Source organism: Vollenhovia emeryi, unplaced genomic scaffold (genome assembly GCF_000949405.1).
Source record: "Vollenhovia emeryi isolate VEMERY1.0 unplaced genomic scaffold, V.emery_V1.0 DF939174.1, whole genome shotgun sequence".
NCBI lineage: Eukaryota > Metazoa > Arthropoda > Insecta > Hymenoptera > Formicidae > Vollenhovia > Vollenhovia emeryi.
The window spans coordinates 1,490,343-1,562,431 of NW_011967192.1; the positions used below are offsets into that span (position 1 = coordinate 1,490,343).

The following is a 72,089-nucleotide window of genomic DNA, read 5'->3' on the forward strand; positions in this document are numbered from 1 at the left end:
TTGCACTTCACAAGACACTCACTCGCGAAATTCATCGATCGCGCGAAATTTCGGGCACTCCCGTACGCGATGTGAAATACGCGATGAATTTGATTCGGAAGAATAGAATAATGGATAAATCACTTTTGAATTGGCGATATAAAACGCAACACGAGCACCGAAAGCATAATCTGGGATAAAGAAGTAGTTATTATGCAATAAGCGACTTTCTTTACTTCCTGTCCGTTCGAGTTGCGAAGAACGACAAAGCGAGTTGCAGCGCGAACGCCGAAGTCGCACAAATTTCTTTCTTTTCCGGAAAATGGAACAGATTACACGAAATCGATAGATACTTAAAAGCGCGGTGAGTAAACGTGATGTAACCGCGACAAAATACCACGGTTTACCTTCGTAATTTAGATGAGCTAGTTTCGTGAAATATGTATATACATTGATAAAGAGCCGTCGTCTCAACATGCAATTCATTTCTCATTATAAGTTGTAGAAACTGAGTAATTAGTCAAGGAACGTTACTTGTTACTGATAAAGGTGTACAAATCAACAGCGTTTTATCCATACATTCATCGCGATCGAGTCTTGGAAACCGATAACGCAAAAGAAATACCACGCACGGAGCGACTCTCGACACTGCCTGCCGGCACGACGTTCGGCGAGCGAGTACGAGGGGTGCGACCTTCAGGTACGCGATGGCACGCAAAAACATCGTACGTCACCGCGCCGAGAGAAAAACGGAACAAAAACAACGAACGTTGAGAATTCGTGGTCTTTTTTTGTTCCGTGACTGTTACTACGTTTTGTGTATCATTCTGCGGACTTATTGGTATTGAATAAAATTAACGATTAATTCTGTTCAATCGAGAAAACGTATCGGAACAAAAATCGTTGTTACTTAAATTCTAATTACTACACTGAGAAAAATTTTCATCGGATAAACCAATTAAATAGTATGTCCGATGGTTAATTTTTCCGATTACGTTTTCCGATTAAATTATGGATATATCCGATGAAATTTATCCGATGAAATGCAATTACCGATGAAATTTGATTGAAAAACCGATCAAATTTTTCATCGGATATGCAATTTAATCGGACATATCCGTTTGTTATCATGTAATTGGATTATCCGATTATATTTAATCGGACATTTATCTCAGTGTAAGATTAGAGATTTTACCTCAATAGTTGATGTGTGTACAAATGTATATTTCTAAATTGCAAATCTTCATTTACTACGAATCTAAAAGAGAAATGAAGCACACCGCGCTTCGAGAAAACTAATCGCCATCGTGGAAAAGAAGCCTCAACTGTTCGATAAAAAGAATTACTTTGAGGTTTGCCTTAATTTTAAAGTATTAATATAATATTAGCGTCACATATTTAATATATCCATGTTAAATTAACACAAAAATTTGTTTGTAAATCGTTTGGGACATGTGATATCTGTTTAATATAAATTTTCCAACGGTATATTTCACTCGAATGCGTTCCCTGAAATCAAATTACACATAAATTAACATCTGTTAATATTTGAAAGTTTTTACACAAACACCGCGCAGAATAGCGCAATGTTTTAAATTTTAATCATCTCCACGTATATTACAGGTTTTCTGCAGCCGTACACTGAGAAAAATGTCCGATTAAATGTAATCGGATAATCCAATTACATAATAGCAAACGGATATATCCGATTAAATTATTTATCCTCTGAAAAATGTGACCGGTTTTTCGATCAAATTTCATCGGATGTATCCATAATTTAATCGAAAAAATTAACCGTCGGAAACACTATTTAATTGGTTTATCCGATGAAAAATTTTCTCAGTGTATCTATCTCTTATTTAACATTTTTCACGTATTTCTCTAATTTTTTTCTTTACTTCGTTCGCCGAAATCACACCCTGAATTTTCCAACAGTAATCATCGCAAGCGCCAGGTCCATTCAAGTTTCATTTACACATGCGCGTGTTAATTTACAAACGGCAATAAAGCTGCGAAACGTCCGTCGTAATCCCTCATCCAGTCGACCAGAGATGGAAACTGGAGAGTGGTTCGGCAACGTCTCAATTGAGCTCGTTACTCGTTCGACCGGAATTTGAGATACAGACGAATTATTCTTTCCCTCTCTTTGCCTCTCTTCCCGACGATTGTCTATCTCCTAATGGAATTGCCAGCCCCAATACGCGAGTGGGCGAAGCTAAAGTAATAGTAAAACGTTACCAAAAGGAACCGGGAATGTGCCCTTATACTCCGTTATTTCTTTTTGCCTCGCCTTCTTCGCCGTAAAAATTGTAATTCTTGTCTCAATAAAATAAAAATATTTCTTTTTGTTGTAAATGATTTGCTACTCGCCATTAAAATATTTATACGTCGCAAATATATTCGAAAATAAAAAGAAGAGCATCCATCATATTTACAGATTATATTTACAGAATAGACAGACAACATAATCAACCAAATTTATTTGCGACAACTTTTTCCAAAACCAACCGGCTTATCTTATTTCAAGATTACCCTTGAATTAAAATCTTTCAATTGTTTTAATAAATAACTTCATAACGCAAGGTATTGCAAATATTTTGTGCATTGTTGAGAGATAACGAATTATGTACTCTGAGAAAAATTTCCATCGGATAAACCAATTAAATATCAGATAAACCAATTAAATTTCGATGGTTAATTTTCCGATTACGTTTTTCGATCAAATTATGGATGCATCCGATGAAATACAGTTACCGCTTAAATTTGATTGAAAAACCGATCATATTTTTCATCGGATGTATAATTTAATTGAATCCGTTTGCTATTATGTAATTGGATTATCCGATTACATTTAATCGGACAATACTGGGAATCTTTTCTTCGCCAGTGATTAGTTGAAATGAAAACGTAATGGGGACAATTATTCGACATATCTCAGTTTTTTGACACGCGATAATTTCATAATGTTCAGATTCCGACTGGTTGGCACTTGTCTGACTTTAAAATGTAATCAAGACGCTTTTCACTCTAAAAGGACCGGAAATCTCGGTCGAAACGTTGTGCAATTCCTTTAATAAAGTATTGCCAGATACGTCGAATAATTTTTTCCATTACGTTTTTATTTAATCGGACATTTCTTTTAGTGTATGTACCAAATAATAATGCAAGCTACATGACAAAAGATTCATCCACTCCTGCACATACAACACGGTACAGCGCGGGAGGTGAATTCTAGTGAAAAATGCAAAATGTATCGCGCTTCTCTACCTCAAAAATTCCATCAAGCAGTGCCGCAAAAATGTCGTGATGTATCTCCTGCTTTCTCCCGCTTTATAATCCAGGCGGAAAATTGCTTTTCCAGACTAACGCGCAATCCGGGCGAAATGGCAAAACTGCATCAAGCCGCGATGCAATGTCGCAAAGAGGCGTGGGAACTTGAGATTATTTTTTTCTCTCTCCTTTTTTCGCGCATCGGGGAAACTTTTATCCTTCCGTGACACGTTGAATACGGCGAAGCCGAGGTTCGCGCTAATCCCCGGAGGGAATGGAAAAGTCGGCGCACGAGTCGACTCGTAACGTGGAATTCAATTTGAGTGAAACGACAAAACTGAGCTGCAGATAGATCGCATCCCTGTCTCTCCTCGAACGTCCGACTCCGCGTGGTCCTACAAAGTTTGCGCCGAATAGGAGGTAGCGCGATTCGAGGGGCGGATATATTTCTCTCGCTGTGTTAGAACTGGCTTCACCGAATTGCCAAGAGAAGGACGTCCCGTCAACCTTTTATTAGGACAGGACCCGGGGGTCCCTCTTATTGGTCATTTTTCGGGCAATGTTGCACATCGGAACTCCCATTCGAATAATACAAGTCGCCTTTCGGCGCGGTACAAAGAAATTTATCCGAATTTCATCTGCTGATTAATGCAAATCGGAGGAATTAATGCGTACGTCTATCATCATAAAATATTTATTAGCCTGTTTGTGTAGAAGCGGTCGGCAATAGCTACATTGTAGCATTTTATACTTTCCGGAATGATTTCGCGTTTAATGCTATACGAATATAAACTATTCTTTGGCAAAATTATTTTGAGATAACAAGAATGCAAGTAGAATGAATACAAATAGAGTACGAGTAGTTCGATCAGTTTCAAGTTGCTGTGAAATATTACGCTTAGCTGATTATTTGCAACAAAGTAACCACTACGTCATCGTAACAGCTTAGATCTTAGGTAATGGAGATTGTCACTGTGGGATACAGTTCTTAAGAAAAAAAAACAAAGAAAACTTTATGTTCGAGGCTCGTGACAAATGGAAGGTTTAACCTTCGCATGCCAGGCGACGTTATTGAAGATAGAAAAAAAATTGAACTTTCGTTGCAACATTTGCGAGATATCGTTCTCGATCGGACTAGTAGTGGACGTGAAATACGACGTTCAACATAAATATTTGAATATTGACACACTGAGAAAAATTTTCATCGGATAAACCAATTAAATAGTATGTCCGATGGTTAATTTTTCCGATTACGTTTTCCGATTAAATTATGGATATATCCGATGAAATTTATCCGATGAAATGCAATTACCGATGAAATTTGATTGAAAAACCGATCAAATTTTTCATCGGATATATCCGTTTGTTATCATGTAATTGGATTATCCGATTATATTTAATCAGACATTTTTCTCAGTGCAGACATATAAATTGATCGAAACGAAAAGAATTAATGAACATTGCATTTGAAGACAAATTACGTCAGTGCTTTTACAATTAATAACAAAGCAATACCTATCAAAGTCTTTGAAGCATGTCAAATACTCACACTGAGAAAAATGTCCGATTAAATACAATCGGATAATTCAATTACATAATAACAAACGGATATATCCAATTAAATTGTATATCTGATGAAAAATAAGATCGGTTTTTCAATCAAATTTTATCGGTAACTGCATTTCATCGGATGTATCCATAATTTAATCGGAAAAATTAACCACCGGAAACACTATTTAATAGATTTATCCAATGAAAAATTTTCTCAGTGCACAAATAAGTATGTAAACCTAATATAATCTATTCAATATAACTAAATTTATTTCAAAATTATTCATTGCAATTAATATTCCCGAGAGTTTGTGAATTAGAAACCATGTGTATCCCAGTGAGAAATGATTCGTCGATCGACGTTGAAACGACGTCGAATCGACATCGACACCGTCGAATTGACGTCGATTCGACATCAGTTCGACGTCGATCGACGAATCATTTCTCACTGGGATGTGGTACAAACCATTTAGATAATTATAATTATCAATTTCGATCTCCCATGAAGTCACTCAACATAATTATCACTTGTACTTGTAGTATATACATACATATATGTACGTAATTATCGTTTTGATGATCACTGCACTATTGTGTAATTATCTGATCCTTATTTAAAAACATAAAACTCCACTTCATTTATGAATTACTCAATACGGTGACTCAAGCAATGACGAAACAAAATCACTATATGAAACGTCTATTAAGTTTTTTTTTTTTTTAAACAGATTATCATGAAAGTTCAAGTCTTTTTATATAAATATAAATGTTTATATATATTTAATTTGATTTACTCTATAAGAGTCAGTCAGAATCACCACTAAAAATAGTGAATCCACCGATTAGCTTCGAGAGAGTATGTAGCTGCAAATGATGGCTTCACAATATTACTCACATGCTAGCGTGACAACATAATTACCTAATATAAATTATTAGTTATCTATGAGCAATAGGAAAACTTCAAATGACGTCGTATCCAAGTGTTACATCATTACTCGTCGCAGTATCACACACAACTGGGGATACGAGTGAAACTAGGGCAGGATCAGAAGACAGCGACAAAGGTTTCTAATTTTTTTTTTGTATCAGTCGAAGGGTCAGACTTTTCAAGCGCTCCGCCGTTCTTGCCGTTGGAAAAACATCGGATGTGGCTTGGACCCCCTTTTTTTTCTTTGAAAAGTTGGACACTCGACTCAATGGTTGGCACTATAGTTAGTAAAAAATATTTTTACCATATTTCACTAAATATCCGAACTACGTGCTTTTGAGTCATTCAAACTCGTTGTTGTACAAAAAATAATACATTTGAACAATTTAATCGGAAATTATTGTTTAAAATTCGAAACTTAAATAAAACATTGGAAAAATGATTGAATTGTCGAAATTAGGCGAATATTATAATTTTTTTATACTTTCATTTCGCGCGCGCGCGTTCAAGCATTCTTTACCTTAATAAATTGAAATATCTTTTGTCCAACAGAACTTTTTCAATTACTATCGTTTTACTGTCAAAAAGATTCTAAAGATTTTCCGTATCTTTGGATTTATTAATTATTGTATCTCTCTGAATTTCCATTACTCTGTTGCATTCTTAAGTTAAATAAACATATATTGGGTAAATATAGAATGGAAGTTAATTTTTTCGTAAACTACAGATAATCTATTGTGTTGTATGCGTACTTAATACTTACCGATAAATTTTCAATTAGAAGTCCTTTTCGACAAATCCTATAAAATCCTAGAATATAATAATAATCCTATGACTAAAAGAGTTTTATTTAATCCTATATTTTATTTGACAAAGTCTAAGTATGTCCATATTATGTATTAATTTAAATATCTTACACAGTTTACACAATCTTACGTAATAATTAATTTAATATCCAGTTTTTAAATATTGAAATGAATTTTAATAACTCTAAAGTACTCGTTACTATTATACTTTTATAGTATTTAAACAAAACATAATATGCAAAAATGTGCTTTGTACTTAAATGACTTGCCTATATTAGATACAATCTGGATCCGCAATGTTTACTAAAAATTTGCATACAATTAATGTTCTAATTGCATACAACAGCTATTTAAAATACAAATATGTAAATTATATAAAATATACACATCCTGTTCTACTAAATAATTGTATGCTACAAGAATTAGTCAAATTAAAAATATCAAAGCAGCCTATAATTATATTTGAATAGTTTTCAAGAATTTTCAATTTAAAATTATTACCAAGAATTATAAAAATTTGATATGTAATTGTGTGGATACAACAGAAATATTTACTTCGTAAAATACATTGTAAACAACTATTTAAACGAAATTTTGATTAACCATTGTATATTCTTGTTTGACGGAAGGAAACTTCATACTTTTTTTCTGCAATTACTTTGGCACTAATATAACATATTTTATTATTGCACTTCGATACAGGAATAATCTTGTAATTTTATTTACAAGTAGCATATAATTTCTACCTTACGGACATATCTTAATATCATACAAATACAATTAAAATGTGAATGGATAAATGTAGGAATGGAAAAAATTGAATAAAATGCACACATTTTGAAAAAATATGTTTAAAAATAACGGAAACAATTTGCATTTACTGCATTTCATACTTTTCTCTCAAGTCCTAGACATGTCAATAAAAAGTAATAAGGTCGCAGTTTAAACACTTTTTCAACTCTTAAAAAAATGTTTAATTTTAATTTTAAATAAATTAAAAATTTTCGTGGATTAAATAGCATTACGTATTGATAAACACATTAGGCAATAAATAGAACGCGTAATGAATTCTTAAAAATAACATTTTATCGGAGAGAAATTACAGATACTCAAGAAAATATTCTGTAATATTATGCTTCGATATGTTGACATATTAACAGATGTAATTTTTGCGTCATTTTATTACTTTTATCCGTAATGCATTTAAAGCCACAAAAATTTGTAAAATAAAAAATTGTTTAAACTCGCAAAAATAATATTTTATAAGGAAACAATGTAAATATAGAATTATTATGCAAGTTTTGCTAACATGTTGAATAAAGAACTATAATAATTGCATGACTCACTATTGACAGTGTCGAAATATTATACAAAATTAAAAATTTTGCAATATCCTGAGTGCTTTTAAATAAACTATATCATACCTCTAACTTTTTCAGGATATGGAAAATTATAATTTCATAGTACATAAAATGTCAGCTTACATGAAAGCAAATTTACATTATATTTTAATGTACGTCTGTTAAAATGTATTATAAAAGGATTGCAAAAATATTTTTCTTCATTATTTTTGCGTGCATAATGGGTTGAACATAACTAATTTTGTAAAAAACCGTGACGATTTATTTGTAATATTTTGTTATATGTTTTTGTTATATGCGATATAAGGATGGAGATTTTTTAACGGAATATTAAACAATTAATATTTACGCATATAATTTACAAATACAGCGCATGATAATATACAATATGAAGTGACAAATCAAGAGAAAGATGATTAATGTGTGAAGAGCAATATTGGACAACATAAACGGTACATGTGTGATTTTTACACTTATTTCATGTATCGGTAATAACTTGGTGCGTTATAGTTTTGTTATCGTCTATATAAAAATAACAGAAAAATATTTTAGCAATTAAGTCACAAAAAAATATTTAAAAACATTTTTATATAAAACAATTTCTTTTAAATAAAAAGGTGCTTTTCTCACAAGCATCCCACTTTCCTTTTCCAGCACCTCAACGACACAACATATAACTTTAGTTTTAGATTACTCATTCTACGAATTTTTCAGACTATCGGTCAAAAATTAGTACAATCTAAAGCGTTAGGAAATTTTTACGAATTAGAAAACATAAAATTTCCGTTTGTGTGTTAAGAGAGCGGAAATTTCTCTACAAATTGGGCACCGTAAAAACTTGTGGGTCGGAAAATCAAGTCAGTATTTAGAGCGGACAAAGATAATAATGTGTATTTACTTCCTTTCCCCGTTCCTCTACTGTGTCCGTGTGAGCGTGTGTGTAGATTATTGTAATAATGTTATTATTATAGGTTGATAGGTACATACAAAACAACACACAATAAAAACAATAACATAATATTAACGTGACGCTCACAATAATAATCATAATAATATTAATAATAATATAATATAATATAATAATAATCTTAAGAATTTTTTTTAATAGTCATAATAAACATCATCAGTGGTATATTTAATAACTAATTACAATCGACTTGCGGCAAAGCTTCGGACGGCACGGTAAACGCAACAGGATCGCTGCCGTCCGGTCGAAATTTCCCATTTAATAATTTCACTTGAAATTACCTCGTTATCATTTATATTGTATTATATTATCGCCGTTACATAATTAACCGTTACAGTACCGTGGCAGAACTATACAGTTTTCCGGAACTCAGTCTCTCACGAGTTCAAATTCACTCTATACGGATCCACGTCCTATCGTCGCGCTGTCTCTACGCTTCCTCTCGACTCAGCCGCATTTATCTGTGTACCATCGTTCGCAGCTATCTCGTACGCTTAAGAATTTTCAATTCACGGTTATATCCTGTTTTCATTTCTCTCATCTTCTCTCTATCTCTCTCTCTCTCTCTTGCATCCCGATTTATCCACCTCTCTTTCCCTTATCTCTTTCTCTCTCTCTCTCTTGCTCCCTCTCTTTTCCTATCGATTCTTCCAGTGCAAAGCGCGCGTCCACTTTTCATTTTGTACCACAAAACATACATTCGTATCCACAGCCGTGTGACACGTTCGTACACCACAAATGCTCAAATGAAACAAATGCTCTTGCTTACAGAAAACATACGTACATATATGTGCACGAATACATATTTTACACGCATACATATATATACGTACACGCCCCATCCGAACACACGCATGCATACACATACACAAAATACATGTATATAATATATTGTAGCCATTCACACGGACTCGGCGGTCCTTTGTAATTTAGATAAGTTGCACCTTAGAATAGAGATCCAGTGGGATAGTTCCTTTTTCATTTAACATCTCTGATTAGATTACCTACTTACTCGCTGATGTTCTGTTGAAAATTGTATTCCGGCCGCGCTTAGGACTTCGTTCATACGAGATCGATTTTCTTTTACTACGTTCGCTTCTCGTCGTGAAAGACATGAGCACGGAGGGGAGGAGGGGGGGCCTTAAACAAAAGATGTAGAACGACCGGAAGACGTCCGTCAGGTGACATATCCATTGGATATATTTACAGAGATCAATACTTGTGACAGTCACTGAACGCAAAAAAATACACGCGTATACATATATATATTAATCATTATCAATGATTATGTATATGTAATGATTGATAATTATTAATCAACAAATACTTTCCTCTTAGAGATTTTTAAGTCTAGCCGAAAGCGTAAAATATCATCAATAAGAGAACATACCCGCGATTCAATTATATTTAATCGATTTTTAATATTAAAACTTAACGAATGTCGATTTTAGGATATCGATCGATATCACGTTCAGTTTTTGTCCAATACTTGGGATACCCAATGGTAATGAAGTATTATTATAAAGTACGAAAAATTTAGAAAAATTTTCGGCGCTGGGTTTTTAGCAACGTAAGCCAAAAAGCCCTGTTTATCACGTGTTATCGATTATTATCATATAAATAACGCAATTGTACGCTGTCGCGTCAGCAAGTGGTAAAGTTTAGAGCGTTAAGTACCACAACCTTTTGTTCCTTTCACGGCAAGAATTTCGCCCGCGCGCGGAGATGAAAATACTGAGAGCGTACGATTTTGACCCTGCGTAACACCATAATTTTTGTGAACATCCCAAACTCAGCCTAGAACGGCACAATCGACCACTAATCTGGCTACTAGGTATATGTTTAACATAAATCGTTTTTCTTCGATATTAGTTTAAGAATTATAGGTACTAATTTGCGATCCTTGGTAGGCGATTAGTACGACATTGTGGACGTAGCTACCTAAATTTTCGGATAAGCCTACACCGACTTCAAAATTTACCACACACTTCGTTTTCGTCACGACAGGCAAATAATCGAACGGCAAGAAAAGAAGGCATTTATCTCACAAACTACCTTTGACTTTCCGTTTTGAATCGAGAATCGTCACTATTAATAACATAATGTTCCGACGAACGTGGACTACGCTGCAAGTTTGGTTAGATCGTTTATCGACGATAATTGACATTTAAATATTACCGGGAACAAACACTTGACGCGAGTCCACATGTCAATTTTATGATCCACGCTTCGTTAACGTTTTAAGAAAATAATATTCAAGAAAACAGATATAAGAGCGTTAAATGACGAGTAATAATAAACCCTTTGCTAGTACTAGCCTTTAGTATTATCTAGTTGTACGTGGGTAGTCGACAAGATTTGCAAGGTCTTCAATGCGATCGTATATAACCCATACCGAAGTGAAAAGTTAATTTAAAGAGCGATACACATGCACTTACGCGAGATCAGTGAGTCCACTTACCCCTAAGAGCGACCCATCCGCTTTACAACTTGCGATTCTCGACGGACCGTCCAGCCCTAACTGCAAAATCAATGGTGTTTGATTGAATCAGCGCCGGGTGTAACTGCAACGATACGTTCCAATCTCCAAATGTGCGACCCGGGCCCAACAATAGACAGGGATGTAAGACAGAGTTAAACATACGGCGCGACTGGAGGAGGAAAGAGGAGGCTCTGGGCGGTGGGAGGAATAGGGGTACACTAAGTGACATTAATTACCTCTTTACTTTATGTCTATATATATATATAACTGGAGAAAATACTACCGAATTACGAATTGGACAGATTGCTTGGTGTCGCCTGATGACGCATACTATTCGTGGAGTAGCGGCACCCGACACCGACACTCGAAAAGAGTCTTCGGACCGCTTGAAATAGTGGCCCCAAACGCGCCCTTTCTATACAGTAGCGAGGTCTTCGCCCGATTGAATAATAATAATATATAATTAATAATTAATAATATAATTAATAATTAATATACTACGCGCGAGCTTTTTCTTTCCTTAGTAGAAGCAGTCTTTGAACGGCTGCTCGACAGAGTCCATGAGTGTTTTTTGTTTTTTTCATCGAATTCCCGTGGACGTGGATATTGATCGACGGTTTAGTGGGATCACCTCAGTTCTACCCGAGGCGTCTCGATGGGTTTTTCTCTGGGGCGTTCGGTGCGTTCAGGCGGCCAAGCCATGAGGCGTTTGGTGTAGGAGAGCGGGATACTGTTGAGCCACGTGCGCCAGCTGATGATGATGGCTGCCGGAGTGTGCGTGCGTATGTGTGTGTGGATGGACTACGGCCGTGGCGGGCGTTATGGTGCCCGACGACGACGACGACACGTGAATCGGCGGTAGCGGCGTCTGGGACTGCGGTGCGTGGAGGCTATGGCTGTGACCTGCTACCAGGCTGCTATGGCTGCCCCCGTGGCTGCCACCGCTGCTGGACGAGGTATGGCTGTGATGATGATGCCCGAATACGACCCCAGAGAAGGCCACGGGTCACTGATGATGCTTCGTGGAGCCGTTCGCGTGATGCGCCTGCGCGACCACGTGGTGACTCGAGGGTGGTGCGTGCGCGGTGCTCGGGTGGTGATGACTGCCGGTCGCCGCGTGGTGATTCGCATTGTTGGCGCTGCTGCTATTGTTGTTGTTGTTATTCTGCGTTTGGGTCTGCCGCTGGCTGTTCTTCTTGTTCTTCATCCGACGGTTTTGAAACCAGATCTTGACTTGGCGCTCGGTCAGATTCAGGTTACGCGCGAGCTCCCATCGCTTCTGCTTCGATACGTAAGCGTTGAAGAGGAACTCCTTCTCCAGCTCGAGGGTTTGGAACTTGGAGTAAGGTTTGCGTTTCTTCCGCACCGTCACCTGGCCCGTCCACTCCAGGGGGTTGGAGCCGCCGCACCCGACGCCCATCCCGGCTACGCCAACCCCGACACCCACGCCCGCAAGCGAACCTGCGGGAAACAAGGAGGATGGGGAGGAACCCCACATCACTTAACACAATTAGTTTGTCGATGATAAAACAACCTAGCTGCTAGCTAGTAATATTCGGTAAGGAAATTCTGTCTCAAAGACAGGGACGACTACCAATTTGCAAAGTGGGTCTCGGTGTCACTTGTGCTTTCGATTTTGCAAGTTTCGCCGTAGCTTCATTCACGTTAGATTATAAGATTACAATCGATAATCGAAATGCATAAATCAAATAAAACGAATGTCACAGATACTGTGACGTTTATTACTGCTCGTAGACTAGTTCCTAGTCGTTGGTACACTCGAGCGGATTTTGAATGAAGAAAGTGGTTGTGCCTGTTCCTTTTTCTTACAGTCGCCGCCATTCGTTACTACGAAGTGGCTGGCAGAAATGAGCGCAAATACATCGGTTCGTTAGTTGGCGCACCGGCGCGTAACCGATACCGTTACTCTTTCTTTTTTAATAAACGTTCCGTAATCGTTCATTATAAATAACATTCTGCCATCTAGATCGCATAATAAATTAATAAAAGTAGACTGTGTTTATTTAACGCGATTTATCGTCTCGCGTATATACGCATATTAGTCCCGGAAAATTGCCGGTCTGACTAACGTACTCGCTATCGCGATTCTAGAAAAATTGCGAGCTTTAAAAAAAGAGAGAAGAAAGAGGCGGATATCTAGTAATAATTACATTCAATTAAAATGTCCGGATCGCCGCTAATTACGAACGCGGGAACGCAGCTACACGTATTAATTCCTGGTAAGATTTGTTCTCGTTTTACGTAACGAACGGCATTATTTCGTCAGCCGAGGATTATTTGAAAAAGTGCATTGCCCAGAATTTCCATATCAAAAGTGACGACTCGGCGTCCACTCGTTCCCATTTTTTTCGCGCGTTCGGGTTCCGTACGGGAAGCTAGAACCGCGTAGGGCGCGTCAGCGACTAAATCCGTGCCTGATGCAACTCTCCGAATGTCAAAGCGTGCACTCCAGCTGCATGTGCGTGCGCAACGTTATTCGACCATACACACGCGTATACGTACACGTGTACAACATGCGCACGAGGGTTGCCGTGGTCGTTCCTGGCACAGTGGTATGATATAATTGGACCGGTTCTACTAACCGCACGAAAAACATGAAGCCGGAGTTAGCGCGCAACCGTTGTTAGGCTCGTTCTCTCTAGAGCGTCTCGGCTGGCCGGTGGTCTTTAACAGGGCACACTATGCTCCGTTGCAAACCCAGAATGTGGAGCGACGCGAATGCATTTGTTAAAGCGGAATATACGATGGGATGGTGCAAGGTACACGCGGCGAAGCCGCGCCGGTGGAATGAAGCGATTACGAAAGCTCGCGACTCATCCGTCTATCTTTAACCCAGCCACGGACTGGATAAGCGTCTTGGTGTACGCAAAATGCAACAACATTATTTCTATTCGCCGAGTTGTGCGTTTGGCGATACTTCACACTTGTCGCGCGTTTAGAAGAAGGGGTTGTTTCTCGGAGCTGGCTACACTTTGCATTGTACAAGATGCCAACTGCTCTCTCATCGTTGCGATTAAATATAAAATGAATAATTTGATAACAAGAATCTCGGCCGACAAGACTTTTTTTAAGGATTAGAAGGCATCGGGTCGTCTATCTTTAGCCTATCTTAGCCTATCTGGGAAGATACTACTGCCGGGTACAACATTGTTTGATCCGTCGGAACATGTGCGTGCCGCGGGCGCCATTCGCGCAACATTATAATATCTTGGATGTCATGCAGATATCTTTATGTATCCCGGTTGACAGTTCTCTAGATTTATTGCTATTAAAGCTATAATTTCTCTCTTACAGCTTAAGCCGTAAAACAAAAACGCATAAACGCAAGTCACTTAACGTGCAAATTATTAAAATTGATATCTCAAATATCTTCCTCGATAAAATACGCGTCTGCGCAAACGAAGAATTTCCCTCCGCGAGAGCTCTTTACCCCAGTTGAGTTCTCAAATTTTCCTCTATTTTCCGTCCACGAGACCTTTCTCTTTTGATATGCTCTCTTGTTGCCTCGGTGCGATTGCTTAAGCGATAAGAATGTATTACGCGTCGAAACGTAAAAAATGTCTAGCGAAGGTCAATACTCCCGCTAAAATGTAAAAATTATTTAACAAAGGTTAGAATTCCCGCAAATGGTATAAGACGAAGATAGAGGGCATATATTAATGTGCAAATTAATGACGTATTGCTAAACATCAGATCTAGTGTCGCGAAAATTTCGGAATAAATATTCCGGCTAAAAGGTATGGACGTATTAAGAGCTCGCGTTTCAAAATAATTCACAACTAACTACCAGTCAATCTCATACAAATGTGTATGTCCTCAATCCTTTACCCTAGTTTAGTTTAATTTCTTCTCCAAATCAATATTCTTCTCCAAATTGATCTTACACATCTCGTCAAAAGAGTATTTTTGACATTTATTATAACGCATAAAACATTGAGAAATTAAAAGATATCATTTATATCTAGAGTTAAAAAAACGTATAACCTAAGATATAAAATTGAAACAATTATAACACCTACGAAATGAACAACAAAAAGGACGATATATTAAAAAATTGTGAAAAACATTCGGTGGACCGTTCAGAAATTGTAGCAAGTCTGCCGAACTGATAGAAATAGTCGAAGGGTTCATAACCGGGGGTTGTCGCGTGAAACGGGAGTGCAATATCGATTGGAAGCATTCGACATCCTTCCACGTCCTATTTTTATCCTATTTTCATTATTAACTTGCGTGAGTTGGCACATGTAGTATACAAATTAGATACAAATTAAGGAGCTCGATAAATATTTCAACATTTTTAAAAACGTAATATATGTACATATTCAACTTCTCACCCCAAGTACCTACCGAGTGACGTAACGGGAATACTTGAATGACTAATTATACAATGATACGGAATTAATTATACAATTCATTCAATTTACATTTAAATATGCAGAAGATTAGAACCAACAAATAAATAGTGAAAAACCGTTATCTCTATTTTTTTTAGCAACGTGTTTCATCTCAAAGAATCGCAACGTACACAGTAAAAAATAAAATGTTAACGTTAACAGTTTTTACATGTTCCAAAGAGTCCACTCTAAATTTTACGTTAAAATAATATTTATCGCGCGTGTTACTTTTTGACAAATTATAAATGTTAATTAATCAACGCTATACTTCACATTTATGTTTATGTTCTTCCAACCTTAAGTGTGATGTAATAAAAACGGACAGGATAAGTGAAATGTACGAATAGCTACAAATCAGAATAGTTGAAATAATTTTTAAGAAATGTCGATATTACATGTTTCGGTTGACTTTGTGAAACAGTTGTGTTAAAAAAAACTCAAAATAATATTAAAATTTTAAATAACACACATAAAGTTATTACGTTAACATAAATATAACACATAAAAATGTTACGAAGATAATAACATATATGTTTTATGTTAATTTTACATTAAAGTAAGAATCAAATACTTGCTAACACAAGAAAATTTTAACACTTGAGCACACGATTTTTTTACTGCGTAAAATGTAAATAAATAAATGAATACAAATCTAAATTCTTTCAGATAAAAAGTAAATTAATCTCGCGCGGCTTAGAATTTTACTATTCGTACAAAACGACGGACGGGCCACGTTTCCCGGTGAAACCGGCGGGCTTGATAAAGTCATACTTTATGCTAAATTTATTCTGGCCCGTGATATAAGTGCGCATAATGATGACCGGTAGGCCTCAAAGGCTTAATTAAGCGCGGACGTCAATCCGCGGGTAATAAACGCGGACCGATAAACGTCCCGGCGAGCCGCGTTCTCCCGACGACGTCGGAGATAATATCTCACGGGAGAGATCGACTTGCGTCGGAGACACCTGGCCGCTGACATTGTCCCCCGAGATCGCTCGGACTTAGGGCCACGGCACGCGGGAAAACTCGAGCGGCAAGACCTTGAGACGTAAGGGAAGCGCCCGGTCGCGGTCGACGACGTAAGCGTACACTTTCAAACTCAAGCAACGCTGAAAATTCCGTCGAAATTCTTATTGTCCCGCGTTCCAGGCCGATATTCGCAGTCGGATCTCATACTTAGGACCGCCCTTATCTTGGGACGTTGAAACATTTTTCATTAGCAACGTCTAGTGTTTCCTTGACCACACCTGGCATCTTTAATAATACAGAAAATTTATTGCGGAAAAAACATTACCTCAGCCAGGGTTTGAACCTGGACCTTCCTACACTCTAGGCGGGCGTCTCGTCAATTCGACCACCGAGGCATGTGATAATATTCGTCGCAATAACAGTATAAAGATGTTGTCTACGCGTATACTTTCGACTTTCGTGAACCGCGCGCCGATAAGGGTTGTCGGCCGTACTGTCGAATACGCGATTTTTAAGTTTTCCCTCTCCCCCTCCCCCCCTTTTCCAATTGCGTGGGATATTTCGTTAGCTACGGAGTGCCTGAAGATGATCTTGAGGCGACCTTAAATATAAGACCTGACCAGGGTGGGGAAAGTTACTTTATAAAAGTATCTAGTTACAGTTTCTTCGCTAAAAATGTAACTGGTTACAGTTACAAGTTACCAATTATGAAAAGTAACGCGTTACAGTTACTTAAAAAGTAACGAATCGTTACTCTGCAGTTACTTTCTTGCAATGAAAATAAAAATGTTAAATCTGCATTTGAATTGTAAAGCGTTGGATAAAGGCGTTTACGCGTAAGTGCAAGGCCTGATGCAATCTGTGGAGGTTTAAAAAATATATAAAGTAACTATTAAATTAGTTACTAGTTATCGAGAACTTGTGAGTTAAGTTACAGTTACAGATGGAGAGAGAGTAACGAAGTTAAAAGTTAGAGTTACAAAAAAAAAGTAACTGTACTGTAACTTCGTTACAAGTAACGAGTTACTTCCCAAGCCCGGAGCTGACTGCAAATATCACTCCTGGGCGAGTTTTCCCGCGTGCCACCGGCCTTAATCTGGGAATTCGGCGCGAATGGTGCCAGCGGCGCACTCTCTGGTGCCGAGCGAACGGGCAGAGATAATGGAGCCGCCATCTATTGGGCTACGCTTAAACTATACGCGGGGGCCCCGTACGTCTCGCACATTTCGTATGTGCGGCACGCTCGCTCGCTTGCGCGCGCACACGCACGCACTCCTTCCTCCCCTCCACCCCGCCGCCCCGCGCGCGCATACGATTAGCCGCGACGGCCGATCACGCGAACGTTATCTCGGTTATCGGAGCGTCGTCGATGGCGCTCGCACCGGCAACAAAGTACACGATAAGCCGCCAGCGAGCGGCGGGCGATTTTCAGAGGGACGCCGGCGACACGATCGATGAGAGATACGCGCCTTCTCTCTTCGCGCACCTGATATGAAATTCAAATATTTCCACGCGAAAGGAACGCCGGACTGCCGCGACGTAATTACGCCGGGTGTAATTTACAATCCGCGGTGTATCGATTGTATCGTGAGCGAGAGACGTATGAATTAACGCAACTCTGGAAACGCCAGAGGTATTTCATTACCGCGGTGATTTACGCTATCGCGATACGCCCGGGTGGACGTTTGAGAAAAATAAAAACCCGGGAGAGGATCAACGACACATTTTGCAAGGCGCGCATTTTAAGTCCGCCGAACGGTACCTCCCGTTCCCGCGAGCGCGACGATTCCGTCGCGGTTTCCCGCGAAGGCGGACGCGCATCGCTCGCGGGGCAAAGCGGGTCGCATCTGGTGCGCCGATCTTCCGCGAGGGAACGTCGGGGGACGTGGTGAAAAAAAAAAACAAAACATTATCGTCCGAGAGCAGGGCAATGGGGAAGATAGCCCCGGCGACAATACGAGCGCGCGAAACAGCCGTTAGCCGGAAAGACCGAACGCCTGCACGGGTCATGGAACGGATCAGCTGATCGGAGGCGCGCGCCAGAGTTTACGAGTTACGGCCGCCAATAAACCCGCCGCCGTTCGTTGTTGCTCATGCGACGTTTCATGGGTTGCAGGGTCCCGCAGAAAAGGACGGGAGAAGGGACGAAGGACAAAAGAGGAGAGAAACGGTGTGAATGAACGATGACCGCGGTCGTCGCTCGTGCCGAATAGGCTCGCCGCGGAGTACCCCCCCTTCCCTCCCCCTCCCTCTCCCACCCCCCCCGAGACGCCCATTTTAGGAAGTCACGTGCGATTAGTGTAAATTACCCGGCGGATCTCTTTGTCGCGGCGCGCGCCACGCGCGTCGCGCCGCGCGCGCGAAGAAACGTCTTGGTCTTCCCCGGGCCGGGGAATTAATTGCGAATATCGCTCGACGGGGCTGTCGTCGGTTTCAGCCCTTCGGGCATTACGTCGATTTACGGCAACTTGGGCGGACTTGCCGCGTCACGAATAGCGGACGAGCGATTCTGATAAATGAATTTTGTCCCGCGCGGACGAAAGAGCGAACACGGCGAAGGTATACCGTTAGGAAACGTTAAAATAAAATGTTCTTTCGTCGCGCGTATAAAGCTTAAAGAAGCCGCAGAGCAGGGGGTCGGTTGTTAGAATAGGGAAAGAGAGCAGGCTGCTGCCCCCGGCAGGTCGGAGTAGATGCTTACCTGGAGGTGGGTAGGGGCTGGAAGTAACAGGCTCGGGCGCCCCGTAGTTTCTCAGGCCGCCGTATCCGTCGTGGGGAAAGGCACCTTCCGCGGCGACCATAGCGGCAGCGACCCTGCCGCGGTCGTCCGCCGCGGATGGCGCCAGATACGGTACCCCCGCCTGCGAGTGAGGATGATGGTGGCCGGCCGTGTCGACCGGGTGGTGATGCCTCGCCGTCGTGTACGGGGCGTAGTTGCACCAGCTCTGGGAGAAGCTCTGGTGGCAGGAGGAGACGGCCGGGTCGGCGGCGCCGGTGGCACCGGTGCTGGAGCCACCGGTGCTCGACGTCGTGGTGGCCGCGCCGGCCGAGTTGTAGGACTTGTAGTCCGAGGTAGAGCCGGCGGTGCTGGCCGAGCCCGCGGTGGCGGCCGCTGGCGACCAGAAGAGGCCGGCCTTCCGGTTGTCCCTGGAGGAGCCGGAGGTGGAGGTGGGATCGGCCGCCAGGTTGTAGTACGTGGGGGGATTGTTACCCCCGTAGGCCTGATGATGGTTCAACGACTCGCCCGGCGTGGACGAGTAGTGGGAGTCCTGGGGATGGTGCGGGCTGTAGCTCCAGCCGGCCTGGGAGCCGGCCGAGTGCGAGTGCCGTATGACGCCCGCCGCGCCCGCCGCGCCCGACGACTCGACGCAGACCTCCCCGTAGGTGGTACCACCGCCTCCCGGGGTCGCCGTCAACCTCTTGGCGGGTATGTGAAGTGGCCCGGCCGCGCTGTTGCTCGCCACCGAGGAGGCGCTCGGCGAGGTCGAACTGGCGCTCGCCGTGGGCGCCGGTGGCGCTGTCGTTGCCGATGAGACCGGTGCACCAGGTGAGGTCGGCGTGGTCGCTTGCTGGTGGGAACCCGGCGTCGAGGTCGCCTGCTGCTGGTGCTGCTGAATCGATACGAGGGCCGAGGCGGTTGGTGGAACTGGCGGCGGGCTGTCCTCGTAGAGGGAACCGTTCATCATGGCCCACCAGGTCACCCCGGTGGAATTCCCCGCTCCGGTTGCTGTCCCCATCGGCGTGACGGAGCCAGGGTGGCCCACGCCGGAGCCACATAGCGGCGCGGCGTGAACATTATCGTACAGCGTCGCCGTCGAGCAAGCCACGTGATCGGCGATGGTGCAGATGATGACGGTTTATTGCCGGTGTTACAACGATATTTGTGCCGAGCGGCGATGGTCCCGGGTCACCGCCGCGCGGGTTCGGTAGTCGAATCGCGGATCCGAGCGAGACGGCGGTGGTCGACCGGTGCAGGAGGTTCACCCCGTGCGCGAGAGTCGTCGCGTGGTCATCGCGATAAGCGTAGAGGCGGGTACGCGGATCAGCTCGGTGTTTCGGCCGAGACGTACGAGTCCAGCGCGTCACCGAGAGTCGACACACGTCCGTGGATCCTCAGCGAGGAGCGAGAAACGGAGCGCTCATCGCGATCGAGCCGGCCCGCGTTGGCCCGTCAATTCACGGAGTAAATAAAGAAAGCGCGTGCGGAAGGTGGCGGAGGCGCGGTGGCGGCGAGCGGAGGCGGGTGGGGATAAGGAAAATCGTGCGGGTACGCGCGTCGCGCGTCCGACCGGGGGTTGGCGGCGAGGGGGAGAGGGTGTGCAGCGCCGCGGCAGACAGGTGGAGGGGTAGATAAGCGTGGGACAGGATAGAGACGGAGGCGCGATAAAGTGCGTGGCAAATCCGCGGACGAGAGCGGTCCACGCGCGGCGCGACGACGACGACGACGGCGGCGTTGACGGCGTTGACGATGTTGACGACGTCGACGAGTAGGATGATGGATGTGACAGCAGCGAGCGGGCCACGTGCGAAGCGTTGACGTAGGGTCGTACAGCAGTCGGTCCAACGATGTCGGAGCAAGGGTTGAAACAGAAGCAGAAAGACACAACGCGATTTAGCGAGAGTGCGTCTCGTCCGGATTGCGGTAACTCGCGGTAAGGTCGCCGCAACGCGCGCGCCTCGAGACGGAAACGTTGAAGGCCGGAGCGGCGTAATCTGACGCGAGCCTACGACACCACCAGCCTTACGACACTTGGCAATCGTCGGGTCTCTCTAGCTCACTGCGCGACTGGCCGCGCTACGATCGTCCCGTGGCCTACCGTGCACGAGCCACACGTCGCCCCGTCTCTGGCATCGGCGGCCGCTGCCATCCCCATCGCGAGGGGGTGATTCCGAGCGCGATTCATCAAACGTTCCACGCTCGCGCGAATTCAACTTGGCGATCTATCCGACCACGAGGCTCACTAACGGAGACTCGAGCATTAGAACCCGGAGGGTCGTCGCGAGAGTCGACCGATGAGAGGAAGACGGTCCCAGCGGTCGCAGCGGAATCCCTTTTATCTTTTTCTTTCTCTCTCTCTCCTTCTCTCTTTTTTTCTGTGTTTCGTCTTTGGGTCAGTCAGGTCAGTAGGTAGAACCACCCCTTGGTATTAAGCGTAATGTGGCCGAAGGACTCCCGGCAGGTAGCGGAACGCCTTTTCGGTCCCGAGGATCGTGCGTCGATACACACACGCACGATGCCCACACACATATGGAATAACCCCCTTTCTTCTTGCTGGCCTCGCTGAGCCGAACTGAGCGTCAACTGAGCGCTCTGCTCGCGGCTCGGAGTCGAACGGGCCGAGAGCAACGCGAGCGCGATCTCTCGGATCGTTTAGCAAGCGTAGCCCGGACTCGTCTCCCACCCTCCTCAGCGCGATCGCTTCTCCCGTCTCCCTCTCTCACCCTCTCTCTTTCTCTCACGCGCGCGTCTCTCGGCGCCTTCTCCCCCCAACCCCCTACCACGCGCGCGCTCTAATCTGCTTTTCTTCCTCTTCTCTTCGTCGCAGGCCAGCGAGCGCGACATACCCGACTATCTTACGGAGAGGCTGCTCCTCTCCGGCTCTCGACGAGTACCGAGAGTCTCAATACCCGCCGGCTTTTTCTCGAGAACCCGGCTCGCGGCGAAAGAAGGGAAAAAGAACGAGACGGTTACGAACTAAAGACCGCGTGGACGACGACGAACCGATAGTAATTACTTCCAGTTACTTAATAGGAAACTGTACCTGCTTGAATACCGTTACCGATGGTCTTCTATTCAACAAATCTTACGCCACTGAATCGACAGATTTGAATTCTTTCCATTTTTAATACCGAACCGTGTGATTATGTGTCACTAAAGCATATTTTATCCGCGATCCAAGAACTGTGCCCAAGTTCTAGTTCTCGAGAAATGTGTAGCCAATAAACTTGCAGCTTTTTCATAAAAGATGCAGGTCGATTGGCTACACATTTCTCGGAACTAGAACTTGGACATGGTTCTCGGATCGTGGACGCAAGGCTTAAGGGGACAGTTAGAAGAAGGCAAAGGATGAATTGAAACTAAAGTCAACGGCACACGATACTACTTTTCCTCCTGCGTTGCTTACGAGAGCCAATAAGGATGCAGAGTTTTAGATCAGGTGACTTAAAGCTAGATCCTGATTGGCTCTCGTAAACAATCCAGTCGGAAGAACAGTATCGCGCGCCGTTGGCTTTAAACGTTGGTGAAAACCGCGGTTAGTCTATGACAAAACTTGAGTCTACGTTAAAGTGACAAGGTTTCAAAAAATCTTTGATAAAGTTGAAGCTAAATTTTTCGCATCCGATATATCGTACGCACAATCTCCTCGTATTAGTCGCGATTTGTGGCAATTAAAAAGCTACAAACGCGATTAGGTAATGATCCCCATCTTCGGATGTAATACACTCCAATCAGCCGATTCTTTCTATTAGCATTGGTAATATTTTTTCTTAATAATAGCAGTGGATAATGGCCGACCTTGTCTCGGCCGGTATCTTTATCGCTATAATTTGGTCACGGTTATAATTATATTTAACAGTTTCATTTTACGGTTATCGTTATATTAGCGTTCGCAGGTGTATTACGTTTATCGGGGACCGGTTTGTTAATTTCAGATAAACTCCTTCATAAGTGACTTTTCCGCGATATTTTTATATTACGCGCTGCTCCTAATTAAAAGTCGCCCCTTCCCTCCTTCTAAGCGCGCCCATTTCACCTTTCCTCTCAGCTTCTTCGTTCATTCGTAAGAGCCATAAATTCCCCAATCACGACCGCCCAACGAATCCAACCGACTATCGAAACTCATTAGAAATGCATCCGAACTTCGCGCGCCCTCCCCCCCCCCCCACCTCCCACGAAACGTCACGTGGTTGCTGAAATGCCCTCGTGGATCACGCCTGGCGGCAGCCGGAGAGCCAGCCTTGATGGTGTGCACGTACGTATACACGCAACGCGAGCAATACGTCATGGCAGTATTGCAGTCTAAATCTCGGTACTTTTATGGGCAGTAAAGTAAAACGGTCTGACAACAACTCCGGTAGCACACACGCTTTCCATCTGTCCGTCCATCAGTGTCGTGCGCCATCAGACTGCGTTACTCACGAGAGAATCTCGCTAATGATCGCGTATCGGTAATCAGAAGGTCAAAAGTCCCGAATTTTTGTTCCAAGAATTTTCCCGCGGCAAGATTTCAAATCGGAGGGGGAAAAGTCGCGATGGCAAAGTTTCCGATTGGACGCACTCGAACCTTCTGCTGTGATAAACGCGATTGTTGCAAATAATTAAATAATGAATGAAATTATATGTTTCATAAATAAATAAATAACTTCAAAATTTATGCAGAACAAATCTCGTTACTGTTTTAAATAAAACTACTTCAGTGGCAATGAAGGGATCCAAGTGTCCCAGGTTTTGGATCTAATTTACAAAGTAAAAATTCAAAACGGCCATTTCTCTCTTCGAACGAAACGAAATGAAAATATTCCCTTCTATTTCTCTACTAAGAACAATCGCAATGTCCAAATGTGTACTTTTGAAAAATGCACCTTAAGGCCTACGTTTGCGATGCTAGAACTTGGTCCAAGTTCTAGTCCCGAGAAATGTGTAGCCAATCAACTTTCAGCTTTTATGGGACAGCTGCAAGTTGATTGGCTACACCTTTCTCAAAACTAGAACTTGGACCAAGTTCTAGCACCGTGGACACAGGCTTTTACAAACGTACCAGCGAGTATTACGATTTTCGCTATGGCTCGAGCTGATCACGTGACGAATGGGGGGGGGAGGGATTCTAATATGACGCCCGGGCGAAAACAGGGTCGATTGGTCTGTCAGCGGCGGGGCAGACAATAGGACGATTTCGAGTCGCGATCATGTCGGTACACGTGTACTAAGTAGGAAACACACAACTCGCGCTTGAATACGAGTGCAATAAATCGCGCGGGAGGCGCGAGCCACCCGACGTTTGTTGTACAGGCGACGTGATCATGAATGGACTTTATAGCAGCCCGCCCATTTATAGGTGGTATGCGCGCGGTTTAGTAGCTACGGGCTTAGCGCGACGCGGTTGTATACAATCTTCTGTTTACTGCAAGTACGTACCTAGGAAATGGATGGGTTTACGGCCAGATTTTCATTCGGGCTTTCGAAGCTCGATGTCATTCACTAAATTAATTAACCAGCGGAGACGCGGAAAAAGCCCTTGCCGTACGACACGTATGTTTGTAAATGCGATTTCTTTTGCGTGCACGCCTGTTGCAGTCGCGCCGACTAATTGCCAAGTGCCGTCAGTGGTGTCTTCGACTTTGTATGTACATCGAAATTTGATAACTCACGTAGCATATGTCACGGTGTACAACAGATACTGTGAACGCTGTGCAGGTACATATAAATATTTTGCAGCAATTGCAACGTTGCTGTCTTTGGTTTTAAAAATTTATTAAGTTTATTTAAATTTGAAATAAAAATTATTTAGACACTAACAGCCTCCCCCATGAAAAAATATATTTAAAAATATAGGTACACATATTACATATATTTCAAAATATATGTGTTATATAAATTGCATATATGTATAATATATGTATAAATATTATACTTTTTCATGGGGGCTGCCGCGACTCTTTTAGCCTTTATTCCTTCGAATTTCTGTTTGCCACACGAGAGCCTTATAAATTTTATTAATTAAAAAAAAATTATATTTCCGCACATTTCAATCGGCATTAAATCGAAATTGTAAAATAATTGGAATACTATGAGATAGAATGTATTTTTTACTTGAAATCAAATTAACGCCATGGAAAGTAAAAGAGTAAATACAAATTGGAATAAATGTTATGTAACTCACCTTGTATACCGGGCAGCGTTCCGGGGAACACGCGGGAAAGCCTGCAATGTTAAATCGCGATTAGAAACTCCGCGCAAAATTCGTAGCTTCAGGTATGTAAAACATATACAATGAAAGATCCGTGAATGTAAAATATCGCGGTTTCAGTGCGTACATGTATTTTTCATCGAATTATGAATAATTCAATTTCGCTATCTTTAAGTATATTGGTGAACGCGAACGTAAATAATAATGGAAGGCTGTAAACAATTTGGTGAAGACGAACCTGCTGCTCAGCTCGAACGGGTGAAACGTCTTCTCCACGGCGCCGTACACTTTGAGGCCTTTTATTTACAAGTCCGAGAGGAAAAACGTCAGCCTGCAAAGGAAAAACCGGAAGCGCAAATTAAATGGTCTGTTGGTTGATAACTGCCCTTTATAACGGGTCGTGTCACCATGAGTTTTATACGGCTTTTAGTAGCTTCTATCACGGCAGGTATAAAGTTCTCTACCTTGTACAACCATTAATGCGACGCCGTTCCATAACGAAACCTCACTTCGCTCTATACCTTCTACACTCGGGGACTTGGCTTCACCGAACCACTTAAAAACGTTCATTACCCATCTTATAGTGAAATAAATGTGAAATAAATTACTCGACTAGGGAACAACTTGATACTCCAGAAACATTTCTCCATTGTGCAAACCTCGACAGTTAATTGAAAAATTCAGCTTGTACCATGTGTGTACTAATGTTTACCGATGTTTACATCTTGATTGAAATATTTGACCAGATCAATATCACGAGCGTTAAGAAATTAAAGCCGCCACGCAAATCGACTGATTCCTTTCGCTCGCACTGTTAGAAGTAGATCTATCACACATGTGTGAATATTAACACGTCACACACTTGAAATGCGTGAATATTAATGCGTCACACATATTTAATGCATAATTTTCCAAACGTCATGCATTATCCTCTTAACATGCGCGTGTGAAATACATTAGAGAATGTGTGGAAATCACACACTTCAATGTGTGGATTTTATCAAACATCTAATACTGTTTGAAATAGTCAAACATCGTAATATTCACACATGTGTAATATTTCTATACGTTTGAATATAAAACACTTTGGGAAAATTCTCACACACTCAGTATAGTAACGCACTTACTAGTCACACACTGATCAGTCACATACTGCAACTACCCCAGACAATATCGTGCGAAATCAGTGCTCGTTGCAGATATCCTACCGTGTGTTATCCCATCCGTTTTGTGCTTCGGACGATCGTGAATAAAGTGCCTTCAAGTCTAGACTGTGTCCTATTGCTAACATCTCGGAAACCTCGTTCTTCCTCTTTATTTCTGATTCATGCTCTTTCCGCTAACCTCCCGTTTCCCTAACCTAACCTAACCTCCCACTTGGATCGCATCATATAATGTAATTAGTTGTTTTAAACGGCAAGAAACGTGTAAAAAGTGCTTTCACCAAATTACATATGTGTATAATAGTAAAACACTTGGATTTGCAATGTAGTGCAATCTTTTTTACACATTTATTGGCACCTTGAAAATTACACACCTAAATAAGTTATACACCTTCATTTGTGTGAAAAGTCACACACGCCAATAAAATCAAACATCCATTCGTGTATGAAAAAGTCACACACTTACAGACGTCTTGAAACGGCGGACACACATCACATGCGATAAAGTGTGTGATATTCACACACTGCTTCTAACAGTCTCGGTTTTACGCAATTTCTGGTTTCTGTGCCTAAACGCTCAATCTGGTCTAGAAAGGGCGCTTGAGCAGAAAATCCAGAAATTGCGTAAAATCGAGGTACGACCTTGCGAAAGAGATCAGTCGAAATGTCGCAGTTAAATCAATCGCGATCTCCTCAAGACAGAAAATTCAATTCGCACGTACGAATTTCGATCTACCATGGCTCGAATGCTAGAGCTCGTGTCGAAAATAGGAAAGTTATAGAAATGTTCTCTGGAGAAATCTGCCAAAGTCGAATCGCCGAGAGAGACTTTATATCGACGCCTGGAATGAAAGCTGCGAATGAGAAGTAGCGGATACCAAACGCGAGAGAGGCAGACATTGTCTCGCGTGATGACTGATGGAAATTCACTTAACTTATATTAAAACTACTCTTTCGATCTTACGTTTAATGTAAGATATTACCAATTAACCAATGTAGAAAAATTGTTAAACGACGCTAACTGGCAAATTCTAATTAAAGAAATTTATTGCGAAAAATACCACCTCAGCCAGAGTTTAAACCTGGACCTCCCTACACTCCAGGCGGGCGTCTCGCCAATTCGACCACTGAGGCACGTGGTAATATTTATCGCAATAAACAGTATTAATGATGACACCTACGCGTTTATTATATTTCTACATTGGTCAATCGTGTACTGGCGTCAAATAATTCTTTACGTTATTACCAATTAAGTTCATGTATTCCAATTTTCTGAGATTTATCTTTCTGTGCAAAATGATAATTCGCGTTCATTCTATTTATCATTTTCCAATACATTTTTAATATTTTTATAATACCGTTGTCAATGATACACTGAGAAAATTTTCACCGGATAAACTAATTAAATAGTGTGTCCGATGGTTAATTTTTTCGATTACGTTTTCCGATTAAATTATGGATACATCCGATGAAATTTATCCGATGAAATTTTATTGAAAACTCGATCACATTTTTCATCGGTCATACAATTTAATCGAATATATCCGTTTGTTATTATGTAATCGGATTATCCGATTACATTTAATCGGGCATTTTTCTCAGTGTATGATTAAATATTAAATTCCCGACAAGACTGTGCTCCGCGCTCGAAAATATATTTATACAAACACAGACGTCTGCCGCAACAATAAAGACTGCTTAGCCTCTCTCTAAACGTCACAAACGGGCAAAAAGTTTCGTTTTCCCGGTCAAGGGAGAAATGATGCCGGCGAAATGTGGGCAGGACGTGCTACGTGGACGGGGATATTACTTTTAAGGTTGAACAATAAAGGGACGGCGGAAGGTCGAGAAACGCGTTTGGCAAACTCGGCCTGTGCAAACCGGAGGAGATTGGTCGAGGGCGCACAACAATCGGAGAGAGAGACACGAGAAAGCTCTCGGTTCCCTGCCATTCCTTTTGCCACCAAGGGGGTGACGTTACTCGCTTGCCTACACTAACACGCACGCGTGAAGCATTTGGGAGAACTGGCTCATTTATCACTCAACGTTATCCATTGCCTTCCAAGCGTATACTTGCCCGTGAAATCAAATCAAAACTTGATGATTCTCATGATTCTCGCGCGATTACACGCCATTTTCAATAGATTGGACGCAAGGGATTTTTCAACCAAGACCAAGCGATAAATATTGATGAATGGAAGTAAAATTAACTCGTACTCCAAGTTAATAGTAATGGAGAAAATATATAATTCGCTTTACGTAAAAAAAATGCATATTTTGTAATATAGATAAAGGATATTGAGTTTTATCCGAAGATGAAATTAACATCGTAATGAACTGCAAGCGCGTTGTGCGTCATTGGCTTGTAGTAATAAAAATAAACGTTTTTAATGAGAGTCTCTCCGCAGGCAAGGAAAGTAATTTGAGAAGTTCATATGCCCTCCGCCACTTCGTGGTAACGCGGCAGACACAATGATGCACTATGTGAGTCTCTCCAGAATTTTTATTATCTCTAGCGCCTCTTATCTCTCCCTCCATTTCTGGCTTCAAGTTGAGATGAGGTTTCGCTGCATCCACAGCACCCGACGTTTAAACGACACCTCAACCGTCCTCGATATTTCAGCACCTTTAAGTCCGATCTAAAAACGCGTCGTTCGAAATAAAAAAAAAAAGCTGCAAATAAGAGTAGTTTCTTTCAAGCGAATACATTCAATTTGGCGAGGCGTCGTTTTAATATTCCCAACTTTTTGCACAGTGAAAAAAGTTTTTACTAATCTCCGCCGCTTTTTCTCTCTCGCCCTGCTTCTTATTACGTTGACAGGCAGCAACCCTAAGCGAGACATGGCGGAAAGATTTAATTTCTCCGAGATGATTAAAAAAATTCAACCCTTCCACACAATAAAGAAATCTCAATTCCCACCGGGCGGTGGAATTGAAATATAGTGTTTAGGGTGCTGCTATTTCGAGAACGATTCGCTGGGAGCTTAAGTCGCAACGTAGAATTACACGTAAATAACAATAGTCCATCCCCAGTAGTACAATATGCATATTGGCGCAATATTGGGAACCAATGTAAATCTAGTATTCTCAATATTGGCCCAGTATTGTAAGATGGTCGCCTTTTCTTTTTTAGCCAATATGTCTACTTAGCAATATTGGTCTAATATATTGCATCAATATTAGACCAATATTGTCATTACATTGTTAAACATTAACCAGTGCACTTCTAATACAAAGCTAATATTATTATAATAATAATAATTATTATTGTGCAATACTTAATTTTATTTCATGGCCAATATTGACTTTGCGTTGAACAATATCGGCCAATGCATTTCTAATATAACCAACATTGGGCCAATATTTAGGCAATGTTTAGCCAACGCGCTGTGCTACACCCGAGTCATAATTTTATTTGCCATTCAAATGCGCGCGCGTTATTTTGTCAATCCAAGCGCTTTGCCTTCAAGATGAAAAGGTCCCGCTCTAATTAAGACATACGTCGTCTCTCATTTTCGGCGTACGTGTTAAATACACAGACGTTGAAACTGCGTCCGGTGCGCGGAGGGACGGTAGCTCGCATAGGGCGGGGAGGGTCGTGGGGCGCAGGGGGGGGGGGGTTTGGAAGAGCCGGAATATCGCGTCTCATAACCGGGTGACGCGACGCGTGCCAGTTCCAGCGGGGCGTCGAGACGCCTTTCGGCGCTTCAATGCTGCCGGCACCGGGACGCCCTCTCGTTTCGGAGGCAGACGCTATGGCCGGGCGACCAATCCCGGCCGGCGGTTCGTGGAGCGCTTCCAATATGGCAGTGGCGTGCGCCCAGCGGGACGAGGGACCTGGGCGCGCTATGTCTGACGAAAGCGACAAGTGGAGTAGAGCTACTCCACTTTTCGAGCCGCTTTGTTAACTTCCACGTGTTGTACGCGATGCGAACCATCGATTAGTCGATCCCGATGAATCTCGGTAGACATTTCCCCATTCGTTCCGCGGTGCTCCTTCAAAATGAACGGCACGTGCTGTATTTATTTGCGCCAAAGCGATTCACTTGGCGACGATCGAAACGCGAACTGACACGTACATTCCCTTCGACTTCGTTAACGTAACAATTATTCATAAGCGTTACGTTGCGCGATTGTATATGCAAATTCCACGTAACACCTCTCGAGACTAATTCTCGAGGAGACCAGTTAATTCGTGTAAGAATCGCGTAGAGATGTTAACTGCAGTAGTTATCCTTTCATTTTCTCGACAGAGGGATGACGATTGCGAGCACGTGGCCACTGACCCTCGGCAAACAGCGAGCCGCGATACGTCTCGCGATGAAGCGATTCCAAGCTTCCAGGACCGCGTTGATTTCTTTCCCCCTTAACTCGAGCCGTGGTCGCTGATTTGTATTTTATTCGCCGTATGTACACAATATACACAGATCTACAGCTGGAACAAAGTATAAACGCGGGATTTTCCATTTAAGCCAAGGATAGAGGAGGAGCAGGAAGGACGCGAGAGAGAGAGAGAAAGAGAGAGAGAGAGAGAGAGAGAGAGAGGGGGGGGGGAGGCTTAAGAGGCTTCGAGACTGAGAAGGTGGTGGTGAGCTCCAGCACGTAGGGTAGGCTACGTGAGTGTATGGCGGCTCGGTATTGAGTCAAGAATGGGCTAGACCATTTCGTGTTCCTGGGGTTGCGTCGTCATGGGAACCGTCCTCATCAGGCAAAGTCTGTCAGGATTTTTCTTCATTCTTTCGCTTTTTTTTTTGCCGCCCTTCCAGCACGCGGCGCCTATTGTCGCCCCGACGCGTATATTCCGCGTGCCACTCCAGTTTTACCTGGGGAACGACGCGCGCCGAGCTATCGTCGGACGCGCATCTCGCATTAGAGAGATCGCGATAACACGCTCCGTGCATTCCCGTCGATATTCTGAAAATGCATTTTCACCCCGAGATATATCTCGATCGCGACACAATTGGACGAGTCTATTGAGCAAATTTCCGAATATATTTTGACTTCTATCTCTCATCGGTTTCTACACGAAGAGCCTATTAATTTTTATAATTCAAATAATTCTTTATCTTAATAATATGTAAAGTTAACCATTTCGTATATAAACAACGCGAACAAAGTATCTAGTTTGTATAAATATCCATGTTAATCGGCGTAATTTGATGATATCATTACTTTCGTAAAGACAAAAATTTAAACAAAATATATCCAAATAATTAAATTACATAATTCTTGATTGAATAGCGCTTATACTTGGCGTCATTTTTTACCTTTTTTATTAAAAAGATGATATAAATAATGTGGATAATAGAAATCCTGTACGGTCGAGCCGGGTCTTAGTGTCGAATAATATTCTTGCGTACTTTATGCTTTGTTTCGACAGACTGCGCGCCGATGACTCTCGGTTGATAATCAATTTATTAATATTCCTAAATAAGCGTCCTTTGGAAACAAACGGTAAAGAATTTATTGCGACAAAACATCACCTCAGCCAGGACCCGCGCTTGTGCAGCGATCATCACCTGCGAAAAGCAGTTGACGCAGGAGAAAAGACCAATGAAAGCAGGATTGGCGTATTTATATTTAATTGGACGTAATCGATCTTCCGCATGGCCGGCGTGATAAAGTAAGTGAAGCGATATAGCGTGTCACGGGGCATTTTCCTCGCGTTAAGTACTCGAAGAGATCGGGGCCGCATGGAAGCGGAGCTATAGATAGAAAGCTATCCGGCAACCACGCCTCGCGAGAGATATCCAGATGCCAAAGGCATTAGCCTCATCCCCCAAACTCCACGATTTTACCCCGGTCGACTCTGCCTTATCTCAGTTCATTTTGAATATATTACGGTTTACAGCGATATCTACGGTTTCTGCGCGATTTAGGACACTGTATGTGCACTCGGTCTCGTACACGTGTATATGTACACAAATACTTGAGGGGCTGAATGTAATTTCGTGACTTTTATTTGACTTCGAAGAGAGTTCCAGGCTCCTCGTTATATCTGAGATAACGAACCGCCGTTCTAAGATTAACATGGCGCTGAGCCTTAATTTTATAATTTGATCGCCGCACAAAGTATTTAATATATCGCGAAGAAGGCGATTAAAATAATACAATACAGTAAGAACATTCGAGACGCTACAAACTGCTGGGCGATTAATTTAAGAGAAAGTTACGCACACCGTTTGTAATTTATCTACGAATCCGAGAAATATTCTTGCAGTAATTAAATAAATTATAAATTTAACGAGAACCCCGACTTTCCGTCATTTATTACATTACGGAAAGTTGTTTCAAAAACATAAAGTTACATTATAAAGGTTTAACAAGAATAAATTGCTTGATGGAATAAAGAACAAATATGATTGCTCATGGATGTTGCGAGCCCCTTCGTGAAATATAATTATTCACTTCTGGATAATCTTGAATAAATTCTGTCGATTTAATAATAATTAATTTTTGTGGGCTGAGTTTCTCAATTTTACAGCGTAAAAATGTAATTCACAAGCTGAAGGGATATTTTCAGATGTCAGATTTGACGATACTTTCCTAGATTCAGAGACTCTTTCTTCTCTCACCCTTACTCTCCTTTCTCTCATTACGTCACAGTCTTTTTTTGAACTACACAAGGCTGCCTTGAGCTACAACGAAACAGAAAAGAAAGCACACATGAGATCGTTAATGATTCATAGATTTTTCCAGTTGCTTGTCTGCTAATTTTATGGCCAATATTGCTGTCCTCGGCCTTTCGACTAATTTGACAATTTCACGTGTGATTTATGATTAGACGAGTGTTAGTATTCCTGAAGTAAGAAAAACAGAGGCGACGGAATGACATCGGATAAAGCCGGCTGTTGAAGCTTACGGGAAGCACGACATCGTTGCATTCCGCGCATGTCTAGCCGTTATTTTTCCCCGTGGCAATGTTCTATAAATAATTCAACTAAAATAATACGGTTACAGGCACGATCTCTCCTTAGAATTCAGTCTCGGCTTTCACCGATGCGCGTAAATGCCATAACCGTCGCCGGATCATGCGCGGGACGGACATGTGAACGCTATATACTCAGCCTGACGAACTCTTCTTTTCATTCCTAGCTGTGGAATGGAACAAGAATATCCCGTGGCGTGGAATGATAAATTCTTCCCGCGTTAAAAATTACTTCGCGATATGTGAATCAGAGATCGTTCTCAGCGGGAATTGCTTTTGGATGTTGCGGTATCAAAACATAGGCCCAGTGACTTGATTGTAAAGTTAACAAATATTCAAGTTACTGTTGTTAAATCAAATTACAACGTGAAATATACACACGGATGAAAACAGACGTATTTGGGAAAAGAAACGATGGAAAGAAGAAGCGAAATCCACCGCATTAATAATTTTAAAGAAAATACCCTTCGAAGACGATACATATTCTTATCGCGTCTGCGAATATATCCATATTTCGCCCAACCTTCGCAGGAGCGGCAGTGAATACATTTACTTATATTAATGCATATATACATCCGCAAACACGCATGTATACATAAGCTTATATACACATGCGTGTATAATGCATGTACACATATGTTTACATAGACGGACGTCAAATCCCAAGATCGCGGACCCTGATAAAGTTGGCATCGTGATTTACATGCATCGCAGATAGGAAAAGCAATGAGCGCGAAATGAAAATTTACAAAAATGCCTGCCATATTTTTCTTTAATAAATTATGCAAACATACTGATGCAAATATATTAGTGAATTTATTAATTTACTCTCCAAAAATCAATCAGTGGATTATAACTGAAAACAGTGAATATTCACAGTTATAATGCACTGAGTGACTTAGAGAGTACGTTTACAAATTCGATATTTGCTCGTTACATTTTTGCCAAACAGCGATATATTTTATTATATGAATTATAGCAATTTTGGCAAAGTACTTACATATTTTACGAAATTATGTTCTATATTATATCTTGATCTGTAAATCATATCCCTGCACATTGCCGGAGACCCAGATTTCATTTTCTCAATAGCGCTCGCATAGATTTGAGAATGATGCAGGTCGGGAAACCGTTTTTATAAATACGATCCGACGTGACCCAAATTCAGTGAAATTCTTTCCCGATTTGCTCGGTAAGTTTTTCACACAAAGTGAAAGTAGCGACCGGTTGAGAGCGACCGAATATCCTCTGGAAGTTTCAGTCTGCGTTTGCCTTTCGAGAGAAAACGTCGGTCCAATTGATTTTTACCAAATTCTTCGGGGAAATATTTATGTTTAAATATATATTATGTACTTTTGAGTACTCGTGCATATGGCTATGTTACAAAACTGCGGTATATTCATGAGAAGAATGAAAGAGAGAAACAGAGAAGTAAGTGCTTATTCTTTTCAATTTACAATCCGATATTTTTATCAAAATTATTATTACACTTTCCTTTCTTCTTCTCTTTTTTTGTTTCTTTTTAAATGTAATCAGTTAAAGTACGAAATATCGTGTTCTCCTGATTTTATAGATGTGTCTTGACAATTCGGTACGCTTATCTATTAAATAATCTATTAAATAAATAATATATGCCATCTGCCGGTATTACAATTCTTGTTAATTATTACGCGTGTTTACTAGAAAAATTAGAGCGATACTTTAAAGACTAATTATTCTTCCTAAAAAAAGTTTGACACGCGCATATCATAATTTAATAATATCATATTTTCTTTACAATAATTTCTAAGCATTACCAGCCACGTAAACCTGTTATATTTCAAGCCTGTTAATGCGTTTCAAAAAGTCAAATAGGTGAAAGATATTAGGGTGAGACATCATCGTTGTTAACTCTGAAAATTTGCTTTGCTTATAACAGGCGTTCAAACCGATTCAACGGCTAACTATACCTGTCGAGGTGCTCAGTGGCCAAATCTGCGGTCCATAAAAATAGTTACAATGTTCTACCGACGCGTATGATGAAAGAGATCCGTGACGAGTCGGCACGAGCCCCTAGCGCAGCTGTGAGAAATGCACACCTATAGGTACTAAGCATCGACGGGCCGCGCGCGACCATAAAATGATCGTAAAAACTTAATTTTACGAGAGACATAATATATTTGCCACCACCACCGCCACCAGCAACGACATCGGCATCGCCGTTGACGAAGAAACGGTTGCGAACCACGGGGTAAAATTTTGCAAATGTATACAAGCTCCGCAAGTACTTGCGCCGAATGATTGCGGCGAACGTTCGTACGGAGAGAACTTTCTTGCTCTGAACACTTTTTCTTGTCTTTTTTTCGAGGTGAGAAGAACAGGATTTTAAGGACTTATCATTGAAGGTTGGTAAAATCGAAGGACTGGGTGTACAATCCGGGGAATACATTCGATGAATCGGAAAGTAAGTAATTTTTAATAACCAAGCGTTTTAGTCGACATTAACCAGCCAATCTTTTGATACAGAAAATTTATTACGAAAAATAACACTTCGCCAGGGTTTGAACCTGGACTTCCCTACCCTCTAGGCGGGTGTCTCAGTTACATGCCTCAGTGTTCGAATTGGTGAGAGACGCCTGCCTATAGAGAGTAGGGAAGTCCGGGTTCAAATTCTGGCTGAGGTGGTATTTTTCTCTATAAATTTTCTGTATTAAAACATTGGCCGGTTAATGTCGACTAAAAGGCTTAATTATTGTTATTTATTACTGGCAACTTAAAGAGAAAGGAGAACATTTTTATTGAATTCAAGAATTTGACACCGCTTCTTTAATAATCCGTTCAGCCAGCGCAAGTTAAACTGCAGAAATTAATCGATACAACAATAATAAATTATTTGTTTGTACTGTATATTTTACAAATGATATATTGTTATTAATCTAGAAGTTATTATATATCTCATCTAGTATCAGACAGTTACTATAACCATTTATCAATAGCGAGATATCGCCTGATCTCTTTCGTAAGGTCGTATCTCGATTTTACGCAATTTTCGGCTTTTGTGCTCATTCTGGTCCAGAATGAACGTTCAGGCACAAAAAGCAGAAATTGCCTTGCGAAAGAGATCAGTCGATATGTATTTCAAATATGTAATTATAATTTTATAATGTATATTCTTGGTAATAAACACGTCATATACAGGACTTTAAATGCTAATTTCTAGAAGAGGAGATCTCGATAAAGAAGTCACTCATCAGCGCGGACCGAGTTGCAAAGCCGTCCCGCGAAGAACATTTTGGAACGACGGGGACTCGACTCCCAGCCCGAACATCATTCCCTTTACGACCAATTAGTAGATCCAGAAACATACCTACCCTGCGGTATGAAAAAAAGGGAATGGGAAACCCGAAGGAAGAAGTCGCCAAAAGCCACAAACTTGCGGTAATCTCCGAGACGAACTTCACGAATCAGCCGGCGCGGACGCTATTCGAATTTTTCTGGCGAATGTTAAAACGGGATGCCGAAAACGTTGAAGTTAAGGAATGTGTAATCAGCCAATTCCGTGAGGTGGGTGGTCCCGACACGTGAATCCCGCTTAAAATGACCGCCGTGTCATCGGAGCGTGGAGAGGCGAGCCGTCACGCTATCATTGACGATACTTACGGACGAACGGATGTGAGAAGCCGGTTAATGTGCACGTACACGTATGCCCATCGATTTTTCGCTTACACTTATCTTTACATGTCCGCAATAAAGGATCTGCTCTTTAACCAAAAGCCTGCATCGAAAGGCGCATTTCTTCACCGTGATTATTTGTAATAAAATCAACGAGAAATTGCATGTTATTTATTATCTTCGTAAAAAAGAATAACTTGAAAAAAAGTGCATATATCATTGGAGCAGTGCGTTGTAAATTAAAACGGACGCGTTTCAGTAAAGACATAAATGTTACGTAAGGATATAACTAAATTTAATTATTTTAGCGAAATCCACGTAGTAGCTCACAAATATCCGAATATAAATAAATTCTTTCGAAAGATAAAGAATTCTGCATCGTGAATCTTCATAAAAGAAAAAAACTGTACGGTAGCATTCGTTTAAGATGGCTAAACATTCATAATAGGTAGTAGGAGTAATCTACACTGCCAGCAATTATTTTAACGACGCATATTAATTAGGACAATAAAGCCTCTTATACGAGGGTATAATTATAATATTGAATTATGGGCGACGTTTATTCTTGTCACGCAATATTAACGACACAGCCTGTTGCCGTTTATGCGTTCATTCACAAAGTCAGATTGTCAGTTGGATTAATAAAAGCCAAACGCGTGAAGCTACTGTTGCGAGCAAATCCATCTGTACTTTTGATGTCTTCATTCCCCCCCGAGTCAACGAGGGAAATATTAGAAAAGAGAAAGAGAGACATGACGCAATAAATTTCCCTATATATCATTACTTGTCGTCTCTTAGGTAGTTACACAGCGCGCTTAGATAAGACTTTACGTTAATTGTTGCGCGAAACAGCTGGCATGCAAACTTGAAGAATCCGTGGAATCTGCGTTTTTCTTTTTAAGTAGACAGAAATGGATAGAGAAACTGTTTTAATGGAACAGACGGAACATTTCAGGCAAGTCGGCATACAAAACGGACAATTACTGAAAAACTGAGCGGAGCGTAGGCGGAGGGAATATTCAATGAGGCCCACCCGAAATCAGGTTTACATCGGACAGGTGAGTAGATGCACTCTTACCAAAGAGCATTATCCTGGTCGCCGTTTGTGTATCTTACACGGAAGTCCGCTTAAACATTTTATGGGGTGGTCGGCGTAATTTGATGGCCCATAAAAACGCCTAGTCTAGTTTTTCCCAGGGCATCGTCATCCGTCGTCGGCGCAGGCCACGCGCCTCCTTGACGTTTCATGACCACGATTTCCTAAACATCGCTCCATCACGCTCGGATTTACGTCTCTTTAACCTTCGTGAAGCGTAACACGCGCGCGATATCGCTGCGGAACGTCAGTGGTCGAGCCATGCTGCATCGAAGTCTCGGACGATTGTGGGGCGGTACAATCTTTATCGCGAGGTACAATCACTAAGGCGCCCTTAATGTCAAAATTGTAAAGCGACGAGAGGAAGATGGTGTCTACTCGGATCACTGCCGAAGAAAAACACAGGCCACGAATGTCTCCAAGAAATTCGTAAGTGAAGTTTCAATGTTAAACTATCGCTGGAAACTTAACTCGGAGCTCGTTGCCGGGACTGAATCAGCCTCTACCGCCGACGGTGAGGCTGATGGCTTTGCGACGACCAATGAAACGGCACCGCCGAGGTATCCACTATGATCGAAGTAAGCCGAAGCAGCCTTGAAGCAGGAAACGGGAAACGTGGTGGAAATTGAAAATGTGATGGACGACGGGGCGCAGGGGGATACAGATGGCGATCCGGATATTGGGGTGGAGGTGGAAATTTACGGAAATTACGAGAGAGTCGCGTTCGCGTACCATGTGCGCGGATTGACGTGTTACCGCGAATACTAGATTACAACCGAAACTACTACGATACAAAATCACATGAAACGCGCGTAACTCCAAGAATACGGGACATCTCCGTTCGTTCAGATCCGAAGAATTGAAACTGTTTCTGAAACTGCGGCTCAGAAGTTTGCGAAATCCTTTTGTCAGATAATAGAATGAAAACAACGCCAGCCGAACTGTTTTAAGACTAAATAATTTAGCTTGGACTTTGAAGTTTGATTTACGCATAAGAAACTTTTCTTTTTTAACAGCGATAATTATCGCTAATTATGATAGTCGCAACATCTCAATAAAAGTTTCGACCTTGCCTTTAGTTTTCTGTGTAATGTATAATCTACACATACATATATCGTGTCAAGTTTCTTACGATAAGGTCAGACGTGTGATAAAACGACTAATACGCAAGCGTTGCGGCAGTTGATACGCTACATATAGCAATCTAAGTTGTGTTTATAGCTGAATATATATGCATAGCAATCCGGTGAATCGTGGTAGCGCGAGAAACTCATTATCCCGTGGCGCGGGTATTAGCATATTTAGAGACTGTTTCCCCCTTTCTTCTCTTAGCTCCACCTATCATCCCTTACTTCATCCCCCCCTGCCCTGTCTTCCGCCACTTTACAGTCCGCCGACCGCTGCGCATCCCTCGTCGCTCGTAAGATAGAATACAGTGCAGCTAATACATTATCTCGATGGGGGAAATTTCGATATTACCACTTCTTCACGTTAAGACCGATCAGACATGATGCAAGTATTGACTCCACGTAATTTTATATTTATGTCATAAAATTATTACAACATTCCCAATTGTTTGTAGGATCGAAATGGCAATGTTTGAAATGTCCTAGTATTTTACTGTTACATGCACAAGTGTATTCGAAAGGTATATGAGGTGCGGAGAACCGTAGAGAAGGCTAAGTAATTAAGGAAGCTCATCCTAAGAGACAATTTAACTTAATGAGAGGCAGTCTGATCCACCCCCGGTATTTCTCCGCCCCCGTCGAGCGGCATACTACTCTCCGCGCTCCATTCTTTACTCAATTCCACATTTTCTCCCCACTTTTCCTAGATATCGCCCGACTAACATCTGCTCTCTCCAAGAGCCCGCCCCTTTATCTACCCGATGCCGTAATAAAAATTCTGGGTGAAACGATACATAATTACTATCCCAATCTACGCCCAGAAATGTTTCGAAATTGAAATTTATTTTCTCCCCCGTGGAAAAATTCAAGAGAATTATGAGAGATATTATCAACAGTATTGACTAAGAAATTATATCTTTGTAAAAAGTAGGGTATTTTAATTCTTTGTAAAGATTATTATACACAAAAAACAGTCTTGGAACGTTTACGTGATTTGAATATAGAAAATTTAATTTTACATATACTATTTTTATTTACTCACATATCTATCTGTAACGTAAAAAAAGAAGATCCAGACTATATAAATAATGAATAAATTTATTGAGATTTCTTGCAGTAAAGATTTTGTAACGATTTTATTGATAATTAAAAGTCAATAATATTATTTTTAAGTTACTAATTAAATGTTTGTTAAAAGATTTATTAAAATATGATGCTTCTGAAAATTTAGAGGGGGAGAGACAGAGACAGAAGAAACGTTTATTCAGTTCTTAACGTTATTCACAATTTACAAAAACGATGCTTTTTTTCCTGTAGATCCCCGATCCAGATCTGTGCGGCAAACCAGATTCTACGAATCGCACGCATATGCCGACGTTTACGTTTGGTTGTCGAGAAATCTTTGTTTATGTATTGCGAATCTCTGCTTATGTTCCTACATTTGCTCGTCAGCTGTATTACATGGTACAGTTTACTTAACTGTTCGTAGATCTCAATTAGATTGAAAAATCCTGGACTGGTCTTATATTTTGATAACAATTAGTTCCATAGTTTGTAACTTATATTGTAAAAATTTCAACAAAATTACTGCTCGATAGAAATGAATATTTCTTTTTTTAATTTTTCATTTTAACAATTATTTCGATATTTAATTTTATATAATGTACGAAAGTGTTTACATATATTTCCATTAATTGTACATGAAATAATGTCCTCGCATCAATTTAATCCATTTACACGCGTAAATCATATACAAATTTATATAGCGGAACAATTAAGAATTCTTTTCAGAGATTATCTCAAGTAAACTAAATATAAAACAGTCTGGAGTCTGGGAGTTTTTACCGCATCCATTTTTGTACTCGTGCTTGTGAATCATTCAAGTTCAATCAAGCAATCCGAGATTCGGCTGTGAAACTTTAACAGAAACACTTTAGACGGTCTAACGAGCACTCGGCAGTTATATGGCGTATTATCTTCAAGACGCTCCAATGTTAATAGTTGTTTGTGTAGATAAATATTATCTCGAAATGGTACAAGTCGCGTCTAATTCTCACAAAGTAGATATTCTCTTTACAATAATTTTCAATAAATATTGTATCATATAAGTATGCACACTTATCTCTGAAGTATCAGAGAAAAGTATGAAATCTGAACTATATTTTAATATCTATAAAATCGCGCTCTCGAAATTAAGATCTGACTAAAGATTTGGAGGGCTGAAGAAGGCAAAGGTAGGTAGGTAATAAATAATATCGGCAAACAACTTTGCATCTTCGAGCGGTGGATCGCTCATGGCGAAAAAGTGAGACGAGATGGTTCTTTGAAGGGTACTCCTATTGGGAAAAGTATTTTTAGGGTGGTTGGTGCGGTGTAAGGGTCTACTTGGGAGGAGGAGCTCTTGAAATTATTGTTACGGAAAATAGATGGGGATCCGCGATGGAATCTTTTTCAGAAGGCAAATGGAACGGAGATGAAAATGAGAAACATAAAAAATGAGTGATGTGAACGACACAACATATGATACGGGCGAAATATGTTAAGTAGCGCGTTGTCCGGAGATCTCAAAAATTTGACATAAATTGTACCTTCGCGCGAGATAATTTATTATTGTTCTAAGAGGTGCAAACTCTTGAATAACAAATTTTAATTAAATTCTATTATTATAAGCTAGATTAAAAAATTATTCTATTGTATTTTATAAAATTTATTAATAAAACAGAAGGTTAAAACAAATACGTACAGTACGCAAGAAAATTATTAAAAAAACACATTTTGCTTTTATTTAATCATTATTAAATCTTTTAATAATTATAATATAATTGCACGCGGGTGGCGTGAATAATAGATGTATATTCCACACAAATAATAACAATAACTATTGATAACTACTTTATTTTCAATGGTTCGTGTTTTCGTCACTAGAAAAAAATGATAAGCAACTATTGAGCTTCGTAAAATTTTTGATATTGAAACTTTAATATCTAAAAATTTGTTTCTAAGAGAGAACCGCGCTTTCCACGATTGTAAAAATTTTGATTAAATACAGTTTCGGGTGTGATGTAGACGCCATCTCTATAAAACTGCTGAAAGTTAAACCAGACCAGATCGATAAAGTAGAAAAGGGCGGCGAGTCGGTATAATCTCTGAGATGAGATGAGAATACTTCTATCTCGGAAAATTACGGATCATATAAATGTACGGGCGTGGATGGGGAGGGGGGGGCGATGAAAGAGGCGGTGGATAAGAGGGTGACACCGCTCGGAACATGAAAAGTTATTTTTCCGGCCGGAGAATAAAGTGGTTTCATAAATTTCTGCCGGCCCAACGTAAACAAAGGAGGGTCCAAGAGGGAGTTGAGATTGCATTTGTCAAATATAGTGACGTCAGCCCCATCTTGGATTTGAATAAAATCATTCAATTCGATCCAAGGAAGTGTACAGCGCACGGAACTTCCTTTAATATATTTAACATAATAGCTTTCCATGTAAAATGTATGAGTTAATTTAAAATAAATTTGATACGATGCACGAGAGGGCAAACATAGTATATTTAAATATTATAATAAGTGTCTATTTATGCACTTTACTTGATTATATTTAATATAAGAATAATTATATGCTCGGTCAAAATAAGCACATAAAAAAAGTAAAATCGGGTATTAATAGGACGGACTGGATCCATTGCACGGATTTAAATCAGTGAAGAAGAATGACTATAACGAGCAATCAACATAAACTTGTCGTCAGTCATAAAGTAGAACGTTTACATATCACCGGAACGATCCGCCGACTTTGCATCGCGGACCTAAACACACACATAGGAAGTTGATATAGAAGTCTATTCTTGTAAAACAAATAATCCCTGCTGATCCGAGCCGGCGGCTATCTGTCTGTGCATCGAAGAGTTTTAACGAATTGAAGAATGAGACGGATTTAAAAAAAAGGGGTAAACGAAAAAAATGCAAAAGAAAAAATGATAACTTTTCACTGAAAAAAAAACTGACCTTGAATTCGTTTTCGTCGAAAGATGATCATATTTGTTTGCAATTCTTGAACTCTATGTATATCGCAACTAAAAAAATTAAGTTAACGAAAGAAAGAGAAAGAGAGAGAGTGAGGGGGGGAGGGAGAGATTCGAAACACGAGGCATGCGTGAAGTAAAAAGTCGACAGAAATGCAGGCGGCCTCCTGCCAAGCGGAATATGCGGGAGTCGGAAGACGCGGGGGTATACGGCTGCAACATCAAGTATCAACAATATTGCTCATGGTCCCGGTCTTTTGACACGCGAAAAATAAGACGAGGACGCGACGGTATCCGCAGAGGAAGATTCTCCTGCCCTTCTGGCGGGGTACCGCTCTCCGGGCCGGCGAGTTCGCCGCAGAAAGAGTCTTGGAATTCAAAATGGCTGTCGCGGGATCGCGCGGGCCGCTATGCGTGGGCAATCCATCGGCACACACCATCACGCGCCCGTGGCACGTGTGTGTCGCTGAGGAGCGTCACTTGCGGCCATCATGATTCTCCAACTCGGCAAGATCGAATCGAAACTACATCCTCCCTCCTTTCCCCTCTTGCCAAATTGTAGTTTCGAGTTTATGGAAGTTCAATCGCTTCATTACAGAAACGAACTTGTGTTAATTGAAATGGAATCTTAGAACGGAGTCTTAATTCATTTTATACAAGAAAAATAGTGATCTATTACATATGAGACGTTTTTATATCTGAAATAAATGTCTTTTGAAATACAATAAAAAATTTGAAGTTTAACTGTATAACTTTTCTACGTTAATTTTATGTCATATTCTTTTGTTTATAATATTTATGTAATAAATAATGATATGCTGTTATAATTATAATCATGAAAAATATGTATCATAAATAGGAAATAAGAAAACATTTTTATAATTTGTCATTGTTTTAATTTCTTATTTCACCTTGAATATTTCAGATAATGTTACCTCATAAATTAGAAAATGTTTGATAAATTCAGTAACATTATTGATCACAACTATTTGATTATTATAAATGAAATGAAAAAAGTCACTTATTTGCTTTACATATAAAAAACAATATTCTCAAATATGTCGAGATGCATAAAGATCTAAGAGAACTTACTCATTTTATTAAAATAACATTTACTGGCACAATATTGAATGCCTATCATATCACGATGTTTAAACACAATTATACAAGTCACAGAAATGACGACTGAAAAGTTCAAATACGACGAGCAATAACAAAAATCGGAGGAAAAGTGGAGGAAAAATCGAAACTACTAGCTTGCGAGCGGCCATGCCACGCTCCACGCCATCGCGTCCGACGGCAGCCATGCTCCCTGCACGCTTCGATATTCTCCACCTATCGGCCCTCCTGTCCCGAAGACCAGTAAATCCGAATCTAAATCTTTACCGAATGCAGAACAGCTCGACGATCGAAAACACGTCTATCGATAAAACTAGAAAAATGGCCGAAGCCGTAAATATCGTGCTACTGACTTGTCGTACATAAAGGAACGTAATTAAATCGTCAAATTTGCATTTCGTCGATTGGAAATACGCCAGTCGTGCAGGTCAACCGTAACACGGTTATCTTAAGTATCTAGTTTTCTCATGCGAGCAGAAACTCAGCGCGCCATAACCGCCTACCCGTTCGACCACCCCGAGAATGTGCAGCATCTTTCTCATTCCCTCGCTCTCTTCCTCCCTTTTCCTTCCCACCTCTCTCTCTCTCTCTCTCCTTCTTTCTCTTTCTCTCTCTTCCTTTCCAGTTATCTCTCCTCCTCCTCTCGCTCGCTCCATCCCAGTTTTATTCAAATTCATTGGGAAGCTCCTCCGCGCGCGAGTAGATACTCCCAGTCCGACCGTTACCGGCGCGCTCCTCCTCTCTACCCGTTCTCGCCGCTCGTTCCTTCTCCTCTCCCCCTCGTTTTCCATAAATTCTGAATTTTATTTAGTCCGCTTCGCACCGTGCCGTTGCGTGGTCTTCGTGTCTTTATACCTACGCGTTTTACCCGCATTGAAGCCCGAGTACGAGAGAATACCGTCCGTTGCATCATGTGCGGATACCGCACGCTTCGGGTGCGAACGCGGTAAAATCAGAAACACACCTCTGTACCTGCAAGGTACATTCCGATCACGATGCATTTTCCCTCGAGTTTATAGACACGGGAGATCCAGCTGCGCGGGGAGAACACCATTCAACATCCAGACATCTGATTTCGAGCGAATCTTTTCTTAGCAAAAGCAATTATCGTCCCAAGATATTCACGTTTCGACCGAATACATATTTAAACATTTTAATCTCCTATACAAAACAAATAATTTATATATATCCAGTGTCTTTTCTTTGTTTTGTCAATTGACTATTCTATAATTAAAGAACTATTTCTTTCATTACACTAAAACGAATAAAATCGACCTAGCTACAATTTACATCTAAAAGTAAGCTTTATTCATAATTACGTTCAATAATTACCGCGCAAACGAAAGTTCGAGATATCTCAGGACCACAGAGATTGTGGTACAAGCACAGCGCCAGGGGGATAAAATTTTCAGGTCCAGCGATGCTCGAATATACAATCAACGACGGGCAATTTAGATAGCGACGTTATTTTATATACTTTATATCTCTTGGCCTCTCGCAGGTTTGCTCGGGCATAAGATACGAGTGCGCGTGCACGTGTGTGTCTGTTCGTTGATGCGACGGCGGGAGGGTAGAGAGCGTGGGTATTCGTGCAGGGAAGAACAAAATAATGCTGAACATGCGCGCCATTGGAGGGTCGTAAAACGAAGGGGATCGAATCGCAAAGAGTTGATAGTTCCCGGCATGGGTTTCTTCCTACGGCACCATTGTCTAATGAGACTACCTTGCCACGGTAGGAATCTCGATAGTCTAATGAAGATCGCATCTACGCGAGCGAACAAATTACGTTAGGATACCATCGCGTCAGCGGGTAGCGACTTTTTAGTTACGCGGGGTAAAATGTCGTAAAAGATTAGAGTTACGAACAATCGAAATAATTCGATTACTAATTACGGGCCCCAAAATGGGTTGCTGTCTTTTTTCCCCAGAGTACCGGCATGCAAAAAAAATGTCCTATTGATTTCACCAAGTCGCTCTTTAACCACTTTATTAGTTTTGCAATGGTTCTTACGTTCGTTTGATTTTTCGCGATAAGAAGAGGCGTTGTAAAGTACCTTTGTTAAAAGAGATAAAAATGGCGACATATGTATGCGCAAAAAACGTATACAAAACTGTTTCAACTTGTGTTTCGTCTTGGAAAAAATGTACCGAACTGTTTAATATAAATGAAAAAAAATCTGTCGAGTAAATCTGTTTATTATATCGCGACGTTAACGTCATATTTCACGAATGCGAAGTATCGTCTTGTTTCAATAACGAAATAGAGCTGGCTAAAGAATTGCGATTCGCCACGAAAGCGCTTCGGCGCCTGCATCGGGATTAATAAAGAACATGCAGCGAAAGCAGAGCTGAAAAAATCGATCTAATTCGAGACGAGGTCGAAATGGCGAGTCGACTCGAAGGCAGTCGCTTGAATCTTTCTTCCCGCGTGTTTCTCTCTCCGCGCGGAAGCTACGGCAACACGTGTAATGCCGTTCGGGGGAATATCATCGGACCGCGGGAATCATCCCGCTGGCAATTGTAAAGTGACATTTCAACTCACCTTGCGGCTATAATAATAATGGCGCAGAGGTCGCTGCGGTGCGACGACAGTCCAACGTCGTCGTGCGTCGCGGCGGCGGCGACGGCGGCGGCAGAAGGGCGTAGGAAGGGGTCGCTTTTGCCCTTTTCCCTTCCAAGGGTCTCCGTGACCCGGGTAGCTACTCCATGCCGTTTCGTTTTTCAGCTGCTGAAACAGCCACACATTGGATTCGCGTTTAGCACAGCTGACGGAAAGCAGGGACATCGGGTATGCTATTTTCACCAAGTTTCACGAGCATTGTTCTTATTCGGCGCGCGAGGGTCGCAAGGGTGTCAAGGATCCCCGCTGCAACGGGGATTACGATACCACTGATAAGGGTTTCTCTCAGATCCGTCCTCGTAGACGACGCGTATCACAAGTCTAGCACCATGTTCTCGACTAGTCCAGTTTTCGTAGGAATAAGGCACTTTCACAAATTCGACGTGACGGGCTACTGACAGAAGAAGGTACACGAGTGTTCAACTATTCACGATTGAAAACTTGCCTCGAGCTGTTCGTATTAACGTAAGAAACACTTAGAAGTGTTTTCCCTCCCGCATTTTCTCTACTCGGGAACACGCAGGAACGTCGACGATGATGTGTTCGCCGGTGGCGCTCGTACCAGACCGAGCGCACGGCGATCGTTCGGCGTGTTCCGTATCGATTGTGTGCCGCAGAAAAACAGGTGAGAGAACAACAACGGAGCAATCGCTCGGTAATAACACTGGGGTTCAGGTCGCGCGTCGGCACGCGTCGCGAGATCGCGTCGCGTCGTCGGGATTTCGACTAGCGGCTCTAGTCGCTAGTCGCGGCGGCAAAGGCGAGGCAAAGCGTTGGTGAACGTAACGGAACGGAAATATACACCGCGAGCTGAACGAGTTAGCTCGCTGCCAAAGCTTGGCAGCACCACTACGCGACAGACGCGTGTAGCCAAGAGCAGAGAGACCGTAGGTACCGGCCAACGGGATTTACTATGCTCGAACTGTACCGGCCTTCTCTCTCTTTCTTTTTCTCCGTCTCTCTCTCTTTTTCTCTTGCCCTCTCTTGCCCGCTCTTTCTCACACACACACACTCTCTCTCTCTCTTTCTCTCTCCACCACCTCTCTCTGTCTCTGTCTCGCTCCTCGACGACTGAGGCCAGCAGAGGCAAGGCGAGCGCAGCAAGACGAGTTGTTGCGAGCGACACGTAACAACGACCGCCTCTCTTTGCCTCGCTCACTGCCGTCGCAAAACTGTAGGATGGAGTCAGGTCGAAGCAGGCCAATCAGGCGCCCAGCGTATCTACCTGCGGACTGCCTTCTGTGTAGCACCTGCAGGCAATATGCCTCGGCCTTATACTTTGTAAAATGCCGGCTCGCGTCGATGACAGATCGTCCGCGTACCGCCTCGCCTCCAACCCCTTTCCTCTTTCGCCGCTTCTGCGTTCATGCGGGGCTTGGCTCGCTACGTGAAACCAACTAGCTGGTGCCAATGTTCCCACGTTGTCGCATGGCAATTGCCATGTCGATCTATCGACGGTACCGTCGATACGCGCGTATGGATAAAATTGTTCTCTGAGAAAAAGTTAGCAGAACTTACGCGCGACGTCTTGTCGTTCTCTCGTCTTTCCCTTTTTCTCTTCCTGGATTAGGGACGCGGGCGTCAATCCCGAGAAATATGCGCGAAGAGAAACGAATCCGTGAAGATAATTCGCTCCATCTTCCAGTCGGAATCTCAGGACGACCGTCGGGGAAAGAAGCGAGTCACTATGCCACGAAGCGGAGCACCGCAGATTGAGTCACTAGCCGGTTTTATTTCGGTACCTGTTATTGGCTCTTAACGCTCTCTCCCGCAAATGCGAAACAAAGGTCCGCCATTGATTGAACTTGCTAGCCTCTCGGAAACATTTAACGCTCACTTCAGGACATCCCTAGCGATAGAAATGCCGCGTTTTCTCGCGGTACTAGCGAACTGTCAAGACCCCTCATTATCTCCTGCCATTATCCCCTGCCGCCATCATTTTCATTGCTATCCCATGATCGGTAGCGTGAAGAATATAAAGCGTACGCTCGCCTATAGCGTCGCCCGCGAAAATTTCGCGGAACGTTCGCTACGAATGAACACAACGCTCCGCAATTCGATATTTCTACGAGTTATCTGCTTGCATTTACAGATAATAACCGCGACAAGAATTATTGCACAAGTTTCAAACAAACGTCAATTTCGACTTAAAACGACAAGAATTTGTCAAGCTCACATTGACAACTGTTTTCGCAGCTTAGACGCGATTTCGTCTCGCCTTCGCCGAAATGTTCATTATATTTGCAAGTATAATGTCTCATTCGATCAATGAACTCTCCCCTACGCTCCCGAATTAATACACCAACTTATAAACATGCCCAGGTTTTCGCGTAATATGAAGTCGCGGCAGCTCATCCTCATCGACTGCGTTTAGGACGGGCGATAAAAACGTCAAGTATCTTTATCACTTACGGCGGCGCGGCTTTTGAGGCTTTAAGAACTTTTAATTAAAATACTTTGGGCACGCAACAAGCGTGCGCCGTGAAAGGAGCGGACGCGGCGGCGTGAATTCTAAAATAGCGGCGTCGTGGAAGGAGTGGATTTGATGTTGATGTCCACGATTGGTTAACTCGGGTTGTTTCGAGATCTCAGGTTCGGCCCACGATATCTTAATAGATTGCCTTCTACTTGAATCGCGCCATGGCCGTCTGCTCGCTCGTAGGGAAACCGTTTCGCTTCGGACGACCATCTTATGGTACATAAGTCGTTATAATTCACCACGCGAACCGCAGTGCTTCTATTAATACTAATAAGTCTGTCCAATCCAAATTCTCCAGAGTTCCGCTCGTAAAATGTGGAAAAGCTGCAACTGGCCTTATAATTAATATCCAAATTTGTCTATCAGCTTCGTGTCCGACGCGCGAATGACGATTATTCCTCGTTAGTATTATATTAGCATTCGCGTTTTACACAACGTCAGCATGCTACGACGTAACACTTGCTTCATTACTCGATTACAAATTCAAAAGCCGACGCCGAGGAGTTTAGCGCGAAGAACAGCGGACGATCAGGCACTCGGAGTGCATTTAGTATCTTTTACGTTTATTATTTTATAGCGATGTAATCTGTAGGCAGTTAGACTTAAATAGGCGGCCACCGTGCTTAAAGTAACGGCGCTCGATGGGTTTGTGAAGTCGTAATTTATCGCTGATCATCGTTCGTCAAAAAGGCCATCGGGCACACAAAGTTCGAGCCTGCGCGGGGCAATAAATTTACAACCTCGAAAACCAAAGCATAAAACTTGTAGCGTATCTGTAGCAGATATCCATAAGTATACACATATACCCACGTAACTGTCATTGTATAGTCTTTGATCTCCAACAAGACGTCGGATCAGACGGCAGAAACCCGTGCCCCGAAACTTTCATTATGGAAATGTAATGTTTAATGAACCGAGTCCCGAAGAGAATTTATTATCTATACAAATTATGGCTCGAGCCCAAAAAGAACAGGGAAGATACTAAGCAGTACTCTTAGGTGATTTCGGCGATGTAATGATTTATACACTTGCGATTCCTTACGCGCGAGAACTAATGCGGGGTCTACAAGTCGTAGTCGTAAGAATAATCGACCGTAACTGGTCAGTTCAGTCAGACACATAAGAATTAGCCAATCATAGTCGACCATTCTTACGACTCTGAGACTCGCATTGTAGACCTTGCATCAGCGAATTCGCGGTTGCATTTATCATTACTACGAGCAAGCATAATTGCGTGCGGTAAGAAGTGATAAAGTCATTAGTCGGTGAATTTAAGCATCGAATGTTATAAAGAAACGGCTAATAAAATCGGCAAGGCCGTTTCGCTCATTAAAGTATTTACGACTATGATTGTCGCGAGAAATCCAGTAAGTACATTCGAATGTTTTCTTTCATATCATATATCGCACGAGATCTACACGCTAGCCGCATTTTTTCATCCATACCGAAGAGAGTGAAGCAAGCGACGTTTATTAAGAGAAGAAAAAAATTAGAAAAGTCGTTACAAGCGGAAAGACGTTATATTTATTCTTTTGAATTAAACGAAAAACGTGTTGATAGATGTTATCAAACATGATAACGTTATTTAGATATGGCACTTCATAATCTGCAGAGGACATTCTAATATAGATATAACGAATCGTTTTTTCTGTACACGGAAAAAATTGAATATTCTTCTTTTGAAAATATATTTAGTAACGTGAAAATCTTGAAATGCGATTATACTGCGTTAAAGCAGGAAAAACTTACTGAACGAAGCAATTTTATATAATTTAATCGAGAAAAATGTAGGCCAATTGTTTAAGAAGATATTTTTTGAATGAAAAGGAAACAATATTGGACAAAAAATAACATCTTTTCAAATCGAAGCTTATAATAATTAAAATGGTTTTATAGTCAAAATAATTATACGTATTTTTGAAGTGACAATTATAGTATTTAAATAAGACTGTAATATTATTGGAATGTAAAATTATCAAATGCTTTGAAGAAGATTATAGATCATTGTGTATATCCAAAACAATGAACGCGTTAATTTGAGTATATAAAAGTTGGTCAGACACTTTTTTCCTGTGTATCCAGGCTAATATATAGGTATATCTGAAATAAAACATCTTTAAATATACAGCTCGCTTTAGGCTTCCGTAAACTATTTGTGAGTTATTGATTAGGTTGTGTATAATCTACAAGTATAAAGATTATAATAAAGAACAGAATAAAACATCGACGAATCCCGATAAATTAAAAGAAATAAATCTGCACATATAATTTATAAAACAGTAAGAATAAATAACTATTTCATTTATATAATGTTAAAATATGCGAATTGTATATTGCTGATTTTTTAATCGGTTTTCCTTCCTGCAAGCGAAAGACGTCGGCCAATTCACAAAATTGCCGAAGCCACCGCGCGTAACCTGCTGCTTTTAATGCCACATAAATAGACTTATAATAAGGTGATTGATCGCCAAGTTCAACTATCACGTGTTATAAGAAGAACCAATAAATCGTCAAGGTCGTTTCGCTCATTAAAGTATTTATGATTGCAATTGTTATGGGATATCGGTCACAATTATCACCTATTTAACTTCGAGCCGGACGATTTGTCTTCGACATAGCGCAACGCTTTACAGCTTGGTCCAGTCACACCGATAGAAGAAAAGGGAAGACGGGGGAGAACATAAGAGCTCATAAATGCGAATTTAAGAGACGCAATAAAAACACATTGAAATCGAGAGTGAACGAGCGGAAGCACGTGCTTCAACTACCGCGGGATTTTGTTCGTCACATCGCCGCTCATTTGCGGATGCGCTCGACGAAAAGTGTACTTCTCTTTCCTTCTGCTCTTCTTCGTGTTTTTCTCCTTTTTTTAAATTATTTATAATCCTAATTAAAGCAGTTTTTTAATCAACAGCTGATCTTGGCATAAAATAAATCGTTACAGTTAATTTTTATAGATCAGATGCGTATTCTGTTTTATTTTACATGATTGATTAAATAATCGAAGAAAGAAAATTGTTCGCTCTGTCCATTATTTTGCGTACGCTCATACTGTACAAATTTCTACCGTACTGTATGTTCTTTGTGTTACATGTTTTGCAGTGTAACCGTATTATTTCCGGAATTAACGCGCCGGGTCGTAAATTTTCGATAAAAGTGATTCATTACCTTTTGAACCTTGCTTTACACAATCCATTCTGAGATAGCGCATTCGGTTTACTTTATACCCCGGAAGCTAAAACCCTGTCATTATAGGCACAATACCTTTCGATCAGTATTCGTCGCTTCCCTTTTATTAAGAGTACGCAAAAAATAATTAAAAAAATTACATTCTTAAAGATCTGCCTATTTCGAGGCACTGTTTCTCCTTGAATTCGTCACGACACAATTTTTTTCTCCCGCCTGTAAATGCCAAAATAATTCAAGGTATAAAAAGGTTTCGACGAAAGGTCAAAACTCCCATAAACCGTTTATTGGTGCCTGCAAAAACAGTCTTGAATAGACAGACTCCTGTGACATACCTGAACCGTTTGTGGTATTGCCAAAATTAATTTTCCTTAATTTATCGTGATTCGTCGCTGTTTTCTTCTATTCTTTATTATTTTTATACTTGTGGACTATGCACGATCTAATCAATAACTCACAAATAATTTACCGAGGCCGAAAGCGATGCTTTCTGTCAGACACATATATTATTCTGGAAGAGAAAAAACAATGATAGTACTATTAATGTCAATTAATCTTCATAAACTTTAGAAGCAAAAACTTTTGTAATTTTCTTTTAATTTTGTAATTACTTTCGTTTAAAATAAATTGCTTGTATCATGAACTCTGTACATTCCAATTTTTGGTGACGAGAAACTTAACTGCAAATCCAAATCTGCAATTTTTATAAACATAAGCGTGTAAAATCGTGTAGTGACTTTTTACATATATTTATATGTATGTGTGTTATTTTACACACGCAATTTTTTACACGCTTGTGTGTAAAAAAAATTTATCTGTGAAAAATCATAAACTGCACACTTTTTACGCATTTATATGTGTAAAAATTTGCTACATTATTTAACACGCTTATGTGTGCAAAAATTACACACTTAGATTTGCAGCGATACACGAGACATTGCCTGCGACGCTTGACGTGGAGCTAATAAAGAATGCAGAAATATATCTTGGGAAAATTTCGGAACGTAGGTTTGCATCGAAAATTGCAGTCTACCGAGAAAGTGCAAGTTCCAAGTAAACTGACTGGCAACGCTGCCTTCCTTGCGGAGACGCTGTATCGACCGCGGTTCCCAGAGGCCAAACCGTCTCAACCTCCAAGTTTCTTGTTCCTACTGCAGTCCAAACAGCCTTCAGGATTCCACGACCCCTTCACCCTATCGCAGTTCGTGCGAATAATACGATAAGCGAAACGTTGTGAGATATAAAATCGAAGAAAATTTCGGGTGGTTACAGTGCTGAATAAATTAAAAAAGAAGAACACATGTACCAGATGTGAATATTATTATACAAACGATTATTGAAATGTTGTTAAACGTTCATAAATTTTATGCAAAATTTTATCGAACTGGAACTCTAGCAAACCAAAATAAAATATTACTACGAGAAAAGTCTATACCCCCATGAAAAAGAATATATCCCAAAATATATTATATAATATATCAATACTTATACGTTAATATATGTAAATGTATATATAAAATTTAAGAATGCATGTAACTAATTAAATCATTTTTTGCTAGGATAGAAGAAATGTAAGAAAATACTATACATATATTTACATAAAATATGCAAAGTATATTTTTAATAGATAACCTAATATATAAAATAGACATATTAGAATATATATAAAATATATGCCTGCATATATGAAATTAAATCATTTCTTTAAAATATATGATAAATATGAGTGAAGAAGGTATTGTATATTTTTACTGTACTCAAATATAATACAAATATTTTTTTTAGGCAATTCTAAATATATGCAATTCATCATTAGTTCGACTAGGTGACTAAATTAGAGCGAATCGATAATTGGGACAAATCGGTATGGCAAGCGATAATTAACAACGATATGTTTTACGCGGGAAATGAAATATTATGCCACGACATAATTTGTCGGCAACGAGTCGCTCCGTCCGACGAGCATTTTAGACGAAATATTAAATCGGATTTAAACAAAGCCCTAAAAGAGTATTCGGCCATGATTTAAAGGGCTTTGCATGCAGCCGACTGGAATGAAAAGGATGCTCGGATCTCGGTGGAGTGCATTCAGTTATGGAGGCTGGGGTAAAGAGGAAAAAAAAGAAGAGGGTGGAGGGCGGGACGAAGCGGGGGGAGGCAGGAGAAAGACGGAGGGCAAGATGCAGGCGAAAGAAGTGAGGTATCTAATGGATGTGAATATATCGCCGTAATAAATTTCGCAAAAAGCCGACGGAGGGGGAGGAAGATACGTAAAGGTTCTCGCTCGCTTGGTCCAGTCTTGGTTGCAGAGCTCATTTCTTGCAGGACGAAGGAGGAAGGAGAGGAAAGCGAGAGGAAAGCCAAAGGAAAGCCCTCATCTGACTATATCGGGGCATCACGTTTCCGGTACGTGTCCAGGCGGCCATCTTTTCTCTCTCGTCCAATCGAGGACTGCCGAGCGATGGTGGGGGCGAAAACTACCCTTAGGGCGCAGCAGCTCCACCCCGTCGAGTTCTACTCGAACGGATCAATATCGCAGCCATCCCTAACAACGGCCCGTCTATACCGTAGCGCGAAGCCGGGGAAAGCTAGAAACTACAATGTCGAGAAAACGGTCTTGGAATTCACGAACAAGACTATCCCTAATCGTTTCTTTAAACGCTGTTAGAATTCCCGCTTTTAATGTCTAAGAATTATAAATTGTGCAAACGTGATATATCATTTTTAAAAGAAACCACGTTTAAGTACTTGTAATTAAGATTTTAATTCCTTTCTCCATGCAGAAATTATTTATAGCTGTAGCTATACATAAATGTAATATTACACATGATAAAATCCTAATTTAGGACTATAAAAAAACTGTTGCGGTAAATTTTTTCAATTAATTAAAGTAAAGAAAGGCTGAACACAAGAATGCATTACGTGCACAATTTGAAAAATGGACATAACGGCAATACCGATCGCAAAGCGGCTCGCGGGATTCCATGGAACTAGTTAGAAATAATGCGCGCCCCTTTTTTTGTAATGAGATGAAATTCAGACGCCGACTTACACCCACACGACCTTCCCTGCCAGCCGGCGGAAACATGGCCGCCGCTCTCGGCCTCCAAACGTCAAGCTCGAAAGGTCGATATAACGAGAAGACACGGGGTGGTGGAAGCACGAGAAGCACGGAATCCCATCGGGGTAAGAAACTCTAGCGGGACAAGGTATACGTATGGACAGGTAGAACGCTTTAATTTTAAATGCTCGCTGTAATGAAAACTTTCCTCATCAAGAGCCGTCTTAATGCGCCGCAGCCATCTTGCCGTCGAATAAGTGTTCGAAGTTCAACTCCTACATTATGTCAACGTACCCAGTGTCCCCGGTGAGGGCACAATACGTCTTGGGGAGTAATCGCGTTATCGAAAATTATATTATCGACGATGGGACGACCGTGAGGGCGATCGTGAAACCAACCAGGCGGCCATGGTAGAAATGTACTCGCGGTTTGTAGAAAATTGAAACAAAATATATTCTTCCCGAATAAAAATTGCCAATGCCAAATGTATGCACCTCTTACAATAAATCTCGCAAGTTCTCTCTTTGAGAGAAAAAAAGAGGTTCTACCAATGTGTTTCTATCAATGTGTCCGTGTGTTAAGAGAAAAAATATAGGGGCGATAACTTTCATTAAAACGTAAATATATCTGTAGAATCTAATACTATAACGCGATCTCTCGCGTACAAGACAAGCTGATAATTTGTTCATGAGTTGCTCCGTTCTGGAAACAGGACTTGCCGTTTTACATCGGCATGTAAGTGACGCAGTTACGCTTGGTGCGACGTGCATAAACATGAGCTGAATGTGGGGAAGTCTCTAAATTGCCACGTAGACCTGAAACTACCGTTGGAAAATTTACGAAACGCCATATATGAGGGCGCTTGATTATCTCAAGTTTAACCAGCTACTTGATCTACCGTTAATAAGAAATGTTTGTCGTTTCGCAATACTGTCGAATAAAGGACATACAATTCTCTTCGCGCTATACTTTCCACAAAATTCTTTTCGCTTCTTGCTGCAAAGAATTCTATCGTGTTATCTTAAATGTACAATCATTCTTCGTATGTTTTTGAGTGATCAAAATTTGATGATGAGGTCGAGACACATGTAACAGCATAGTTACAAGTAAACTCCTCGAAGATCTACAATTATCAGAGAAGTAAATTTGAATGAAAACACACGCCGGTTTTAGCGTCGACCTAAAGTAATTGTAAAGGTTTATTTCGAACGTACTTCTTCTCGTAGTAATTACATTTAACAGATCTTTTTACGCGGATCTAAGAGAGCAGAGACCGCGTTAGCGCGACAACTGCAGCGGATTCAACTTTTAAAAAATTCGCCGCGGAGAAAAATCCCCGAGGGAAGGTAACAAGAATGTAAATTGCGAGCGGAAGGACAGCCGCGATAAAACCGATACACCGATTGGCCGGCCGGAGGAGTGGCGCGCGAAGGGAAAGGAAGGGTGAAGAGAAAGCCGAAGAAACAGGGAAAGGTTACTAACTACGACGAGCGGCCGCACATAGGAGCCGCTCTTTGATTATCCCGCTGCTCGGTATAATAATAAGTTCATGAAGATGTTGATGCGCATGTGCGCACGCTACCGCTCTCCTCGCTTGTCTGCGAGGAGATCTTCGAACTCACCGACACGCGCGTCGGAATATAATATACTTCATTTACATACTTATAGGCCCGCATAGTCACGGGTCGACGGAAAACCTCTCCCATCGCCTCTCCTCTGCCGCACTCATTGGCTCGCCTCCACCGTCCTCTTCTCCTCCGCCCTCAAATCGTCCTTTTTGTCTTCGGGCTCCCTATCGCTCTTTGTTGGAGGGCCATCTTCTTTTCTCGATCTCTCCCGCGCGCCTCTTCCCAATCTCCCTTACGTCCCCACCTTAATTCTCGTCTTTCAGTTTTCTCTTTTCCCACATCTTTTTTACAGCTATCTTTCGATCTTCGCGCGACTTCTGCCCCTCATCTTCGCTCTCGTCCTGGAGCGTTCTTTACACGCGACGGCGGGTGTCTTCTTTCCGAGCGACGTGTAAGCGATCACTACTGCATGGGTAGATAGGATTCGAAGGTTAGTCCGAACTGAAGACGTCTTATTTGAAACAATGTTGTCTCCCGCGTCCCGCTCGTAAATCCTCATTTCGAATCTTGACTCTCATATAAAATCCCGCCCCACCCTTTCAGCGAAACGTGTCACCCTCTTTCGCGATTTTTTTTCTCTTTTACGGGCTCCGTCTCCGAGCAGGTATACCCGTTTCTTTGTTCACCTCGACCGTGTCTGATATAATCTAGCCGGCAGAGACTTCTGTCTCTTTCTCTCTCTTTCTTCTCATTAGAATTATAACACCAATTGCACTATACATCCATAATTCTCAATTTACTCTTCCTTATCGATTCTATCCCATCGTATACTCAAGAAAGGCCTTAAATGTGAGATCAGTATCGTCCTCTCAACCTAGCTTAGGTCTTCGAGGCTTTTCTTCCATAGCCGGAGCCGCGAGGCGACGCTCGATAAGATCCTCCGATCCGAATCGCCCGAGTGAACCAATCACCGATTCAGGGCCTGGCGGTATTGTCGAACGTTGTGTAATGTGGCCGGATCCTTAATCGATCGCGCGCGGTGCCACCTCGCGACACCGAGCACCTAGGATCTCTCCTCTCCTCTCGTCAGCGGCCGACAGGTGAAACACAATGGCGACGGCAGCGGGCGCGACAAAAACACACCGGGCGTTTAGGTTACATCACGAGCTTCCCCGGGCGATAAATCAGAGAGCCCGAAGCTGCGCGACACGCGAGTCGTAATATTTAAGTTAATGGCTCGGTATAATAAAGTTAATGGCTTCATGATAGCCATTCGAGGGACAAGCAGAACCGACTGCCGTGCGTTCGCCAGAGTCGACGAGAGGCCCGCGCCTCGTCCGCCGTAATGAATACACTTTAAGCGGCTCCTCTCCCGCGATGTGCAAGTGCCATGCGACCAGCAACGACGTCCGACGGCTCGTGTACGCGCACATAGGTACTCGGTGCCGCAGCCGAGTTTTGCATGTTGGTTCGCGTGTCCTGGACCACTTTCAGCGCCACTTCTCGCCATTCTTGCGCGCACAAGAGAGAGAGAGAGAGAGAGAGAGAGAGAGAGAGAGAGAGGGGGGGCGAGAGCCGCGCTGAAGAGACTTGCCTTTATCACCTTATAAAACGAGCGACTCTCTCGCGCACGGGCGTAAATAATGGTCCACGGTCTTTCTCGAGGAGGAGACACACAACACGCTGAACGTGATACGCGTGTGCCGCGGAACGAAATTACACTCCGATCGCGGCCGACGCGTCGGTTGACGATAAGATCCTTTTAGCGTCCCGGGGGAATCAGAGCCCGATCCAAATTTTTGGAAACGTGAACTCGTCGCCTCACCCGATCTCTCTTGAATAGGTGAATCGTCGAGCATTAACAATAGCGTGTTAAGAAACAATGCGACGTTCAAATGCAATATTCATGAATTGGCCTCAAAATTTAAATAACATATTTGTCTTCTTTATTACGTTCCGGTGAACATGAAGAAAATGCATTGCAAAATCTGACGTGATGCACGTGCAATACTTTTTAAAATTATTTTATGCGTTGTTGTTACATTAAGCACACAGAGAATTGTACAAATAAAATTCATAAAGCTCTAATGTGAAATCACAGATACGAAGTAACAAAGGATATAAGAGCCACGACGGATGTTAGTGTCTAAATAATTTTAATTTTTAAATTCATTGCGAAAAATTTACCCCAGCCAGGGTGAGGTCCAGGTCCATACCCTGGCTGAGTTAGTGTCTAAATTAATTTAAAAACTAAAATAATTTAGACGCTAACATCCGTCTTGGCTCTTATATCCTTTATTACACCGTACAGAGAATTGTCACTACGGAGACTGGAGATTTCAATGATTGGAACAGAATATTTCATTATTTAGAAAAATCATTTGAAAAGTTGCACATTAATGTAAAGCATTCTTTCGGATTTCGTATCATTTTCATGTAGAACAAATATTTATTTATAAATACGTGTTATAATATGTTTTCCAGGTACGTCTTAAGCACGTATGCCTTGAAGACTGTTATTAAATCCCCCGTAATATAGTAATGCAATTCGATGCGTCATATATTTCTGTTCCTCAGATTAATTTAATGATTTTAGTACCGAGGGGAGGAAAGATACGACTGGAGGAAAGACGCGGCTATAAATAAGTTTCATCCGCTTATCGGGATAATTTCGAGATTGCCTCAAAAATATTATGACGCTTTTGCACATCGTAATATTTGATGTAAAGATGTTCGTATCAACTTTCGCGTCTCTAAATGCAAAAATCTTTATAAACATTATCGCCAGAAAATTTTCACGCTTTGTGACTAAACTTTGTATTAAAATGTTAAAAGAATTACAAAGTGGAGAAAATAGTATGCAATTTTTAATTTAAACTCAGATTCTTCTTACTATTGCATCTATTTTCTCAAACGCTTATATTTAAAAAATTCAAAACATAGGTACTTTTAGTTTAAAACAAATTATTCCAAGTTTCAGCAAAACATTGCTTGGCTGTATACGTTTGCTGTGGAATACCTTGGAATACAAAGCATAAAACGCGTCAGCTAGAAAGCGTGTGCATTTGCGAGGAATTTTCTAGCGTCCATGTTTCTCAGTTTCTTTTCATTTTTTTGCTACCTATTTGCCTAATTGCGGTCAGAAATAATGACTTCTCTTTTTTATCTGCGCGCGCGCGTTTATCTCTTTATTACTATAATTTCCTCTAAAGAATAATCGTCTTATCCTGTATTGCGCCGCAAGTCCTCCTTGCGACCAACAAAGTTGCACTTTCTACTAACAATAAGACGTACGTATATCTCTTTACCTATCTACGCTTTCAGAATTATTTTCAGACCTGAATAATGTTGTTGAAAAAAGACATTATCTACATGCACATATATGTATAAATACATATAAGATAAACTATTTTTGCGCATTTAATAAATTTCATAGCAAACTATTTGTTGTATCGTCTTTGTATCTTTTGTGTCCAAACGTACATTATAAAAAAACTGTTAAATAAAATTATAATTGAAAAATTATACATATAATATTATTCGAGCTACACTTTATAAGATTTTATTAGAAATGTTACGATAATCTGTACCCAAAATTGTCATACTTTTGATTGTGCTATATCAATCTTTTATATAATGAAATATAAAACGCTAAAAAAATATACAATATTACTTACGTACATAAGTAATTAGAAGGCGAATAATTGAGGAGAGTAACATTGAATCGTTTATATAGCGTTCCAATTAGCAATCATTAATTAATATGTATTTCAGTACGATTTGTTAGATAGCACGCATATTTCCGTGTCGTTAAAGAATGTAATTCTTGCTTCACATGGATGGGCAGGTGGATTTAACTCTATTTTTTCTATTTAACTACGATCGCCTTCCGTGACTTTGTTCGACAGGGGTTATAAATTACTTCTTATTGTATAGAAAGTTGTGGATTTACCTTTGATAAGCCGCAAGTGGGGTGGTGAACCAATGGCGATAATTCTTCTTCGCCACATGAGGAATCCTGTAATAAAAACTGAGTATTAAAATGTACTCGAACGTCTACTCGGATCGTTTACCGATAAATTTTGCATATACGTTGATAAATATATTTAATAAATATAATACAAATTATGCTTAAGTCAAAAGCAATAAAAAATATACGTCTTCTATTAAAATATGAAATATTTTCACAAAGCAACAATTATTTATTGAAATTATGTTATGTACACAATTATTATAAAAACATATCAAATTTGTTAGAAGTATTATATGATATTTGTACTTTAGACTTATTTTTATTTAATTCCACTAATAAATGAAAAACTACCCTACATTTATGTATACAAACTGTGTTCAATTTCTTATATTTATTGCAATAATTTTATAAATTTTCTTAATTGTTAACAATTAAAAAGTATGTATATTACTTTTGAATCTCATCAAATTTCCACAATACAGGATCAGTTAATAAAAAAAATTTGTAAAAAGATTTGTACTTCGCAATGTCTATCCTTAAAATTAATAATAAATGTAATTATAGCTTGTGTTACTTTACAATGTATTATTTTTAGACATTAATGAAAAATGTATTTAATGAATAATCCAACAAGTTAGCATATTACTGATTAAAACACCGAATTAATTAAGTACAAATCTACACGGACATTTAAATTTAAATAATTGACCTAAAAAGATAAATCAATTACCTGAACATCGAATATTGTCGACAAACTAAAGAAGTGGCGGAAAAGCCGTCGGTACCCGACAGCGTCGGCAAACATAGCGAACCGCACAAAGACGCTTTCTACCGTTTGTTCACAAATGTATTTATAATATTTGATCGAAATACCGTGCAAGGAGCCGTCAGCACACCGTGCTGTCTAATCGGAAACTGAGGACTATTTCTCATAGGGCTGGTGAGATGTGTAGACGAAAAGAGTCAACGCAATGTCACTGCGACGAGTCCTTGAATCTCTATTCGCCTCGCTACACGTGGGTCGTTAGAAAAAAATTGGAGTATTGGCGGAAGAACCCTCCTAGTAGAGGAGAAAAAAAATTCTATATGATTTACAGCGATTTCTCGGTTGCCTTTTCGGCCTTCAGCACAGGGGCTTTGATGCGGAGAACTTCCCCCTTCCCCCCTCGTTTTTTTAAATGTTCTTAGCGAACGCGCTTAACTGCAGATGGCTACGGTTTTAGAAATGTTGAACGATAATAAAAGAATTTAAAGTAATAGTGAGTTTGAAATATATTTATATAATTTTTTTATCAATCGATTAGATTGTATTTGCGTCAATGCAGCTACGGCCAACGATAAAGCTTCCATTATACTTTATGTGCATACAATAAATTAATATTAATTTGAATTTTATAAATAAATAAATTTAAGTTTACTTCTTATTCGCCTCGGGTAAGCAAAGCGCCGTCGGACAAGATGCCGTCGGCAATACGAAGCTCACTTTTTATCTTATTTTATTATATCACATATTATAATTACAATACGTAGAAAGTATAACGTACGCTCGTGTTATACTTATTGTAAGATGATGTTTGTTCTGATAATGTCAATATTTTTGGGACTTCGATATACACTCTTGAATATTACAAAAATGTATTTTTTGGCAAAATATTGCAACTCGCAAACAGCACTTGATTGTGATGTGGCAAAATCGAACGTTATTAATAACAGATAAATAACGAAAGTAAAGATATTTTAAGCCGAGCCTCGCGCCGCCATTTCGACGTTATCCGACGGACGGTGATCGGCACGCGCTGCTCACCAACGTATAACTTAACATTTATTTGCGTTTCTAATTGGGATATATCATAATGTACTTGCAGTAAAATACTTTTACGAGAATTTATTACGGAAAGACGTAAGCAATGTTACGTGTCGCTTATGAATATTCACGACGTTCCGACGGCAGTATGACACAAGCAGACGTACGCTTATATTTATCAGTTGGAATCCTGATAGCTGTCAGTAATTCACCAATATGTGATTAGATATTTGTCTCAAAATTCACGCAAACTTGCAAGGTCAATGCAAATTCTTTTCGCGCAATGCGTTTTCGTCAGTGCGTAAATAAAATTTGCAAACTATTTAGAATTGGAAGTTTTGAGTATCGGTAGAATAAATCAAACAATGCCAATGATAGAGAAAAGTTCCCTATGGAGTAGGCTCCTAATATGATATAGCGCGTTTCCTCTGTATTAAAAGGCATCATCTGTTGATTCCACCATGAATTTCTTGCCCTTGGAGTGAAGTCTGTTTAGTGGAAAATTCATCGTTAGATCGTGTAATCGTTACGAAAAAAGATTTGTGATTGAATTCTATGTATTAATATGAGAGAGGCATTTTATAATAAGTGTCAATGAATATAACAAGTGTAATATGCTTCATTAATAGAATAAAGTTAAGAGAAGGCATTAATAAAATAGCAAGTAAAATAAAGTGCAAGCAGAAGAGGGAGATAATGAAACATCGTTTATCTTTAAGAAGACACGTCTATTTCCCGGACCTGGTGTCACGTCCATGATTTTCATAACAAAGCAACCGTGCAGTGCTAAGGTTTGCTTCCCCACGCAATATGTCTAGTTGGTCAAGTAAGTTTAGCCATTCCGTCCAATATTTCCCCTTGTTGTCCACTCATCGCGAGAGGCAATCATCTTTTCGTCTGTGACGTCATAAATCGAAAGGCCGTAATATCATCACGACGGTAGACGGCGCCTGAGACGTACGTTTTATGTCAATCTTTCATTTTAGTCCACTTGTTGGCGCCAGAGCCGTGCGATTGCAAGATTAGTTTGTGCAATAATAGTAAATAAAAGAAATGGGTAAACCGAATGAAAATCTATAATCTGTAAAAAGTGTAATGAAGTAAGCGATTGATGTCAGTTCCTGTCAACACAAATTTAATCTCGGTTTAACTTTATATCTTTTTCTAGTTTTAAAAATTAGAAAAAGATAAAAAGTGACTTAAACCGAGATTAAAGTTAATCTTGATAGAAACGAGAGATGTAAAAAGAAAGTTGAAATATAATCAACGGATTTTCTTTTAACCCTTTGAAACATATATGTAGAAAATTGCTAGACGACGCTTGACTGGCAAATTCTAATTAAAGAAATTTATTACGGAAAATATTACCTCAGCCAGGGTTTGAACCTGGACCTCTCTACACTCTAGACACTCTAGAACATATATGTTACACCGCTTCAAACGGTTAAGTTAACATTTGTTTCACTCTCGTGAGCTTATTCGCTGTTGCATTATTCAAACTGCATTACATCAAGATTGTTAAAATATCGTTTAAAGAAAAATTTCTATAGAAAAAGAAACATCAGATATAAAACAATTGTATATCTTCGTTAATACATTTTTTCGCACTAATGTTAACAAACAAACGTTAACTTTGTCACACGTTGCGCGAAACTTATAAGGTGAACATGCCGTCAGCTTATCGTATCCTCACCTACCACAAGCCTAGGCATCGGTAATCGACTACCAATCCGTTGATTCGGCACTAAGAATGCCGGTAGACGCGAGACGAGAGAGGAAAAGAACGGCGGCTGGATAGGAGGGAACGAAAAAGGGTGGACCTAGAGTCTCGCGGAGGGCAGGCCAAAGGTAGGACCGCTTGCTCGTTTACCGCCTGCTAGGACGAAAGGACGAAGGTAAATGTAATCGCTAGCATGCGAAGCACGCCTCGGGCCTTCGCGGCGCGTACATTCTCGGTTCGTAATATACGACTTCCGTACGTTGATGGAATATTCGAAAAATCCGAGAACCTCGCCGAGACATAGGAGAGGCACGGGAACGCCTGACGAGGATATCGTATGCAGCCCGAATGTCTCGGCGAGCGTTTCCGCGAAATCGAGTTTCGTTCGCGCGCGGGTTTCTCTCGTACGAACATGGTTACGTATTTCCCTTCAACGATATTTCTCCTAAGGACGTTCATCGGTAAATCGATTTTCTATGCATTTGCTTCAAATTTGAACCGCTATGCTATTAATAGTTACTAAGGTAGGTAGAAAGGGCCAATGTGAGCCAACCGCAGGTGTCCGTGCGGAATTATCCAATGTGGAACTTTTAAATCAATTTCTTAAAATGTCCAAACGTTCCGACCCATTTTCAGGTCATCCGCAGTGAAGCTGAATAGACAAATAACACACAACGCTTAAAGGACTGCTGTCATCGAGAGTTATCCTCTGACAAGTTCAAAAAATTCTTTAAATGGTGACTGCCAAAGAAAGAGTGAGAAATTACGTTTTGACATTTCAGAATCGAAAGAGGACAGCCACGACGAGTAGTAAATAACCGAATGATTATTAATAGCGTTGTCTCGAAATAAAACCTGAATGTGATCTGGCGCCGAGATAGAGATATGAAGATATCGACGGGTTCACATTGTTTTCACCGAAATTGCATTTCACCTTCGACGAAGAGCAATTAGCTATTATCGGGCAAAGTGTGTAGACGTTGACGAAACATACGGGCGGACCCGAATCTGATAGGGAGACCGGGTAAAAGGAGAAAACAGGCACATATTTTTAAAGGATAACATATTTCAGCGCTAGATGCGTTCGTTTTGTGCGGCGTCGCGCTGGTGATTCCGCTGGCATAAGCGCGCGCACCGCGACGGAAATATTCTTCCGAATATACGACGCTGCCAGCTCGTACTCATGTCACCCCGGACGGCCCGTGTGTTGGTGTACAAGTGCTGCACCGGATGGAATGCAACGCATTTCTCGGCCTGCCCGACCAGCGCGCAGCGAGATATGTCCACCGTTAAGTAGGATGCAGATAATCTGAGTGTTTATCGCCCGCGTCCCCGAAGAAAAGGACGAGCTTCCAGCTAGCGCAAACCCGGCGTCATTCCGGGTGGCAGTGACCATCTTTCAAAAATGGCCCTAGCCCGCGCGCTCGCGTTTGTACGCCGTGCCGCGTCTTAGGATGCGCGCGGATGCAGCTGCGGCCATAATCCGAGGCGCTTCGTTATCCTTGCTCGGGAGCTCGGTAAGATGTAAGAGAGGACCCCTTCGCTCCCCGGCAGAGCCGGAAACGTCATGGATTATAAACTTCTTCAGTCACCGCGGAACCGCCCCGGACGCCCCTACGAAGTTCTCCCGCGCGACTTCGATCGCGTTTCCCCTTTGTCGTGGGGGTCCACGTGAATACGATTATACGATGTTTGGAGAAACGTCACCCTCCGGACGTCGGCCCGGGCGACCGTGTCTCTGGTTGCATCTCGTATTTTACAAGTGTTAAACACGCCCCCGCTCCCTCGCGCTCGTTCCTACAAAATGTCCGCTCGAGCTTGAAGAATTTTGTCGGGCAATCCCTCCTTACGAAACAATTTATGCTTCCGCGATCCGAAGCTACGCACTTAAATTTATGCCCGCTATCAAAATAAAGGCTGCCGCGTAACAGGATTTGTGCTCCTACGTATAAACGTTCGCGCAGTAGATATTTTTATGAAATTTTCATTTATGAATTTAGGCAGGCACACTTGAACGTAAGGGCGCAAATTCTGTCGACGCCCCGCGACTTGTTTGCGCGAAACATTCAGGCATCTGCAATCTTTAATTCGCCTCTCGTGTCCCGGTCGCATCTTGCCTAACAAATTCCAAGACCTACGTTAAAATGCCTAGCTCTGATAAAATAATAGAAAGCGGGCAGAAGAATGAAAATGACGAGTACGAGTACTCGGCGGAACTGCACAAGGGCGACTCGGAAGAAGGTAGAGTAAAGACGAGGAGTGGGGCAGGGGAAAAAGAGGGAAAACTCAGCTCGTTTCCAACTGTAGGCTGGGGAAGAGAAATACGCGCTCGTAAAAGACGAAGCGTAGTCCCCAAAGAAAATACGAATTAAAGCAGCTAGCCGGTGATCGAGGAAACTTTTATATAATCGCCCGGCGAACTGAGAAGCAGACGCGAACGCGACGGCGTATATTTACGTTTACGAGTAAATCGGGAATAAATAGTGCATATTTTTAGTAATGATAATCGTTTTGTGCAAACTTTTGGCATCACTGCGAAAAGAATATTCGTTCGTTATAATTCTATCTATTGTACTTATATTAATTAATAACAGTAATACAGAGAAATAGTGTCAAAATTTTGCAAGCCTACAAGGGTAAAACAAAACAAGTAAAGACTGAGGTAATATTTTTTGCGATAAATTTAAAACGAGAAATATTGAGGCCCAGTTTCACAGCGGCTAGTTAGCTTAACTAGTTGTTAAGTAGTGATGCCGACCATTGAAACAAAATTCGGTAAGCTATTTACACGGTTAGATTTTGACAAGTTGCATCTTCGCAAATAAGCTTAAAAAATATATATCCATACATGTAACCTTGTAAATAGCTTACCGTATTTTGTATCAGTGGTTGGCATCACTAGTTAACAACTAGTTAAGCTACCAAGCCACTGTGAAACTGAGCCTTAGACACTAACATTCTGTCACGGCTCTCTAGTCCCCATTCCTTCGAAATTGTGTTTAAAACAAGTAAATATCTACGTATATCACATTAGTTTATCGTACGGTTCAATACGCAGTTCGGTGCGCTGTTTCATGAAGTCAAGTCTGCACGCGCGAATTTTGAGGGAGGCCGGCAACAATGTGAAACAAAAAACCGGTCATGGCAGATTACCGAGTGCTTCCCCTATGTTAAAACAGTAAAAGGCCCGAACCTCGCCGCTTACGCATATTCATCCCAGCGGCGGGTATTAACCATAGATAACCGGAGCCCATCCTGCGTCAACCCTCGCGATGAGATACACAATAGCGGCGCGCGGTTTCAACCCTTTCTCTCCACCCCCTCCCCCCCCCCCTCCCGCCGGCGGATTCACCACTCCGTACAATAACGTTGAAACTCGGAGGAACGCCCGTAAAGTCTGACTCCCTCCCTCCCCCCCCCGTATTTAATTTACTGAATAATTGGAATCAAGCTGCCTCATTTGTGTGCCCGACGACCCTCTCCCCCGCTTTGTCTCCCGAAACGATGGCGAAACCCGCCCTGCAATTTCCAGCCCCCATGTCGGGCGTTGGATCCTGCGGGAGCTTGATGAGGAGATTTGTGCGCGCTCATAAAACCCACCTCGATCCATCCTGGCCCTCCTCACGTCATCCTCCGCCTCTCATTCTCTCGTCCTCTCTCTCTCTCTCTCTCTTGGTTCTCTCTCCCTGTTCTCCTACACTTCTGTTCGGTTCCCGATCCCAGTGCGGAGGTGAATAAAGATGACCAGATAATGGAACGCCCGCATGGAGGGTACAGGGATTACCAGCGTTAAAAGGGTTGGCTAGTTTGGCCAAACAAGCGTCAGGAAAGGATTAGGAATTGATGCTGCTTTTGATCAGATAGTCTTGGCACTGCGTGCACTCCTATCTCTATATGAGCTAAAATGAACAGGACAATTTTTCTGTTCTATATAATGGATAGAAGAATAACATTAAGACGTGTATTTTTCGTATGTGGAGATTTCCCCGTCAATCTTGAGGAACAATTATATAGGATTAATAAAGACACCAACGCTCTTGTTTCTTCAATGAAGAGTCGCTCTTCAAAGAATTTAAAGGAGAAGGAGGCAAAGCGCGTACATATTAGACTTCATCAAAAATATTCACATCCAAATTTACATCTTAAGTATTGAAACGTACAACTACAGTTTCTCGCGAGGATATTAGTGACTTCGATACGTTAGCTGGAGGGAGAGTACGAGAATACCTCAGGCGCGCGGGAGAGTCTCTATTCCTGCCTGCGCGTGCGCGCTTCCGGTGCCCAGAAATCGATGACAGCAGCTAGGCTGCCTGGCTCCGGTCACGGTATAGTTAAGCGACAAAAGGATAAAAAAAACAGAGAGAAATCGTAACGCTTACAGTAAGACGCATATTTTAACGCACTTACGAAATATCAAGAGGATTCACGAGTTGCAGAGACGCGCGATTTTACATTTCGTATGAAAATCAATTTTATCAGCTAACAAAGTAATAAAATAAAAACAGAAATCAACAATCACGTGTAACGAAAAACGTCTTAGTGGTGCGTATTGTTAATTAGTTGCAAATTAATTTCTTTCTATAAACTCTATATCGACGAAACAGATACTTATAATCCGTTCAAAAAATTACAAAATATGCAGACAATTCTTTCTTCAACGCGGAACGCCGCTCCGTTAAGGCCTGTGTCTACGATGCTAGAACTTTGTCCAAGTTCTAGTTCCGAAAAGCGTGAAACCAATCAACTTGCAGCTTTTATGAAATAGCTGCAAGCTGATTGGCTACATATTTCTCGAGACTAGAACTTGAACCAGGTTCTAGCATCGTGGACACGGGTCTTTATAGTCTTCAATGGCGACAACCGTGTGCTTTTATCAACCGCAATTTCCACGAACAATTTCAACCCGACGAGCTTATTGTTAGATTAATTTTACGTTGCACGATTATATTATCCGTGGGATAATGCATGTATCATTTCCCGAGGCATCGTCAAAACATCAATTTCCAGCATCAACATTCATCCCGGCGAGCTGTCGGAGTTACAGGACTGGCAGGAGGATGAGATATGAGGGAAGAACGAGAACACCCTGAGATATCGCCGTACGGAAATGCGCGAATAAGAAAGGCGCTCGCGGTTCCTGGGTGGTCCCCTCTTCCCTCTTTCCCTCTCCCGCCGTCGGCCCTCGGTGGTCGTCGCTTCCCGGCGAATCGCGGCGCGCAAACGCGAAACCAGAGGAGCATAAAACACGTGGGAATCACAAACACCCGTGCACGCGTGAACGTGGATGCGCGATCCAGCGGAAAAATATATACGGGAGACGTAGAGGTGCGCGCTGCTACAAATTAACCATGGACTCGCTGGAATCCTCCGTCTCTACCCTTTCAGCTCTTTCTTTCTTTCTCTCTCTCTCTTCCTTTCTCTCAACCCCGCCGCGTTCCCTCCGACCAATTCCCTTCTGAAGCCGACGCCTCGCATTCCCTCTCTCCGCGCCCCACCGCGACACTTCGCGTTTCTCGTCCCCCGCTGTTCCCTCCTTCGCAGACACGTCGTACGTGGTACCAGAACGTGCCTCGCCTTTCGCCTTCCTCTTCGCCTTCCCCTCGCGTCACTCTTTCAAACGCGATACGATGGGCGTGCGCGTGTATACGTGCACACGTGCACGAACGCGGACGCGCTCGCGTACGCGGGCCACTACCGACCACAGGCGAACGCCTGATAACGTCGGCCACATCGCGCTCGACGAGCTCCGGTAATTATCCTCGCACATGCCGGTTAGTTAGCCGGTACGCTGTACGCGTCTAACAACGCGTACATCGCATGAATTGGAAACGTGGTGCACTCGCTAGTTAGGATCGGCGCACATAGTTGCCGGCTGCCTCCCCGTGCATTGTACAATGCTGAAATTATACAGGATGGAAATGCGCAGGTTGCAAGCAGGTTTCTCAGAAAAAAACCGCAGCTGAAGATGATTTCTTTTGTTTCTACACGTCCCGGCTCTATACGCGCGCAGAAAGTCGTGTAGAATAAATTGTAATTACTATAGTATGACGCTACACACACAGATTTCTTCCCTACTCTGTTATCTGTATTATATGTTGCTTGTATTAATTTTAGAAAAATATCAGAGGACTCCTATTAAAATATCAGTCATAGTATAACATACATCAGTATAACATACATTTTTTATATGCCTGTCAATAAGATAAGGGAAAATTTTAGTACGGTAGATGTATGTGCATAGCTTCTGTGAATAACAATAGTATTATAATTCCATTTCTTATGTATATGTATAATAAACTGCTGATAATAAAATTTTGGTTACAAATAACAAATTTATGTTTTTAGACATCCTAATTGTTAAACTATTTTTAGTGGTGTATGCTCATAGAAAATTATACTTTCCTTGTTTGTGTACATATAAAAAAATTATCGCATTTATTTATTTATTCCTGAAATCCTCACATTGTGTTTGCTATACTATAATTGATTATTTATCGCTGATTTTTACACAAGTATAAACATTTGCATAACTTATATGTATGTACAAATATGTATACACATAGAAATCAACTTTAGATATAGAGAGTTTAGATAAAATTTAGATAAACTTGCGTATAAAGTATAGTTCGTTTAAATGTATAGAGTGTTTTATGGAATAGTAAAAAAAATATTTTACATTAAATTAAAATTGAATACGTATATACACATCTATCGTACTTGTGTATGTCTTATGTATAACATGGCATCTTTTAAAATATTTTAAATGGTGCAGCAACTTTTAAATGGTGGTATATTTCGTAACTAAATAGCCAATATCTCAGTTGATATGAGAAGTTTCGGAGATGTCGGTACAGAAACTGCGAACATTATTTCCTTCTTTACCAGCAGAAATCTTATTACAGTTTTAAATCAATAATATGCGCATTTTTACCTA

General features: G+C 41.3%; 2 protein-coding genes across 3 annotated transcripts; both read right to left on the bottom strand.

Annotated features, from left to right (window-relative positions):
* Positions 1–7,479: 7,479 nt before the first annotated feature.
* On the bottom strand, positions 7,480–20,521 carry LOC105563589 (homeobox protein abdominal-B). The gene is made up of 2 exons (XM_012015294.1): positions 19,430–20,521; positions 7,480–12,844 (listed from the first exon to the last, which is right to left on the bottom strand). The coding sequence occupies exons 1-2, from the start codon at positions 20,463–20,465 to the stop codon at positions 12,351–12,353; spliced, it is 1,530 nt and encodes a 509-aa protein (XP_011870684.1). The 5' UTR covers positions 20,466–20,521; the 3' UTR covers positions 7,480–12,350.
* A 5,005-nt stretch (positions 20,522–25,526) lies between these two features.
* On the bottom strand, positions 25,527–48,162 carry LOC105563588. Of its 2 annotated transcripts, XM_012015293.1 has the most exons (3): positions 47,287–48,162; positions 25,876–25,968; positions 25,527–25,651 (listed from the first exon to the last, which is right to left on the bottom strand). In XM_012015293.1, exons 1-3 carry the CDS (start codon positions 47,527–47,529, stop codon positions 25,607–25,609), a joined length of 381 nt encoding a protein of 126 aa, XP_011870683.1. In that variant the 5' UTR covers positions 47,530–48,162; the 3' UTR covers positions 25,527–25,606. The 2 variants fall into 2 exon arrangements, with proteins under 2 accessions (XP_011870683.1, XP_011870682.1); XM_012015292.1 differs by lacking the exon at positions 25,527–25,651 and having other exon boundaries at positions 25,761–25,968.
* Positions 48,163–72,089: the final 23,927 nt, after the last annotated feature.

What these genes read in the sequence shown, in the direction of transcription:
- LOC105563589 (XM_012015294.1), bottom strand. Translation starts at nt 20,465, where the DNA reads ATGGGGACAGCAACCGGAGCGGGGAATTCCACCGGGGTGACCTGGTGG. An exon ending in CAGCCCCTACCCACCTCCAG is followed by an intron (nt 12,845 to 19,429) that starts GTAAGCATCTAC and finishes AATTGTGTTAAG; the next exon opens with TGATGTGGGGTTCCTCCCCA.
- LOC105563588 (XM_012015292.1), bottom strand. Translation starts at nt 47,529, where the DNA reads ATGTCCCTGCTTTCCGTCAGCTGTGCTAAACGCGAATCCAATGTGTGG. An exon ending in ATTATTATTATAGCCGCAAG is followed by an intron (nt 25,969 to 47,286) that starts GTGAGTTGAAAT and finishes TTTCCTTTGCAG; the next exon opens with GCTGACGTTTTTCCTCTCGG.